This window comes from Bos indicus x Bos taurus, chromosome 2 (genome assembly GCF_003369695.1).
Source record: "Bos indicus x Bos taurus breed Angus x Brahman F1 hybrid chromosome 2, Bos_hybrid_MaternalHap_v2.0, whole genome shotgun sequence".
Lineage (NCBI taxonomy): Eukaryota > Metazoa > Chordata > Mammalia > Artiodactyla > Bovidae > Bos > Bos indicus x Bos taurus.
The window spans coordinates 13,289,359-13,361,447 of NC_040077.1; the positions used below are offsets into that span (position 1 = coordinate 13,289,359).

The 72,089-nt window shown below is 37.7% G+C and overlaps 2 protein-coding genes across 3 annotated transcripts; both read right to left on the reverse strand.

The window, feature by feature from the left end:
• Positions 1 to 7,343: 7,343 nt before the first annotated feature.
• Positions 7,344 to 39,370, reverse strand: NUP35 (nucleoporin 35). Its single transcript, XM_027555929.1, has 9 exons — positions 39,263 to 39,370; positions 35,824 to 35,994; positions 33,528 to 33,655; positions 29,929 to 29,989; positions 15,351 to 15,492; positions 12,526 to 12,595; positions 11,652 to 11,780; positions 8,957 to 9,121; positions 7,344 to 7,988 (listed from the first exon to the last, which is right to left on the reverse strand). Exons 1-9 carry the CDS (start codon positions 39,300 to 39,302, stop codon positions 7,911 to 7,913), a joined length of 984 nt encoding a protein of 327 aa, XP_027411730.1. The 5' UTR covers positions 39,303 to 39,370; the 3' UTR covers positions 7,344 to 7,910.
• A 16,150-nt stretch (positions 39,371 to 55,520) lies between these two features.
• DUSP19 (dual specificity phosphatase 19) lies at positions 55,521 to 72,068 on the reverse strand. 2 transcript variants are annotated; one of them, XM_027555944.1, is made up of 4 exons: positions 71,652 to 72,068; positions 65,986 to 66,032; positions 62,687 to 62,839; positions 55,521 to 57,364 (listed from the first exon to the last, which is right to left on the reverse strand). In XM_027555944.1, exons 1-4 carry the CDS (start codon positions 71,875 to 71,877, stop codon positions 57,107 to 57,109), a joined length of 684 nt encoding a protein of 227 aa, XP_027411745.1. In that variant the 5' UTR covers positions 71,878 to 72,068; the 3' UTR covers positions 55,521 to 57,106. The 2 variants fall into 2 exon arrangements, with proteins under 2 accessions (XP_027411745.1, XP_027411755.1); XM_027555954.1 differs by having other exon boundaries at positions 56,808 to 57,364; positions 62,687 to 62,721.
• Positions 72,069 to 72,089: the final 21 nt, after the last annotated feature.

Sequence of the window (72,089 nt, forward strand, 5' to 3'; positions counted from 1 at the left end):
ACTAAAAATAACTCATGTATAGTTTTTAATACTTTCTTTTTAAATATTCTATTACATAATAGCTTCTTTTACATCCACCAATTGGAATCTAGGACATTCGTTAAAACACTTCTCATCTCCAATGCATCTTAAATGATTTAAAAATCAAATAATCTTAAGTTTTAAAGAAAATACACTATAATTCCACAACACTGTACTCTAAAGAATCTGAGTTTCTGTCCAATTGCTATCACTATATATCTATGTGATTTTAGGCAAGACTTGTATAATGTGTTCTTACCTTCTGCTTCAACTGCTCCATAACCTACCTCCCTTAAGCTTAGTAGCTTGAAACAACCACCATTTACTCTTATATCTCACGATCTTGTGAATTCAGGAACTCATACAAGTCTTGGATGGGTAATTCTCCTGTTTCACGATATGAATGGGCTCCTGGTGATTCTGAGCTGGCAGCTAGGCTACGCTAAGAGTCTGTGACACCCTCACTGACATACTTAGTGCCTTGTCAACAGAAGGCTTTGTTGAGAGCTAAATCCCTCTCCCATTCCATGCAGTCTCAGGCCCTTTCCATAGCTCTCCCACGGGATAATGGGTCTTCCCACCTGGGAGATCAGGAGTTCAAGAGACCAAGGTAGAAGTTGCTGATCTTCTAGTAGGCTAGTTCTGGGCCTGGCATACCATCACTTACACTGTATTATATCAGTTAAACACATACACACACACACACAAACACACACAGGAAGGAGAACTAGATTCTGTGGCTCAATAGGGAAGAATGTCAAAAATTTGCAGCCATCTTCAATCCATCACATACTCATTTTTTTAATGAGACTAATTAGCAAGCATATTAACTATTAATAGTTAATGTTTAATGGATGCATAGTGCATGCCAGATGCTATTCTAAGTGACTTACATGTAAATCACATTTAATCTTAACAATCCAATGATGAAGATACTATCATCATTTTATACATGATGAGGCTGAGGCACAAAAAATGTTAAGTAACTTATCCAAGGTTATATAGTTATCAGACAGACATAGGAGTTAAAAATAGTCTCACTCCAAAATCTATGCTTTTAATCACTATAAAAAGCAAATTCCAATAACTTTAAACACTACCTTTTAATTAACCAGCTAGTATTATAGTAATTTGAACTGTAAAAGCTATCAGCATTTTTACTGAAATACATATAAGAACACTGAGTCAAGAAAATGAGTATTAGACCAAGATAGTCAGATACCCACTTTGGAAAGCTATTTAAAAATGTAAGAGGTATTATTTTCACCTTACATCATTACATTACTTTTTAACAACCTAGTAAAATTTTAAGCTAAAATAATTTTGGTTCAACTTATTTACTAACGTGAGGTGAACTTCCAAAGCTGAGTCTCTGAGTCACAATACCTACACTTTTGCTTCATTAACATCCAGAAGTCATACAAGCTTACTAAGAACTTTAACTTCAATCAGATTTCTACATCACATAGAAATCTCAACCCTTTTCAAGTCTGACTGAACCTACAACGTACTAGTGTATTTTATGCTTAGTCTTTTCCTACATATTGAGATTTTTAAAAAATGTTTGGAAAGTACTTGAGGTTTAAGAGTATTTATATTTAAGGTTAACTGTGTAAATCACAGGAGTGTCTTCATGCCCTAAATCACATAGCTATTGCCAACCAATTCACAGGATATTAGAGAAACAGAGACTCACTTTTCTCCCTAGTGTCATAACATGAACGTGTCTAGAACTATGAACAGAAGGAAAGAAGTATGTGGAGCATTTGCCATTTAAGTTACTCTGGACATATGAGACACAGATGAGCTAGAAAACAGAAAACTGAAAAGGAAAAAAAGAAAAACTCAAAACACAATGTCATCTGGCTCAAGATTTGTCAATGGCCATAACCTTTCTTCTACATGCAAGTTAGAAGATAAGAAAGCTGTACATCAAACTTAAACTTTGATTTAAAAATCACAATGCAACAGAACAGTTTGTTTTTTTCTAGTATTCTATTTTTTCTATTATTCTTTCTTCACAGTGTGGGAAAAGATGATGGGGGTGGAGAACCAATAAAGGTAGTTAGACTAAAGAAGTGTAAACAAGGGTAAACTCTGGGTGTGTGTGTGCATGCTCAGTCACATCTGACTCTTTGCAACTCAATGGACTGTAGCCCCCAAGTCTCCTCTGTCCATGGAATTTTCCAGTCAAGAATACTAGAGTGGGTTGCCGTTTCCTACTCCGGGGATCTTCCTGGGCCAGGGGTGAAACCGTGTCTCTTGCTCCTGCATTGGCAAAAGGTCTCTTTACCACTGTGCCACCTGGGAAGCCCCTGCTTTGGGTAAACAAGAGTGAAAATGGCAAGGGAGTAGAGGGAACGCTAAATAACCTAATCATCTTCAATCTCGGGGGAAAAACATCCAAGTCCTATGCCTTACTGCTGCTCAATCTCCAGCAACTAGCATAATGAATAAGACAAAATAACACTTAGTAAACATTTGATAAATGAATGGTAAGAACATTAAAAGAGTTAAGATCAGGTAGCAACAGGAAAGATGGAAGGCAAAGTGTCCTTAGTTTTACAACACTTTATGAAACCTAATTAAGACATTTTGGGGAAAAAGGAAAAAACATTTCAGAAAGGAATGAGGGGATTTAACTGCAAACTTTGAAGCTACAGATTACTATCTTTTTAACCAAGATTGATTTCTTTGCAGAACTTAAGCTCCTAAACACATTTCTACATTTCTTCACTCTTATTGTCAAAAAATAGTAATAAAACCATTCCCTTCATGGATCACTGCCTTGTCGTGGCAAAGGGGGGGTTTGTGTAACTCAATGAAGCTATGAGCCATGCCATGCAGAGTCAGCCAAGACAGATCATAGTGGAGAGTTCTCACACAGAAGAACTGTACAAAAAAGGTCTTGATGACCCAGATAACCATGATGGTGTGATCACTCACCTAGAGCCAGACATCCTGGAGTGTGAAGTCAAGTGGACCTTAGGAAGCATCACTACCAGTAAAGCTAGTGGAGGTGACAGAATTCCAACTGAGTTATTTAAAATACTAAAAGATGATGCTATTAAAGTGCTGCACTGAATATGTGAGCAAATTTGGAAAACACAGCAGTGGTCACAGGGCTGGAAAAGGTCAGTTTTCATCCCAATTCTAAAGAAGGGCACGGCTAAAGAATGTTCAAACTACCAGACAACTGCACTCACTTCCCATGGTAAGGTTATGCTCAAAATCCTTCAAGCTAGGCTTCAGCAGTACTTGAATCAAGAATGTCCAGGTGTATAAGCTGGGTTTAGAAGAAGGCAGAGGAGCCAGAGATCAAATTGTCAACATTTGCTGGATCATAGAGAAAGCACGGGAATTTCAGAAAAACATTTGCTTCATTGACTATATGAAAGCCTTTGCCTGTGTGGATCACAACAAACTGTGTAAAATTCTTAAAGAGATGGGAATACCAGACCATCTTACCTGTCCCCAGAGAAACCTGTATGCAAACAAGTAGCAAAGTAAGAACCTTACATGCAACAACTGACTGGTTCAAAACTGGGAAAGGAGTACAACAAGGCTGTATACTGTCACCCTGTTTATTTAAACTTATACACAGAGTACGTCACGCGAAATGCTGGGCCAGATGAGTTACAAGCTGGAATCAAGACTGCCAGGAGAAATAATAACCTCAGATATGCAAACGATACCACTCTAATGGCAAAGCGAAGAATTAAAGAGCCTCTTGATGAGGGTGAAGGAGAGTGAAAAAACTGGCTTAAAACTCAACATTTAACAATCTAAAGTCATGGCATCTGGTTCCTTCACTTCATGGCAAACAGATGGGGAAAAAGTGGAAGCAGTGACAGACTTCTCTTCTACGGCTCCAAAATCACTGTGGATGAAATCGCTGCAGCCATGAAATTAGAAGACGCTCGCTTCTTGGAAGGAAGACTATGACAAACCTAGACAGCGTATTAAAAAGCAAAGACACCACTCTATTGACAAAGGTCCGTACAGCCAAAGTTATGATTTTTCCAGCAGTCACGTACAGATGTGCGAGTTGGACCATGAAGAAGGCTGACTGCCAAAGAACTGATGCTTTCGAATTGTGGTGCGGGTGAAGACTCTGGAGAGTCACTTGGACAGCATGGGGATCAAACCAGTCAATCCTAAAGGAAATCAACCCTGAATACTAACTGGAAGGCCTGATGCTGAAGCTGAAGCACCAACACTTTGGCAACCTGATGCGCCAACAGCCAACTCACTGGAAAAGACCCTACTGCTGGAAAAGACCAAAGGCAAACAGAGAAGATGAGATGGCTGGACAGCATCACTGATTCAATGGACAGGGACTCAGGCAAACTCTGGGATATGGGGAGGGAGAGGAAAGACTGGTGTGCTGCAGTCAATGGGGTCACAAGAAGGTGGACACGACTTACAGACTAAACAACAATAAAACCACAGTTCATCTGTAAAAACATCCAACAATTCTGCACACATACACATACTCATACATGTCATCTATTTCCTGGCTCTCTTTAAATAAATGATGTGATATATACGAAGATAGGTCAGAAGACAATACTGGGTAAAAAGAACAAACTCAAACATAGCAAACAAATATTTTTAGTTAGAAAGCAAACTTCATGCTCCACAGAGGTCTATGAAAATAAAATGCCCTCTCAAAACAAAAATCTACAGCCCTTTTACAAAAATGTAACTCAATATAAATCCAGAAGTTTTAATGGGAGAAGTATCCAGTTCTACCTTGAATAACTGAGTTCTGTATGTAATGAAACAGGATATAAAACAATCCTATTTTAAGTTGGAAAAGATTTTTAAAGTTTCAGATAAAATGTACTTTATAATAAATGTAATGATAAATGATTTTCATCCATCCCAGTATATTCTTTAGTATCACTTCATCTCAGAGAATTAAACAAGTCTTCACAGTTCAGTTCAGTTCAGTTCAGTCATGTCCAACTCTTTGCGACCCCATGAATCACAGCACGCCAGGCCTCCCTGTCCATCACCAACTCCTGGAGTTCACTCAAACTCATGTCCATCAAGTTGGTGATGCCATCCAGCCACCTCATCCTCTGTCGTCCCCTTCTCCTCCTGCCCCCAATCCTCCCAGCATCAGGGTCTTTTCCAATGATTCAACTCTTTGCATGAGGTGGCCAAAGTATTGGAGTTTCAGCTTCAGCATCAGTCCTTCCAATGAACACCCAGGACTGATCTCCTTTAGGATGGACTGGCTGGATCTCCTTGTAGTCCAAGGGACTCTCAAGAGTCTTCTCCAACACCACAGTTCAAAAGCATCAATTCTTCGGCACTCAGCTTTCTTCACAGTCCAACTCTCACATCCATATGTGACCACTGGAAAAACCACAGCCTTGACTAGACGGACCTTTATTAGCAAAGTAATATCTCTGCTTTTCAATATACTATCTAGGTTGGTCATAACTTTTCTTCCAAGGAGTAAGCATCTTTTAATTTCATGGCTGCAATCACTATCTGCAGTGATTTTGGAGCCCAAAAAAATAGTCTGACACTGTTTCCACTGTTTCCCCATCTATTTCCCATGAAGTGACGGGACCAGATCTTAGTTTTCTGAATGTTGAGCTTTAAGCCAACTTTTTCACTCTCCTCTTTCACTTTCATCAAGAGGCTTTTTAGTTCCTCTTCATTTTCTGTCATAAGGGTGGTGTCTTCACAGTAGTTTGCTGCAATTTAAAAAGGGTACCAAAACCTTCCACACAATGTGTTATTTTAGTTACTCTTTATATAAAGAAATATGCAGACTACCTAGATACATGTTCTGTGGTGAAATATTATGTCAATTAAAACCTCCTTTTTACACAGTGCCAGCTTGACGTTTTCACTGGCCAAGGAGGATAATTTGAGTAACACAATGTCTGCAAGCAATTCAAACAATGAATTAAAAAAAAAAAAACAACTTAAAGCCATACGTACATAGTGATACAAAGGGATAAAAAAAAAACTTTGTTTTTTTAACTCAGAACAGCAGTGGAGGTTTCCAGGGTACCAAAAATTACTCTGAAAACTGATAAAGGAAACAAATTAAAAATTTATCCTGGCATCCTGACATGAATGTATTTCATGATAACCAAACAGCCCTAATGGATGGCCCAAAGTCATTCCATATGAAAAGAATTACAGCTAACAAATGCAATAGGAATGAAAGAAAAGCATCATTTTACAAACCTTAATGAAATAACTGGTTCATACAAGTATCATTAATGCATGCTTTTTAAAATGTTATATAAAAAGTTAATGGCGACCTTTCCAACGATAGTGTCTGGCTTTTGCCCACGTGCCCAATGACCAACCTCAGGATTATTAAAAGTGGGACAACCAGAACTAAATGTCCCCTGGTTTAACATAAAGTATCCCATACTACCATCAAGTATTCTTGCTCAAAAAATGAGATCAGAATCTAATTAACCTTCCCTAGATACAACTTCCAGAGAAGGCAATGGCACCCCACTCCAGTACTTTTGCCTGGAAAATCCCATGGACGGAGGAGCCTGGTTGGCTGCAGTCCATGGGGTCGCTAGAGTCGGACACGACTGAGCGCCTTCACTTTCACTTTTCACTTTCACGCATTGGAGAAGGAAATGGCAACCCACTCCAGTGTTCTTGCCTGGAGAATCCCAGGGACGGGGAAGCCTGGTGGGCAGCCGTCTATGGGGTCACACAGAGTCGGACACGACTGAAGCGACTTAGGAGCAGCAGATACAACTTCTAGGATATGGGACAAATGATAGAATAAGTAAAACAAAAAAACTACTGATCAAATTCTGTCTGTGGGACTCTACAGAGGCAACTCACATGGTACCTTGAACAAGTCAAGGTGTACTGAACAGTGGAGAAGAGCAAGGAAACTCTAATTTAAACTTCAAGACACTCCAAAGACAAAACCAAATACACTGTGTAGACGTGGTCTCAATAGTGACTCAAACCAACCAACTGTAAAATTCAAACAAATTTTTGAAACAACTGGAAAACTTTTTTAAAGGACTAGATATTAGAACTTAAGAAATTCTTCTTTTTAGGTGAGATACTGACATGGTAATTACATATGGAAATATTCTTTCTTTGATATAACCTCAAGTATTTAAAATCACATCTCAGATATACTTTAAACAAAAAGAGTGAGAGATTAAACTAGCATGGCAAAATAGTAGTGGTTACGTGGTTATCAAAGCTGGATTACAGGCAGATGAAGGTTCCTGACATATTTTCTCTATTTCTGCAAAGACTTCAAACTTTTTGTACTAATTAATAAATCACTCTCAAAAACTGCTCAATACATATAATTGACAAGTTTATTATCAAGAAACTTCAGGTTTTTTAAAAGATTGCATTGGCTTTACAAGACTGAAAGATGATCACCCAGGACAGGACAATATAAACAAGGATAATTAAAATATTAAATACTATCTAAATTAATAAAAGACCCTAATTCAAACTGTTAATTATAATCTTTGTATCTTGTTAGAAGCAGCTGTACAGTTACCCTTCATGAAATTCACCTCACCAACTTATGAAGACTACAAAGGCTCACTACAAACTCAATTATATAATTTACAGTAATCAATGAGTTTTTGCAGTTAATCACACACTATCACCAAAAGCCCCAAATCTTCTACACAAGGATTTGTTTCTTTAAAATGTATCTCAAGCATCTTTTAAAGTGCGAGCTACAATTTGCTATATTCTTAAAGAAAAAAGCTTCCAAAGGAAGTATGAGACAGCTATACGACGCTGTCGAGAGTGGTTATATAACTAACCGAAGAATCCCAGCAGCACCCTGCGAACTCTGTTTTAGTGTGGCAGTCTTTTCCTTTGTAGTTGGCGTCTCAGCTCTTCCTACACTACCAGCCGAACATGTATTCCATTGCTTTGGATACAAGACTTTCATCTTTTTTTGGTGTTTGTCTGTCAGAAATCACCTATCAAAAAAACACACATATGTAAAATTATATGGTTATGGTTTTAGTGTCAGAGTCCATTCTAGAGTTAACAGCTAATTTTAAACTACCAAACACTAAAATGGATTTGTAGCACTGAATTGTATAATTAAAGATTAAAACACAGGTTTAGTTAGAAGATCCATATGCTTTTAAGAATGGCAAAATTATACTCCTTTGGCAAAGCAAGGTGCATCTGCTGCCCAATTAGTAAAATGAACAAACACTAAAGCGACAGGAGATGAGGACTTTAAAATGATGATTAAAAGAAAAAAAACTAAAAGGAAAAATTAAGCCAGTTCTAGAATGATTCCCAAATTTCAAGAGAAGTCCAACTGCTCTATTAAAGTGTCTTATTTGCTGTCTTAGGACTTGTCTCTGTAACTGGGCAAATTTAGAACCCCTGGCTAATTAAGCAGGAGATAATTATATACTGAATGAGAATCATAATATTTCTAGTATTCTTCAATAAACATAATGAACTTTTCCTTTAAGCTTTTTTGAAATGGTTAAATTTTGAAATGGGAGCTAGGCAATGTTTTCTTTTGATCACCAAAACTACTTCCAATCTAAGGTTTGTGATACCTTAGATTTAGTTATCAACTAATAGAGTTTTAACATTCTCTCACGCCAGAGATGTCCACAAGAAACTTTTTATGTACGCAAACGTAACTTAGAAAAAACTAAAATAACAACTCTCAAAATGTTTTTTAAAATGATAAAGATTTTTTTTTGAAAATTCAAGATAAATTTCCACTGGCCAAAACTGTAATTTGTAAAATAGAAAATTTTAAAACACAAAGTTTATTGGTTTCATCAAGGTAATCAACTTCAATAGGAAATATTTAATGGCATTTAATTGCATACAAATCAACCCAACGAAAAAGTTAAACAAACACACTATGCACTGCAGCCTTTAAAGTATGTTCTTTATCCAATCCTTAAAATACCTGATAGTCACTAGTAGAAGCTTTGTACGCTGTAGCCAGAGGTCTCATGGTAGAAATCCGAGGAGCACTTCCAGGCTGGGTTGGTGTACCTAAGGTTTTGATTGGTGGTGTGAAGGCGAGAGATGGAGATGACAAAGCACACCTGTCACTGTTTTCCATGACGCTCTGGAGAAAGAAAGAACTTCTGTTTACTAACATAATACATCTTATCCACTATTACATCCAAACAAAACATCATTAAAAGAAGCATACTTTATTTGATCTAATTCACCTTTCAAATAATTTTAGACTTGATAAAACAATACCTGCTTCTTAGCTAGCATGAAATCTAATGCTCAAACAGAAATCTCACTTGAATGACCTCAAATATCTACTATCAACTCTCAAGAGTAAGACTCTCCTAACAAACACTATGGAGAAGGCAATGACACCCCACTCCAGTACTTTTGCCTGGAAAATCCCATGGACGGAGGAGCCTGGTTGGCTGCAGTCCATGGGGTCGCTAAGAGTCGGACACGACTGAGCGCCTTCACTTTCACTTTTCACTTTCATGCATTGGAGAAGGAAATGGCAACCCACTCCAGTGTTCTTGCCTGGAGAATCCCAGGGAAGGGGGAGCCTGGTGGGCTGCCGTCTACGGGGTCGCACAGAGTCAGACACGACTGAAGCGACTTAGCAGCAGCAGCAGCAACAAACACTATGAAATCAGGAAGAAAGACAAGAGAATTTTGGGGGAAGTTGAGATGGGTAGGGGATCAAAGTCCAGTGCTATTTTATACCCAGTAACCCCAAATTTTCCTCCAGCCTCTACAATGATCTGTTACAGCACAATGTAATAATTACACAACTACTCAGCAATCCTAGATTATAATAACAGGAGCCATGTCTAATTCATGCACTAATGTATATATATAAGTATCAAGCACAGTGCCTGGTAGGTAGAAGTTCACATATATTAAAGAATGATCATGATTTTACAAGAAAATCATGATCTTTTTACAAAGAAAGGTTTAAAGTGTATTCAGTTTATTTAAAAGTATATAAATATATGTCTGTTTGTGTATATGTGAGTCACTCAGTCACATCCAACTCAGTGTAACTCCATGGACTACAGCCCACCAAGCTCCTCTGTCCATGGAATTCTCCAGGCAAGAATACAAGAGTGGGTAGCCTTTCCCTTCTCCGGGGGCATCTTTCTGACCCAGAGATCGAACCTGGATCTCCTGCACTGAAGACAGATTCTTTACTAACTGAGCCATGAGGGAAGCCCCATATAAACATTTAGTATTATTTAAATATTTTAAAACAGAAATGACTAATAAAAGAGCTTCACCTTACAACAGCCAAGACATGGAAGCAACCTAAACATCCATTGACAGAGGAATGGATAGAGATGTGACATATATATACAATGAAGTATTACTCAGCCATTAAAAATGATGAAATAATGCCATTTACAGCAACACAGACACCTCTTGAGATTGTCATACTAAGTAAGTCACATAGAGAAAGATAAATATCATATGGTATCACCTATAAATGGAATTTTAAAAGATACAAATGAACTTAGAAAACAGAAAGATACTCACAGACTTAGAGAATCAACTTATGGTTGCTGGGATAAGGATGGGCAGAAGGGATCGTTACAGGGACTGACATAACCACAATGATATATTTAAAATGGACAATCAACATGGACGGACCTACTATATAACATAGGGAACGCCGCTCAATATTATGTAACAATGTAAATGTGGAAAGAATTTGAAAAAGAACAAACACATGTTTATGTATAACTGAACCACTTTGCTGTATACCTGAAACTATCACAATATTGTTAATCAACTATATTTCAATATAAAACAAAAAGTTAGGAACTCCCCTGGTGGCTCAGTGGCTACACTCTGCACTGCAAATGCAGAAGACTCAGGTTCACTCTCTGGTGTGGCAACTAGATCCCACGTGCTGCAACCAAGACTTGGAACAGCCAAATAAATAAAGACATTTTTTATGAAGTTTTAAAAAATATACATGTAAATAAATCTATTTGATATTACATTAAAAAAAAAGCTTCAGTCTTTCAAAAGGTAACCCTCAGTTACCATTCAACGGCTTCCCTGGTGGCTCAGAGGTTAAAGTGTCTGCCTCCAATGCAGGAGACCCGGGTTCAATCCCTGGGTTGGAAGATCCCCTGGAGAAGGAAATGGCAACCCACTCCAGTATTCTTGCCTGGAGAATCCCATGGACGGAGGAGCCTGGTGGGCTACAGTCCACGGGTTCGCAAAGAGTCGGACACAACTGAGCGACTTCACTTTCACTTTTCACCATTCCTATGGAATAGTTCATTCTGAAATAGCACCACTCCTTTAAAGTACTTGAATCTGACACTGCTTTGCACAAAAAAGGGAATGGGTTAAAAGACATAGAATGTAGGCCTCACCTTAACAACCCTGGGTAAGTTACCTAAGACCTCTTGACTACCCACAGAGTGAAGGGATTAGGATATATTATGTCTAGAATATTGTGACTAAATATCTTTGACTTATCAAAGAGTGCTATAACATCATCCATCACATTTTCAAAAACTAAGCAAAAGCAGTACAGTGAAGCAAAGTGACCCACCACCAATGTTAGTACTTAGTTCTGTGTTCTTCAGATAAATTAAGCTGTTTTCCTTACATCAGCAATAACTTACTTTATCTATACATGGTTTTACACCAATCATGATAGATTCTCCAAAAATTCTTCCATCTTTGCTTAAGGCTTTCCGGGCTTGCAGTTTAGATTGATAACGAATATGCATCCAATTTCCTGTGTTAGACATCTGCAAAAAATGAAGTTTTCTCTTAAATTAAAATATAAAGTATATAAAATTCAAATTTTCTATTAGAAAACAGAAACATACAAAAATAAATCTGCTTCTACTTTTTATCTGATGCCCTGTAAAAAGCTGTATACTAGAATTCAACAAAAATTCTATTTAAACAATTTCAGTATCTCTAATTCTTAAATCTCTTATATAAAGAATATGTGGCAAATATTCTCTACAAGCAAAGTAATTCTCAAAAGATAACTGTTTCTTACAAAAAGGTCTTATCTACACTTGCTATGAAATTTTTTTTAAACTGTATTCATCGATTTGATTTTTTTGTAGGAATTAAACAAGTCAATCTGTAGCAACAAAGAAAAGATTTGTTATTTATAATTTACTGTGCAAGGTAATTTAAAGAAAAAAAAAGCTCTCTGTAAAACTAAAGAAACTCTAAGAACTCAAAGTTAGAAATATCCTTTCGTTTACCCCAATAAAACAAGCTCAATTTGGAAAATTTGTCATAATCTTTTTTAAGAGACTGTTCACTATTTTTAAAAGAGGGGAAGCCTGAAACTCTCATTTATCTTCTCTATCTCTTTTTATCAAATACTATGCAACTTCCAGCCTGTCAGACTCCAACAGATATATCCTTTGAAAATTTTAAAAAAGAAAGAAAAACTTTTAAGACATTTAGCAGCAAATTCACAGGTTATCTTTCCTCAGCTTAAATCTTGAACTGAAAAGAATTAAGACTTACCACATGTTTTAAGATATTCCCATATTGTGCAAATTGTAATAATATATAGGAAGCAGATGCCTGAGGAAACCTGGGGAAAAAAACTTGCCCAATCAACATCAATAATGACGAATGCACATTAACTTACAAGCGTTTCAAGATAAACTCCCCCCAGCTGTCTAGTACATTAATAAGAGACCCTTGATCATTCTGCTTTCCTCTATTATTAGTTAAATCTATTCATTTGCCCATCACCCAAAAGCAAATTATGTTAAAATTAGTTCTGACTCAGCTACTTTTTTCCATCCCCAAATTCCACCCCTGAAATTTCTAAAATTCAAGTCACAGTTCTGCATATAACTTACTTTACGTGGGTATGTGTATGTGCATACATGCTTGTTGCGGGGGGGTGGAGATATACTACTATGGTTATTATAGAGCAAAGAACTTTACATTATACAGTCATATCGATATATATATTGAGCACCACCTGAAAACTCAAAAATGTGTTCCTGAAACAAAAACTCAGAACCAGAATCAATGGTAAACAATCAACTAAAAAGATGGCTACCAAAATTTTAAATGGCCTTATCTCTGTATGGAAAATTCTAAGTGATTTTTACTTTCTTCTTCATAAAGTGCTGAATGCCTTGACTAACACAATGAGATATAACTTTGATAGTTCAAATAATACAGCTATTTTCAACTTGAAAAACTGGAGTTTCCTTAACCAATAACTTCAGTTATCTGGAGCTTGAATTAGAAACTTAAAGGAAAAAATGTGAGTCATAAAAATAAATAAGAAACTTCACATATTAAAATCTATGTGACTAAAATACTGCATTCAAGATTGGAAATTTATTTTATGTTACGTAAGTTTGGATATAAGGTTTCTAACTCCAAAGAAAACAACAAAAAAGTCAGGGTGACTGCAAAGCAGGACTAAAAAATATCAAAACCAGAGAAATAATGTCTGCACTTGAGGGAGGCACTTGAGAAATAAAACATAAATCTAAGAGTCTAGGACCACTCTGAGGAGAAACAGTCCAATATTCTGTCAAAGAATCACCCTACTCAAGAGGGAGGGGAAAAATGTATACTTATGGCTGATTCACCCATTGTACGGCAGAAACAAACCCAACACTGCTAAGAAACCGTCCTCCAATTAAATTTTTTTTAAAAAATCATTACCCTAAAACAATAAATGTTATTTCATGATGACCCTGAGTCAGGAGGAAAAAGTCAAATTATCAAAGGAAGAACATATATAATGTATTTTAGCTGTACTTTTTAGCTGCACTTCCCTATAACCAAAAGATGATATTTTATCCCTTAAAAGAAAATGTTTCTGTTCTTGCAATTAAATTCATAAGCAGGGTTACTAAAATATAAAAGCAACAGAAAATATATGGGTGGGAAAGGATAAGTCTTAAAAATGAAGGACTTACAGAAGTATAATACTTCAATTACTTTACCCAACTACTGAGAAAGCTTAAAAGTGACACCATTACTACTAAACTTGAAGAAGACACTTGAGTGGACAGATACATTCAAAAACAGACAGACAAGCACTTCATGAGAGAATACAAAAATTTAAACACAAACACAGAAAAAAAAAAGCAGCAGCAGTCAGCCCAGTGGCTATGGACGTAGGGCTGAGTGTGGGCTTTCTGGAGAACAAGGAAAAGCAATATGACCCTGCTTTTTACCTAAACAGAATCAGCAACAACAACTCTCTCTGGAAGGTGACACAAAACACAGGTGGCAGTAACTACCTCACAAGGAGAAAAACTGTAGCTGTTGGGGAAAAGGTAAGAAGGAAAACTTCACTCTAATCTTACACATCCCTCTGAATTTAAATAAATTGACTAAAGTACACTAATACTTACTGTGTGCACTGTTCTTCCTTCAAGCTCTTATGTTTTTGTATTTTTCACCCCAAAACTAAGTATAGTAATTAAGGTTCAGCAACAGTATGACATCACACTTTCAGAAACGAACCTTATGTAGTACTGTATAAACAATCACAGCCTGAAAATAAGAAACCTGGGTTTTTGCTGAAGCTTTACTGATAACTAGATATAAAGTCTCTAGATACAAAGTCTCTGAGTAAATCACTTAATCTGTCTACCCCTTCAGTTTTTCATCTGTTCGTGATGCAGTATGATTTCTAAGATGCCTTAAAGTACTTTTTTTTGGATCTAAAAACCTATTCAAATGCATCCAGGACTGTCATGCACAGTTTCTATTAATGTTTGATATTCTAGAGTTAGTAAGTACCAATCCTGTGACATAGTATGCATATATATACAAATACAGTTCAACTTGTTAGTTCAAAACTGGTAAAGTCCAATATAAACACAGACACAATCTCAACAAAGGAAGGGGCTTTCTAAGTCTAGTGGTTCAACCTGCTTCCAATATTCAGCAAATATGCTGAAGAGAAAATAATTTAAGAAAAGGCAAACAGAAAAATGATGGAAAAACTATTAAAAATCAAAAAGCAATACACATGCTGAAATGTCAAGGGCTTCCCTTGTGGCTCAGCTGGTAAAGAACCTGCCTGCAATGTGGGAGACCTGGGTTCGATGCCTGGGTTGGGAAGATCCCCCGGAGAAGGGAAAGAAATGTCAAGAGAAGAAGAGAAGAAATGTCAAGGTGAAATATATTGATGTCTGCAACTTACCCTGAAATGTACTAACATTAACAAAAAAAGTTGAATTTAGGTGAATCTAGGTAGATAAATGAGTATCTGCTGTGCAATTATTTTAGTTTTTTAAAATATATTTGATAATATTCATTAGAAAACGTTGTTGCTTTAAAGTTAAATTATCTAGAAACCTTACCCGAACACAGTCACCCAAGTGTCATCAAGGTGATCTTCAGATGTCAGAGAATCTCCTTGAGTATAAAAAGGATCCAACTGGGCAGGAGATAACGTTGTCTTTCGGGGTTGACCAATGTTTGCAGGACTAAACACACTTTGCCCTATATTAGTATATTTAGTAAGTTAGTTACCAATATAAACATTTTGGTTTATTTTAAATGAAAGTTTTAGTTTTAAATGGAAAAGTATATCAAAAGTTGGCAATTCCATAAATAATTCAAAATATACACTGTACCCAAATCATAATTATTCTGAAGGAGATCAGCCCTGGGATTTCTTTGGAAGGAATGATGTTAAAGCTGAAACTCCAGTACTTTAGCCACCTCACGCGAAGGGTTGACTCATTGGGAAAGACTCTGATGCTGGGAGGGATTGGGGGCAGGAGGAGAAGGGGACGACAGAGGATGAGATGGCTGGATGGCATCACTGACTCGATGGACGTGAGTCTGGGTGAACCCCGGGAGTTGGTGACGGACAGGGAGGCCTGGCGTGCTGCGATTCATGGGGTCGCAAAGAGTTGGACATGACTGAGCGACTGAACTGAACTGAACTGATACAATGAGAGGAAACCATTAAAATTTGAGTGTAACTTATGACTTTGCAAATTTATTTTTATTACAAATTTCTAAATGTTTTATTAATTTCCAGTTAAACCTACACCAGAAGGATCTCCAGTCAACCTCAAGGACTTCTGTTGGACTCATCTTCCAAACCCACCACTTTCATTATGACACCTCTGCCTTAAAAATACTCAATTACTTCTCATTAGACAGTACAAAATCCAAATACCTTGGTCTCCACAATATCAGTTCAGTTCAGTTCAGTCGTTCAGTCCTATCCGCTCAGTGACCCCACGAAGGAGGTATGCCAGGCCTCCCAGTCTATCACCAACTCCCGGAGTCCACCCAAACCCACGTCCATCGAGTCAGTGGTGCCATCCAACCATCTCATCCTCTGTCATCCCCTTCTCCTCCTGCCTTTAATCTTTCCCAGCATCAGGGTCTTTTCCAATGAGTCAGCTCTTTGCATCAAGTGGCCAAAGTACTGGAGTTTCAGCTTCAACATCAGTCCTTCCAATGAACACCCAGGACCGATTTCCCTTAGGATGGACTGGTTGGATCTCCTTGCGGTCCAAGGGACTCTCAAAAATCTTCTCCAACACCACAATTCAAAAGCATCAATATACTTCCAACCTTATTTTTCCAGTGTGCTCCTAAACAGTACTACCCTAGTCCCTAAGATGTGAATGCAGTTTTCTCTTATTCAGGATATTTCTATCTGAAACGTCTGATTCTATTTTTTCTTTTCTTATCCTTCAACAACTACAATTAATGAGTGCTTCATGTCCAACATGTCAAGCTAAACACTCTACATGTTCATTTTATTTCAGAAGCTCTGTCCTATTAAGACCACTTATTTCTGAGAAGCAGAGACTTTAAATGTACGCTAAGGATCATTCCAGGTATTAAAGATACAAAAAGTGACCAAGTTAGACCAAAGGGAGGAAAAAAAATCTCTAACAGAGCTTAAATTCTTATGGAAGAGAGACAAGCAAATACCTAGTATGTTAGAAAACAAAATCCTGTAAGAAAAAAATCATAATGCAGAGAAGAGTGATAAGGAATACATATGCAGATACATATTACAAAATACATAAGGAACTCATACAATTCAACAGCAAAAAGCAAACAAAACAAAACCAATCCAATTAAAAAAAAAAAAATGGAAAGAGGAACTCAACAGACATTTTCCCAAAGACATACAAATGTCCACAGGTACAAAGACAGGTGTTCAATATCACTAATCATTAGGAAAATGCAAATCAAAACCAGAATGAGATCTCTCATGGCTATTCATCAATGGCTTTCATTTAAAAAAAAAAAAAAAGATAAGGATAAGGACTTGGAGAAAAGGGAATCCTTATACACTGCTGGTGGGAATACAAGTTGGTACACACACTATGAAAAACAGTATAGAGGGTTCTCAAAAAAATTAAAGAGAGAGCTACATATGATCCAGCAATCCCGCTCCTGAGCATATAGCCCAGGAAAATGAAACCAGGATCTCAGATATCTACACTCCCATGTTCACTGAAGCACTATTCACAACAGCCAAGATACGGATACAAAATAAAGGTCCATCAGTAGATAGATGGATAAAGATGTGCTACAGAAGTCCAACGAAACGTCAGTCAGCCATTTAAAAGAACGAAGTCCTGCCATTTGCGACAATATGGATGGACCTTGAGTGCATGACATTCAAGATGGTAAGTGAAAGAAGTCAGACCAATACTGTATCACCCCATTTATATGGGAGTGTAAAAGCGCAGAACTCACAGCAGTGGTTACCAGGGACTTGGGGATAGGGGATAAGGGGAGTTGTTCTGGTCAAAGGGTACAGTTGAATAAGCTCCGGGGATTTAAGTACAGCATGCTGATTATCACTAATAATACCAGATTACATACTTAAAAGCTGCTATTTTTTTCTCACCACAAAAAAATAAACGGTAATTAAGTAATACGATGAAAAGTGTCAGCGAACACTAAGATCATTTTGTAATATATCAGTGTAGCAAATCGGCACATAGTATACAATTTAAACTTGACTGTCAATTATAGCTCAATAATTCTGTAGTTAGTTTCCCTCTATTATATTATATCCATCAATTAACCTGTAACAGTAGACTTAAACGTTACTTCAAGAATCAAATGGAACATTAGATAGATAAGAACTCACAAAAGTTAACTATTTTAACAAGATATAAATTCAATACTATGAATGATGTACTTGGTACAATTATTATTTTGCATCAACAGCACAAACATATTCAGAGTCAAATCTAAAATAAAAGACTTCCAAGAATGATCTCCATTCTCTTGCCTCCAAGCAGTATCAAACCAAAACTACAGCCTCAACAGAATTAAAAGTCAAAGGCATCAATAAAGTAAAAACTACAATGTAACAATGTGATTTAACTAAAGAGGAAAAAAATATGACCATTTACAAATTTCAAAGTTCTTAATTCTTATGCCATGCAACTTGAATTCCCTTACATCATCTGGACTCAAGTTTAGAAACCAGAATTAATCTAATTTAACACATTAATATAGCCTTTCCTTATGGAAAAAAGTAAATAATTTCAGATCACCTCAGATCTGCTAGGCTAATTAAGAAATCTATTTAATCAAAACACTATCCTAGCCCCTACTAGAAAATAAGAGATGCTCAAAACTGATTTTCTTATGTTCAGTTGTCAAGAAATCAGGCTAAAAACAATTTAGCAACCAGAAACTTGACAAATATTTAAATATTTTACAACAGTAATCAAGCAAAAGAAGGTATGGAACAGTTATTATTAACTCTAGAGAAAACAAAAGGATATCCAAGAAGGACATGGAATCTAGTATATTACATGGTTCAGTCTATAGATGTGCCTAATTTTAAAATTAAATTCATGCTTAAGAGAGACAATACAAAGTAAATAACTTAAAGAATGTTAAACTGCACAGGATGCTAAAATACATTTGGTAACTTTTCTTTTTCCTAGCAATTATTCTTTTCTTCATCATCACAGAGGCATTTAATAGGTATAAAATATTTCTAAACTAAGCCTCATTTAAAATGAGACACCCTACTTTAATAAGTGAGCTAATCAACTTATCAATCTTCCTGCTAGGAAATACAAAGAAGCACACAAAGAGACAGTGCACTCAGTCGTGTCCGACTCTTGTGACCCCATTGACTGGAGCCTGCCAGGCTCCTCTGTCTATGGGATTCTTCAGGCAAGAATACTGGAGTGGGTTGCCATTTCCTTCTCCAGGGGATATTCCCGACCTGGGAATCGAACCCAGGTCTCCAGCATTGCAGGCAGATTCTTTACCGACTGGGGGAGGTGGGGGGGGGGGGGGGGGCGGCGGTATAAGAACAAGAAAGCAAATAGAACAGGGTCAAAGAGTGGAATGATTAAGATTAATGGGGGCTCTAACTGGATCCATTTTGCCATGGCTCCCTGGCCCTTGCAGGCTCTCAACAATCACATGAGATTTTAGGAATGCACCACACAGAATTGATTAGTGAAAGGATATACCACATAGAACTGATTTGTTAAATATCACCCCTCCCTTACCCTCTGCCTCCAACATACTCCCTAGAGTACTACAGGCAGGGAAGACCTAAATAAACTATTGGGAGGAATCCCTAACACTTTTCCAGAGTAGAAAACAAAAGATAACCTTAAATAAGTTTAGTTCTTACTACAAAGACATGCCTTTAACACAATAAGAGATGGTAAAAAGGCATTTTAGTATAAAATCTAAAGCCAATTCAAAAATTTTATGTCCTGTATTACCATTAAGAAGGTACAATTTAGCTTTGCTATATCATGTAATAACCTTCAAGGAAGAAATTAAATGAAGGATAAAATAAGACAACCATTATGACCTTTAAAAATAAAACAAATCAAAATTAAGTCTCAAATAAGCAATCTAATTTTTGCCCCATCAACTACTCTGAAAAACATAAATCACTTATACATAATCTAAAACTATGTATGTAACTTTAGCATAATTGCCCCCCCACCTTGTTCCTGTTTCATTGGTCCAGTAATTTTACTTCCTTTCAATCAGACTTCTGTTACCTGTAAGCAATGCTTTGTAAAATGAAAAAGTGTGCCTATCAAACCACATCAAATTGTGTCTCCCTTGGTAAATCATTACTCAAACAGTCTTAAGATCAGACTGGAAGTGGAAGGCAAAAGAACTTATTACCTTTTATGAAAATGTCTTCAATTAAAGACCAGATTCCATTATTTCAAAACAGACCACTAACCTAAATGAAAATAAGAGACAGAAAGAGTGGGAAATTTTAAAGAGATACATGGGATATGAAACTTGGGAGAAAAAGAGTTCCCTGGCAGTGCTGTTATCTTTTTAGCATGAAACAATGTAGCACAACATATAAAAAGAATTTGGTCTCAGTCCAAAGAGATGTTTGGCCTTTCCAGGTTCCTGGGAGATAACCCCTACACCCCAGGAAATTTCCCCAGCCAGGAGAGTGTTTCTGTTATTTGTGGCAGGCCCCTCAACCTCAAGTGAGCCTGACAGTTCATGCTAACAAGGTGACTTTTAGTGAAGTAGATCATGCCATAATGACCAACCATAAAGACCATTCATGTTAAAGGTCACCTCTGGGCAGAAGAAGGGATGGAGATTGAGTTTAGCCACTTGATCGATGATGCAATCATTTTTATGTGATGAAACTCCAATGGAAACTCAAGGCATGGAGGCTCCATGAGCTTCCCTGCTTGCCAATACTCTGGGCGTAGTGCATGTGTCAACGCCAAGAGGATAACACGTCACGGGTCTTGCTTGGAACAGTCCCAGACTTCAGCCTACGTAGCTGTTTCTTTAGAAGGTTCTAATCTGTATCTTTTCTATAATAAAACTAACTGTAAGCATTGCACTTTCAGTGGATCCTCAATCTGTCTAGTGAATTATAAGACCTTAGAGTGGGCTTGGGAAAGCCTGAATTTGCAGCCAGCAAGTCTGAAATGAAAGTGGCCCTGGGGACCCCTAAACTTACAGTCGGCACCTGAAGATACAGCAGTCTTGCAGGGACTGTATGCTCAGACTTGCAGTTTGACAAACGCATTGTACCCGGATGAATATAACAATATCCAAAATAGTACGACGAACTGAACACCAGTATTCATCTCCAGCATTTGTCAGGTACCTAATGACAATCACTCTGGAAAGTCCAAGGTTTTGGAGACCACAGAAGGTGTGAAACAGACTCCTGGTTGAAATCAAGGAAAACTAGTTTAAGAGAGTATATAATAAAGGATGAAAAGGCAAGGCCTTCCCCATCTTGTGCAGCTACTCCACCCCCAAAACACCAAGGTGTTAGTCCCCAAGGAAAAGAAACGTCAATACCTCAGGACTATGGCACCCCACTCCAGTACTCTTGCCTGGAAAATCCCAGGGATAGGGGAGCCTGGTCAGCTGCCTTCTATGGGGTCGCACAGAGTTGGACATGACTGAAGTGACTTAGCAGCAGCAGCAGCAGGTGGGTCCCAGTCACAGTGGAGAATAACTATGTAAGAGACTAAGCGAAAATCTGCATATTGAAAAGAAGACTTCTCCCTTTCTACATTCAGAACAGCAGCTTAGACATTAATACCGAATATTAAAGAATTTTTCTTTGGGAAATTTAAAAGAAAGGACCTATATATACTGAAATCAGATATTTTTCCAACAAAAATTTATCTAACTGTCCGATGCTCCTACAGCAAAGCCCAAAAAGAGGCAGAATAACCTCTCTCCACTAATTTCCCCCTTCCTACCACTGTCAACACACACACACACAGACTCCAAGTAGCTATTTAGTGCCTCATTCAATATATATGCCTTCACTAAGAAAAGGTATAAGAGTTAAAAAAAAAAAAAAAGAAAAAGGAGAGAGGGAAAAAAAAAAGATCTAGAAGGAAACAGACAGTATGAACAGGAATAAAAGTCCAACGTGAACTTCACTGGTAAGTTATTTTAACCATGAAACAAGACAGGATGCTACATTTTAAATACTTTAAGAGAATAGCAGCAAAAAAGATCATTGAATATTAAAATATCAAAATAAATTATTAGATGCACTGGAAATTGAGATTATGGACACCTTTCAGAAAGTATAATACAGATATACAAGACACTCTAACACAGAAAAAGTAGAAATTTAGAAATCTCTGCAGCACTCACAAACAGAAGAAATTCCAGAGAGATAGAGAACACAGAAAACAGTGGGAAGGCTATTATCAAATATAAGGAAGTTTGCCAAAACCCAGGCTAAGTGTCTTGATTTAAAGGATCCACCAACTCCCCAGAAAGATAAAGTCCCAGACCAAGGCAGATTTGTAAAACTGAAAACACTAACCATACAGAGACCTTAAATTTTTTGAAACCAAGCCCCTACAACAGCTTAGGAACCATCACTGCGTCTGACTTCTGCAGAACACTGGAAGCCAGAAGACAAAGTAATGATGCCTCCAAAATTCCAATCTAGAACTCTATACTTGGCCAAACAAGCAACCCACTTACAAGGAAGGTAAAAAGCATTTCAAACTCAAGGTCTTAAAGTTTATTTCCCATGTAAGTTATCCTAGAAAGGTACTCAAATATGTCCTTCACCAAAAAGAGAAAATAAACTAAGAAAACATGTTAACTAGGAAAAACAGAGCAACTCTAGAAACTTGCTAAGGCAAATCCTGAGATAAGAGCTATACACCAAGCTAATATAGGAAACAGCCAGAAGAGAGGCTGAGAATTAGAAGTTCTCAGTTTAAAACAAACAAAAATGAAACTATGAGCATTTTTAAAAAGACAAAGCAGCAGAAAAGTTGCTTAAAGGAAGCAAATGGCACATAGAAAATTAGACAAATGGGAAAAAGAAACAACTATTAAGAAAAATTAAAATTTTAAAGGAAGGATAAATTATAATATACTACTTGATGCAACACTAAACAGCACTTATATAATCATAGTAATATAAAACACTGACAGAGGAATAAAGTTTGATATATTTCAATTATATTCAGATAATGCAGGGGAGATAATTATCTTCAATTACCTTAAGATAAATATAGCAACTTTAAAAATGAAAATCAAGAATTAGCAATATAATTATATACAGCCAACTAAGTAATGGCCCTCCAGGATGGCTACATCCTAATCCCCAGAACGTGTGAACGTTACTTTACATAGCAAAAGAGATTATGCATTTAGGATTAAGGATCCTGAGATGGGAAGACTATGGAAGATTATTCAGGTGGACCCCCAATACATCCCGCAGTGTCCTCACAAGAGATGTGATGTGATGATGGGAAAAGACTGGGGTGATACAGTACACTTTTAAGTTGAAAGAAGGGACCACAATCCAAAGAACATAGGTAACCACCAGAAACTGGAAAACACAAAACCAAAAAGCAGGGGAATGGATCCTCTCTAGGGCCTCCAGAAGGTAACCAGTCTTACCAACACCTTGACTGTAGCTCAATGAAACTGACTTTGGACTTCTGACTTCTAGAACTACAAGAAAATAAATCCAAACTGTTTTAAGTCACTGAACTTGTGGTAATATGTCATAGTGACAACAGATAGCTAATACAGCAACTTATTCAGGTAAGGGAAGCTAAATTCCAAAAGGAACAGCTCTAAGATCTGGACAGGCTAGTTCTGGAGGAATAAAGCTAAAGACTGCAGCATTTCATTATAGTACTGCATCTAAGTACTATGTGCTATTTTTAAACAATCTGCAATTATTACTTTGACTAAAACATAAGATATTATCCCACTAAAATTAGAGACCAATCAATGGTACTATGGCTACTTTGCCATGAAACTAAATAAATTTTGGTGATTAATTTTAAAAAGTTAATGCCACAGGCAGAAAAATGGTCCCCCAAAGAGGTCTGTGTCCTAATACCCAGGAGTTGTGAATATGTTACATTTACATGGTAAAGAGAAATTAAGGATGCTATGGAATTAAGATTGCTAATCATCTCATCTTACACAAGAAGATTATGCTGGACTAATAGAATGAACCCAACAGAATCACAAAGGTCCTTAAATTACAAGGGGAAACAAATGATGTGAAATAAAGGCTCAACTAACCACTGCAGGCTTTGAAGTTGGTAAGAATGCATGAGCCAAGAAATATGGGCAGTTCTAAAAGCTGGAAAAGACAAGAAAACAAGATTCTCCCCTAGCACCTCCACAAAAGATTGGAGTCCTATTAATACTCTGACTTTAGCCCACTAAGACCTATTCCAGACTTCTGACTTCCAGAATTTTAAAGTAATAAATGAGTTATTTGAAACCACTATAATCTGTGTCAGCAGCAATAAGAAACTTATTAAGATTAACGCTAATTTTTACTCAATATATGAAAGAAAAACTATGCCACGCCAAATTGGACACAAATATTCCAATCATCAGTGTTGGGATGTCATTGCCTCAAAACACTATATACATATAGGAGTTTCCTCTGTCTGCTGTAACAAACTACCACGAACTGAGTGGCTTAAAACAGCAGAAATGTATTCTCTCTTAAAGTTCTGGAAACCAGAAGTCTAAGAACAAGTTTTCAGCAGAGTCTAACACCTGCTGAAGGCCAGCAATCAAAGAATTCCTTGCCTGCTGGCTCCTGTAGCTTCCAGAGACGCTGGTGACTTTTGTGTTAGAGAACACAAAGGTCCTCGCCATTTAAGAACCCTTGTGATTCTGTTGGGCTCACTCTATTAGTCCAGCATAATCTTCTGGTGTAAGATGAGATGATTAGCAATCTTAATTCCATAGCATCCTTAATTTCTCTTTACCATGTAATGTAACATATTCACAACTCCTGGGTATTAGCACACAGACATCTTTGGGGGACCATTTTTCTGCCTGTGGCGTTAACTTTTTAAAATTAATCACTAAAATTTATTTAGTTTCATGCTACAATACTTCAATGTTTGCCTCACTTCATATCATCTTCTCCTCTGTGTATCTCTCCTGTCTGTGCCAAATTTCTCTGTGCCACTAAGAACACTTGTGATTGGATTTAGGGCGCACTTGCATCCAGGTAATAACCAGGATTATCTTCCCCTCTTTTCCTCTCTCCTTAACTGTCCACTCTCCTTGAGAGATACCCCTCTCAAGATCCTTAAATTAATATGTTTTGGCCACAAAAAGCAGTACTCAGGGTTCCAGGAGTTAGAATGTGAACATGTCATTTTGGGGGCCACCATTCAACTCACTACAACTTACATCCATCAATCCATTCAGTCAACCAACATTTACTGATGTCCCTTTATACCCAGGTCTGTGACAGGTAAACAATGAAGGTATACAGAAGGAATCTCTGTCCTAAAGATCATAACCCAGTAATGGAGTAAGATAAGAGCCTAGCAGAGAGAGTTCTACAGGCTCACACTCAAGGAACAGCTAACCCAGATCAGAAAAAGAAGTGTCAGGGAAAAGCTACTCACAGAAAAACTAGTCCTTTATCTGCTCTTCTAGGAACACTATTTGAATTGAGTTCCTGGCATCAACAAAAGCAGCCAAAAATGGCTATAATCTAAACATCATACTTAATCTGTTAACAGTATGCTAACACAAATAAGGATTCTAGCTCAGTACATATAAATGCTATACTACTTGCAAAGGCTGACAAGTAAATGAAAGAACTTCTGAAGTAAAAAAAAATTTTTAATTAAAAATAGGATGAAAAATAGAGGAACACTTAAATAGCAGCAGAAGAAAACTGATCTGTGAGGATGGGGAAAGATAGGGCAAACATTCAGTATTCTTTACCAGAGGCAATAATGATTAAAAAGTTTCTGAAATTCTTTAATCTTGATTACCTACTTTGTTGTATGACCAAGGTTTTCCTGCACCAGAAATAAGATTTTAAAAGAGATTTTTAACCTCAGTTATAGAATTAAACGGAGAAGGCAATGGCACCCCACTCCAGTACTCTTGCCTGGAAAATCCCATGGATGGAGGAGCCTGGTTGGCTGCAGTCCATGGGGTTGCTAAGAGTCGGACACGAATGAGTGACTTCACTTTCACTTTCCACTTTCATGCATTGGAGAAGGAAATGGCAACCCACTCCAGTGTTCTTGCCTGGAGAATCCCAGGGTTGGGGGAGCCTGGTGGGCTGCCGTCTCTGGGGTCGCACTGAGTCAGACATGACTGAAGTGACTTAGCAGCAGCAGCAGCATAGAATTAAAAACTAACCAAAATCGCCTTATTAGATACAAGTTCAGTTTAGTTCAGTCGCTCAGTCATGTCCGATTCTTTGCAACCTCATGGACTGCAGCACGCCAGGCCTCCCTGTCCATCACCAACTCCTGGAGCTTTAAACTCATGTATACAATGCCATGCTAAGTCACTTCAGTCGTGTCCGACCCTGTGTGACCCCATAGACGGCAGCCCACCAGGCTCCCCCGTCCCTGGGATTCTCCAGGCAAGAACACTGGAGTGGGTTGCCATTTCCTTCTCCAATGCATGAAGGTGAAAAGTGAAAGGGAAGTCGCTCAGTTGTGTCCGACTCTTAGCAACCCCATGGACTGTAGCCTACCAGGCTCCTCCATCCATGGGATATTCCAGGCAAGAGTACTGGAGTGGGGTGCCAGTGCCTTCTCCGAAAGACCTCAGCATAAACCAGCAATTCATACCATTAAGTCCTGTGATGTCTCTTTATAAAAGCTGTCAACCTCCGAAAGTTAAAATTTACAAATTATAGAAGTTTTCATGTATTTAACATTAAATGTAAGAGTTTAAAAAACAAAAGTCTACATATTCTTCCTCAATTTTTTCAACTCTTTTATTCAATTTCTTCTTTAGTATCGACCATGCATCATAGTCCTCATGCCTACAACATGATTTCAAAAGTATTCTTTTTCAAGAAGAAGCATTCTTTTTCACTTATGTCCCATTAAGACTTTCTATACATAAATTCTTTAAACTTAAAGGAGAAGCAGCTGTGGCTCCCAGTGGCCAATTTTATGACAGGGATATTTTCCTATCACAGTTTTTATATTTTCACATATGGTTTCTAAAATTACAAGAAACTCATAGAAGTTACAGTATTAGAAAAAAAAGATTAACAAAAGGAAGTTTAATTAGCTTTAACCCTGTACTCTTCTACATGACAGCAATAAGAATATTATAATGTATGTTTTTAGACAACTAAGAAATGCTTTAAAACATATAACACATTACTTAAATTACGTGCTTTTGCATTTCCAAAGTCTCTGGAGTCGTTTACTGACTCAGCCAAACAATCACTATTATAGCAAACAGTCAAGTAGCAAGGTACTATCACACAACAAAGCACTGTCACCTACCTATTTGTTTGATCAGATTAAGACGGCTAAAACCTGAACTAATTCCCCTACAACATTTTACCTCAAGTATGTAACTGAAATAGAGGTGACATCCTAGATTTTTCACCATGATATGTGATAGAAATCTAAAGTCATCACCCCAAAGTTTCTGTCCCCCAGTTTTATTGGTTGGTAATTCAACCAAACTCTAATCCAAGTATTGCTGTGAAGGGATTTTACAGATAGAATTAGGTTATTTATCAGCTGATCTTAAATAAAGAACTACTGTGGACTACTGCAATGAACCAAAGGAATCAAATGATCCCTTAACAGCTGCAGATGGCAGAAAAGTCAAATCAGAACTACAAGAGAACAGAGAGGTCAGAGAGACTCAAAGCATATAAAAAGACTTGATCTGCCATTGCGGCTTTTGAAGACAGAAAGAAAACCAGAAGCCAAAGAACGAGGGCAGCCTCTAGACGCTGAAAATAACCTCTGGCGACAGCTGGTAAAGAAACAGAGACTTCACTCCTCCAACTGAATGCAACTGAATTTGGCCAATGACCTGGATGCAGATTCATCCACAGTTTCCAGAAAAGAACAGAGCCTTGCTAACATCTGAGCTCTAAAGAACCAAGCTCTGCCCGAGACATCTGACCACAGAAACTATGAGATAATAAACGTGTGTTGTTTTAAGCCATTAAGTTTGTGATAATTTGTTACAGCAAAAGTTTTTTAAAAATACAGATTCTGGTACCAAGTAGAATGCTGCTGTAATACCTCTAAGTGGGACATACCGTTAGAATAGGGCAGTGGGTGGAGGCTGGAAGAACTTTGAGGAACATGGTAGAAATAGCATTGGACAAACCAGTAGTAGAAATCTATACTTTAAAGAACACTGCCAGTGATGGCTCACACACTGCTTGAAGAAATCAAGATCTGGAGGATAAAAAGATCTGTTTGTCACTGGGTATTACTTTGTCAACCATTTTGCCTTTAAACAGGAGTGTTTAGCACATTTCGTTTATATAATTGTCCATTCAGTTCATTTAAATCTACTGTCTTGCTATTGCTTCTTTCATTTCATCTGTTTCTGCTGTTGCTTCTCTTTTCCTCCTTTCCTGTCCTGTTTTATGTCTAAGCCACCCCCATCTCTCACCTGGGTTAAGGTAGTAGCCAACTATCTGATCTCCTTGCTTTCACCCTGTCTCTTACTCCAAAGTCTATTCACATCACTGGGGCAGTCTCATCCTATTTTTTTCTACCTTTTCTGGGTAAAGACCAAGTGCTATTAATACAATAACCCCCATTACCTCTCTGGCCTCATCTCCTATTATTCACCCCTCCCTCACTCCATTTCACACTAACTTCTTGACACGTATTTGAACACTCCAGACACAATCCCACCTCAGTGCCTTTGTACTTGCTTCTTCCTCTGTTTAGAAAACTTTCCCTAAACATTTTTGAGCAAATGTTAGTTTTCCATAACTATTTGTAGTAAGAATAATGCCCTCCCACCCCAGATGTCCATGTCCTTATTCCTAAAACCTAGGAATCTTACATTACATGGTAAAGGAAAATTAGGACTGCAGATGTTAATATTGCTAATCAGATGACATTACAAAAGAGAGATTATCGTGACTATCCAGAAGGGCTGGAAGTCTTCACCAGGGTCCTTAAAAGAGAAAGAGCAAGACTTGACATGAAGCAGAATGATCAGAAAGATACAATGTTGCTGGCTTTAAAGATGGAGGAAGAGGACCAGAAAGAAATGTGGGCAGCCTCTAGAAGATGGAAAAGGCAGAAAACGGATTCTTCCCCAGAGCCTCTATAAATTAACATGGGCTACCAATGCCTTGATTTTAGCCCATTGAGACCCATTTCAGATTTCTCACCTCCAGAACTGTAAAAATAATACACTGAATCATTTAAACCACTTTTAAGTTTATGGTAATATATTACGGCAGCAAAAGAAAACTAATACGCTACCTTAGTTATATAAGCCCTTATCTCCTACTTCCCTTTGCTGCTTAATTTTCCTCCACAAAATATACTACCTTCTAACAAACTATTTACTTTATTTATAAATGTAAATTTCATAAGTAAATGTAAGCTCCACAAAGGCAAAGATTATCTATTTTTTCCAGTTTCCCAGGGCCTAGTACATGATTGTATGCCAAGTATTTGCTGAATGAACATTTGATAGATTATAAATATAAATACATAAATATGTTGGAAAAGCTGTGCTTATGATGATGCTGACAGTGACAGAAATACCATTAATCTTAAAGAAAAACGAGATATAATCAATGGCTATTTGTAGTCAATGACATTCATTATAGCTATGCATTAATATATCTCAAAACATCTTTATTATTCAGTCTGCATTCCTCTTCTCAATTGCAACTTATTTTTTAATTACAGTTTTAACAATTCAGGAGACACTAATACATTATTTTTTTAAATTCTTAATGCTTTTCAGTAGAATATCATAACCTTATCTGTAAGTTCAGGAAAGAACCAATATACAAATATTTCCTTCCTAAAGAAAGTTACTGACATTTGAGAAAGTCTCCAAGTTTGAAAAATAAGACAAAATTTTGGCAATTACCAACAAAGGTCTTACTATCTTCATTCAAAGAGTAAAAAATTGTCACTGGTATTGAAAGGCATTGCTTACCTGTTCCAGGAGTAGTTGTCACAACTCCAACAAGAGGACTCTGCATTACTGAAATGTTTGCCTAAGCAAAAACAGAAGAAAGTGTTCAGGTCAAATGCAAAGTTCTAACCATAAAATAAACACAATAAATGCTGAAGAACTTCATTCAACAGACAACTGAATGTTTACCAGGTACTGGCAACGCCTCTTATTAGCTCACAATTGAAGAGTACTTTCTAAGTTTGCTTGTTTTGTTGTTGATTTTTTTTTTAAGTTGAACACTACTAATCTAAAAAGGCAGACTCGTTGGCATATTATAATGTTTAAAATAAGAAAAGCTGAACTAGGTAAAAAGACACTATTTTTATTAACAGTAACACTGCTATTTGTTTTTAGTATCTAAAATACAGTATTTGAAATAACAGATATAATGGTGATTCTTCAAATCATCAAAGTTCAAACTGAAAAACAGAAGTTGGCAAAACTGTATTCCTAAATTGACATTTACAAACCATGAAATAGTATAGATTCAAATCAGTCTACACAGTAAACAGCATATCTCTGCCTCTACTAGTAAAAAGTAACAAAAACTAGTTCCTTTAAATCTGAGAAAATTAAAGATTCAAGTAGTTGAAAAATCTTTCTATAAACAAAATAGAAAACAATAATAGCTAATCAAGAATGAGAAAGGCTCTTTCTCTAGAAGTAAACAGAGAAATTTTTTTAATAGATTCTGATTAAAGTAAGAAAATCTAAAATCTGGTTATTACCCAGCAACCAGACCAAATGTCAAGAGATTATTAAAAGGAGATAAAAATTCATTGTTCAATTCTTAATGAGAACTTATGAGTAGAGAGAGGCTGACCAAAGTCTCCGGGGGTTAAACTCATTTGGACTTTAATAATATTCTTAGCAACTTTCAAGTCAAAAGCTTTCTCTACAAATTATGGCTCACAAGATTTTTAAACATTTTGAACATAGCAGTAACTATAAACTCCCTTTCTTTCCAGGTATTATCAGAGGAGTAATGAAAGGTGGCATAAACTTACAAGCCAGAGGTCCTCATACCAAATTAAACATCAGATTTATCTATCAACCTTTAGAAAAATACAACAGAATATTCTGGACTTAGTTAAGTTTATCACAATACTGTCCAAACATAACACAAACCACACCAAGTAACTGTTTTAGAGTAGGCATGTATATCTGTTAGGGAAATTATAAATAAAATGGAGGGAGTCTTGTTCAGGCTTCAGAAGCTGGAGAGCAGGCCTCTGACTGACTTCTGACCATGCCAAGCTATGTGCTTGCCAGCAAGCACACCAACTGTTACCAGCAAATCAAGTGGCACTTTAGATAAGAAAGGGAGTGGCATTTGTAATTTCTTGAGCCCCTGGAGGCCTAGCCAGCCTCCCAAGGTCTAAGAAGTCTTATGACTCATAAGGTAAAAGAAACAGCAATGTAAAACTTAAAAACCAGAGCTGCATTTTTGCACACAAATGGATGATGGTATTGTTTTGCAGCTTGGAACTATAAGCGGGAGTCCCCAAAAACCTCACCCGTGGAATGGACACACCGCCCAGGACTCTTTTGCCTAAAAGGGACTCCAGACTGCTGTTCCTCTGGACTTCCCAACACTATTCAAGTCTGGATGTGGGTTTCGGCCCAATTTGGTGATATGTATGCAGTTACTTTTCTCTATTGTTTCTATTTCTTTTCTCTTAGTGGCAGTATATTGAAATTAATCAAATAAGCCTTCATTAAGAATTGAAACTGTTTATTGTGTGTGTAATGAATGGCTTCTTTTCTTAACCAATCCTTCTAACCTAAAATGAAGGATTTAAAACTTTCCACAAAACAACATCTCAGTTAATTATAGGACTAGCCACATTTCAAGCGTCGACAGCCACACTTGGCCAGTAGCTACTACACTGGACAGGAGGGCAGGTGTACAAGTGTTGGTAAGAGAAAGTATTCTGTTTAACACAATGAATTAACTTTGCTTTGCTTTACAAATAGGCCCAGTAGGCCAGGTGTATCAAGCCTATGATCAAAATTTACTGAAAGATTTTTCTACTTTTCTTAAACTTGCCAATAAATATATTTGATTTAAAGAAAAGCCTTTAATATTCCTCCAAATCAAACAGCAGAAGTATCTTTATACAATGAACTTACCAGTTCAGCTGAAACATTTTGTTTCTGTATCCTACTAAGCATAACAGTAATAGGAGAGAAAACTTTTGACTATAAAAGGTCCTAAACTTGCTACTTAAAAGAAAAACCAATACTACCTTTCAACTGACAACCAAGACTAATCATAGTAGTATTAGCACAGCATCGTTCTTGTCAACACTGGCTCTAGAGTCAATATTCCCTGGGTTTAAAATCTGGCTCAACCAGACTGGCTGCCTTGGGCTTTTGGTGTCCTAGTTTCCTCAATGATGAGATAAAGCTCCTAAGAGTCATTCATCCCAGGGTCATTGTGAGGATTAAATGAAATAATACATGAGATCAGGGCATGTACACTACAGGCATTTCATAAGTATTAGACACTTTTTTGTGCTATCAGTCCCATCAAAACAGAAAATCTCTACCTTGCAATCCATAACTGAAAGTGACACTGGCAGAACACCTACATCCACACCAGCCAAGATTTAACATCACCATCAGAACACCTACAGGAACAGACTAGGCCATCACTCATAAACATGCAGAAGGAAGCATTTTTAGTAAAATAAGTAAACAGTGAACAGCTCTAAAAGAGTATTCAGTTCAGTTCAGTCACTCAGTCGTGGCCGACTCTCTGCGACCCCATGAATTGCAGCACGCCAGGCCTCCCTGCCCATCACCAACTCCCGGAGTTCACCCAGACTCACGTCCATCGAGTCAGTGATGCCATCCAGCCATCTCATCCTCTGTCGTGCCCTTCTCCTCCTGCCCCCAATCCCTCCCAGCATCAGAGTCTTTTCCAATGAGTCAATTCTTCACATGAGGTGGCCAAAGTACTGGAGTTTCAGCTTTAGCATTATTCCTTCCAAAGAACACCTAGGACTAATCTCCTTTAGGATGGACTGGTTGGATCTCCCTGCAGTCCAAAGGACTCTCAAGAGTCTTCTCCAACACCATACTTCAAAAGCATCAATTCTTTGGCACTCAGCTTTCTTCACAGTCCAACTCTCACATCCATACATGACCACTGGAAAAACCATAGCCTTGACTAGAAGGACCTTTGTTGGCAAAGTAATGTCTCTGCTTTTGAATATGCTATCTAGGTTGGTCATAATTTTCCTTCCAAAGAGCATCAGTCTTATACTAATAAACCATCCCTAAAAATAATGACCTCAAATCATCACAAGGTACCTGAGATCTGGATAAAACCCTGGATCTTCATTTGTTCTGTCACAAAACTATGTATATTGAACTTTTAAACAACCACTGACTGTGTACCATAGAGTAAACAGTAGACTCTATGGTAACTGTCCCTAATGCTTATTCCTATGCAACAGAGTTATACTAAAACAGACTTCAGGGAAACATTTCAAATTACTGACCCTCACTGTATAACCACATGAAAACATGAAATGAGTATGCATGGCCATAAATGAGGATATGTGTATCACCTGTCTTCTTGAAGTTAAAGGTGTTGATCCAAGTCCTGGGCTGGAAATGTCATCATATATACTTCTAACTGGCGGAGCTCCACTTTTATCTTTATGAGCTGGTACAACTGGCTGTGGTGGTGATCCACCTAACAATGTACAAACAGCATAGTCAGGTGAGAAAACAAATAAATCTTCCATCTATCTGGTAAGATCCTTTAGTATTTTTAAAATAAGGCTTAAACTCCTATCTCCCAATGTTTCTCAAACCTTAATACACAGAGTCACTTGGGCATCTTGTTAAAATTCGGGTTCTGTCTCAGACCGTGTGGGATGGAGCCTGAGATTATGAATTTCTAACAAGCTGCCAGTGATGCCAATATTGGTGATCCATAGACTGCCCTTTGAACAAAAGGTTCCAGAACAAGGACTATATAGAAATGTTAGTTTTTAGTGAATGCGTACAACTTTTGTTTTCTCTACAAAATGCTTAACAATTCAATATCAAATTTAATCCTATTTCTCACTTGAAAGTAGAATACCAAACAGCTCTAATTTGTATATACCTGAAAAAATATAATATTTTAATGTGGAATTTGACTGTCAAATTCCCATGTTTCTCACAGTAAAAATTTATTAAAGTACATAATAAACATACAGGAAAAGGATCAACTTTGGGGGCTACAAAGAGGCCTTCTTAGGTCAGAGAATCATCAGTGTCAAGTAGTAGAGCAGCCCACATCTTCTGTAAGACTAATGTCTGAGTCAAGACGGTGCAGCAAAAGCCATGCACACCAGAGCACAGGCTATAGAACGAGACTGGCCCAACCTTTAACCGCCTGTGGTCACTAACCAGCGAGCTCCAGCAAGCTCTATACCGCATTTAGCATCAGTTTACTCCTTTAAGAAACAGAGACAGTACCAACTACTCTTTAAGACTGATAAAAGAATAAGATAACATAAAATGCTTAGGATACTCCCTGGCTCATAAATACTTAATATATGGTAGCTACAACAATAAAATAACACACTTGAAATATGTAAAAATAAATAATCTGTCCAAGATAATGTTTCTAACTGAATCGCTTCAGTTATAACTTATGATAATTCTCCCTGATCTTTAAAAAAAAAAATTATAAACCACTTTAACACAAATAACACCTCACATGCATGCACGCTAAGTTGCTTCAGTAGTGTCTGACTCTTTGCCACCCTATGGACTGTAGCCCACCAGGCTCCTCTGTCCATGGGATCCTACAGGCAAGAATACTGGAGTGGGTTGGCCATGCCCGCCTCCAGTGGATCTTCCCTACCCAGGGATCAAACCCAAGTCTCTTACATCTCCTGCACTGGCAGGTGGGTTCTTTACCACTAGCGCCACCTGGGAAGCCCAATAATACCTTAAGGACAATTAAAAAAAGAATTTCCATTTAAACATCTATTAAAACACTTATTAGCTCACATTTGGAATTCAACCATTTCTGTAGCTCTCACTATTCATGGTCAAAATTTCCAAATTATCTTTTAAAATATTTGTTTGCTAAAAGAGTCCTGTATTAGATGTTTTGTTTACATGACAATATTTTGTGCTGGCAACTGCAGAGCATCGTTTGTGGAGTAAGTCCTTTCACTAAACACAGTGAGTAAGAATCTTAACTCACTAACACTAGAAGTCAAATTCGTATCTACAAATTTACAAATTATATTTCTTTTGACTGAATATTTGCTGTTATTATATTAAGACAAATTTTTTAAATTGAATCCAGCTGAAGCTGAATGACCATATTCCCCTCCCCCACCCAAACACACTTTAACATCTCCGAAATAGGAATAATTAACAAAAATGGCAAATGGTGTATCATATTTAGTGCTTCTCTTTCCTAGTGGTGCTTAATGGTGTTACAATCAATGCTAGATTGAATAAAATGCAGTATGCATATTTTCAGGGATTCTTAGAATTAAAGTAAATTATATTGCTTACACCTGTTTCAATAATTTTAGGTGACGAAGGTGAAAGCTACCTCACTCCTCTTTTTAAAATTCTGGTACATGTACTGATAGTACTTAAAACTACACTAAGCAATTTACCTTTGTTGTCATCTAGTTACTAAGTCATGTCCAACTCTTTTGAGACCCCATGGACTGCAGGCTGCCAGACTCCTCTGTCCATGGGATTTCCGAGGCAAGAATACTGGAGTGGGTTGCCACTTCCTTTTCCAAGGGATCTTCCCCACCCAGGGATCCAACCCACATCTCCTGCATTGGCAGGCAGTTTCTTTATGGCTGAGCCACCAGGGAAGCCCAAACATTTACCTACCTGCAAGTAAAGGTGATCTCATTTCCATTACTCCTATGGAAGGGCTACTAATTGATCGAGGCTGTGGAGTCACTGGAGCTGGCAAATCCCCCATTAAAAATCCAGGTAAGAATTGGGCATTAACCCCTGGCTTTGGAGACGTGGGTGAACCCAGCATCATTGGTTCAGATCCTAAATGAATCAGAAAATAAAATACAGAGAAAGGACTTCAATGTAATAATAGGTAACAAAAAGATACAAGGACCAGTATACACAATTTTGAGAATTTAATAAAAATTGTTAAATATTACAAAACCACAGTTAAATTATTTTAAAAATCATAAAATTTTTCCAGAAAAATATGAAAATATTTTGCATTAACAAAATAATATTTGACAGATGTTTACATTATTTCATAGATTTAAGAATCAACATTTATTTTTAAATTTTTGCTTATTGACTAAAAAAAAAAAATCCCTACTACATACAGAACAACTTCTTTCCATTTCTGGCAGTTTGTACTATGTAACAACCAAAAACAAGGACAGGATGCACTACCAACATAAAGTCTAAGCAAATTAGACACAACAGATTTAGCTATATGTCCCATTTTTCTTTCCCCATACACAAAAACCACGGTCATTTCTGTAATAAAAGTGTAATTATGCACACATTAAAGCACGTATGAAATAACAGTGATGACAGCATACCAACTAAGAAATATGCTTTGGGTAATTTTTTAAAACCATTCATTTTAAAGTTAGGAATAAGCACACACACACACACAAAAAATAAAGTTAGGAATAATCAATAAGTCTCCCTAACAGAAAACCAATTAAGAGGAGAACTGATACTTCATGATGATCCATTCAAAATTATTTTTCACAATTTATAGGCTAGGTAATATTATTATTCCAACTATGAAAATAAGGAAGCTATAACTTCCTCTAATTTCAAAACAAAATAGCACAGTAAGGAGAACAGGAGCTCTGGAGTCAAGAGACCTGGTTTCAAGTTTTTCAGAAAGATGGACATAATCACAGCACCCAGCTTTGATTAGAAAGACAGCAAATAAAGCACTTAACTCAAGTGCCTAATATACAATCAGTACTCACAAATATTAGTTATTACAATTATTATTCTAATAGTACCTTAAAAGCCAAAACCTACTGTGTACATGTAGAATTTGCAATTTCTGCTTATGAAAATTTAATTTTTCAATTATCTGACAAAGCTGATTTGTGATTTATGGAACTCAGAAAGTTCAAACACTTGATATTTTATACAGCCTTTATTAACTACACTGTAATTTTAACTGCCTCAAAATTGTGCTTAGTACTATCCAAATGCTGTCAATTAATTACTCTTCCTCTTATTTCTCATAGCAGACCTTGATAGTAACAATGCAAGCACATGAAAAAGGAAAAGAAAGCAAATACTGAAATAGGTGTGAAGAGCTATATTACATTGTAATTACTTCAAAGTGCTAGTTACTATGTTACCATGGTACTACTACATATTTCCAAAGAACATAATACTAAAATCAAATCAAAAGTCTAAACAAAAGCTATTACGAACATATATTTATAAACTCAAAGTACAAAGTTTTAGGTACCATCTCCCAGCCCCAAAAGAAAAAAAAAAAAAAAAACATATATGGGCTTCCTAAGTGGCGAAGTGGTAAAGAATCGCCTGCCAAGGCAGGAAACACAGGATGGATCCCTGGCTCGGGAAAATTCCCTGGAGGAGGAAATGGCGACCCACTCCAGGATTCTTGCCTGGGAAATCCCATGGATAGAAGAACCTTTCATGGGGTCGAAAAAGAGTCAGACATGACTTAGCGACTAAACAACAACAGCAGCAAGTATACTAAAAATTAAGTCCAAAAACTTTTGACACATCTAAATACATACTGTGATACAACAGAAATAACCAAAGTGAGGAGAGCCAAAGGACTCTTAACTAAACTGTCACTAACCACCGAGCCCTCAGACTAATTTTCCTTAAGAGTTATATTGTTGGATCCTCAAGTCTTAAATTTCCATTTCCGAGTCTCTACTCCTAAAATGTTAAGTGGTGTGTCTTACTCAGCTAGCATTGTTTGTCGAAGTAACCATAGTTTTAGTGTTCCATTAGGTGCTGCTGCTAAGTCACTTCAGTCGTGTCCGACTCTGTGCAACCCCATAGACGGCCTCCTACCAGGCTCCCCCATCCCTGGGATTCTCCAGGCAAGAACACTGGAGTGGGTTGCCATTTCCTTCTCCAATGCATGAAAGTGAAAAGTGAAAGGGAAGTCGCACAGTCGTGTCCGACTCTTAGCGATTTTCAAATACATCTCTATTATAGTAGATGGTTTATTTTCTGTTTTAAGCTATTCCACGGTTCTCACAAAATCCACAACTCAACCGACACATACACACAATAATCGACATCCAAGGTTGACACGCAAGATTTTTTTAATGCCCCCATTATATAACGGAAATGATTTTTTAAAATCATTCAGTTCAGTTCAGTTGCTCAGTCGTGTCCGACTCTTTGCGACCCCATGAATTGCAGCACGCCAGGCCTCCCTGTCCATCACCAACTCCTGGAGTTCACCCAAACCCACGTCCATCAAGTCGATGATGCCATCCTGCCATCTTATCCTCTGTCGTCCCCTTTTCCTCCTGCCCCCAATCCCTCCCAGCATCAGTCTTTTCCAATAAGTCAACTCTTCGCATGAGGTGGCCAAAGTACTGGAGTTTCAGCTTTAGCATCATTCCTTCCAAAGAACACCCAGGACTGATGTTTAGAATGGACTGGTTGGAATCATTACGTGTAGAGGAAAAGATCCTCTACAATAGAGTCATTTTCCCAAGATAAAGAAAATGAAGCGAACTCATGGCTTCCTATTAAGGGAATATCTGAATGGTTGCCATCACCTGGTTAATTAAATATCGAACAACTCAAGTTTCCATTAACAACACATTCCTTTTGCGAATCCCGGGAGGAGTTGGAATCAAGCAGTAACGAGAAGCCCAGGTGACCGAGCAGCCGTGAAAGGTGACCACGCTCCAGGGCACCGCCCACCCACGTGTTCACAGGTGACGACCTTCCCACCAACGCTTCACAGGATCCGGGAACCCAGCATAGCGTCTGCCGTGCCGGCGAAGTCTCAGGTATGGACAGGTCTGGATCTGGCTTGTGGGAAGTATACCAAGCGGCTTAGTCACCACCACGAGACCGCCGTTTCTTCGACTTCCTCGGAGCCCGCAGCGTCCCGGAGCCCCCTTGGTAGCTACAGGGTGGCGACGCCTAGAGAAGGGGGCGGACTTGGAACCTGGGGGCGAGCCAAAGGGCTAGCTCTTTGAGGCTTGAAATTAGCAGACGAGACCCTACGATTACTGTCTCTCAGCGTGCCCGCTTCCAAGCTTACAGTGTGCATCGCGGTGCCAGCGAGGAAAAGCAGTTTTTTACTCACCCAACGTGGGCGCCTGGGGTTCCACGGCAAAGGCTGCCATCACAGCAGCAGCGGTATTCACCCCCGGACCTTCCTGATTTTCAAAAATGGCGGAAACTCTCCCCACGGGTGGGGCCGCGCTACCTTATGGGATTGCGTAACTTCCAGACATGCGCTGTATCTGTTGTGGCGCCGGCGCTGCCATTTTGGCATAGGGCAGCAGTCTTCTCGGACTACTTGAGCGGGAAGAATTTTTCTGGTAAAGTGATGAAACAACGTGGAAGTTGTGATTTCAGGACTTCCTTGCTCAACTGTGAGCCTCCTGATTTGCTGGTGCTTGAGTCGTATAGTAACACAAGTTACTGTAACGCTTCCATAGTTAGCGAGAGTTTGCTGCTGCTGCTAAATCGCTTCAGTCGTGTCTGACTCTGTGCGACCCCGTAGACGGCAGCCCACCAGGCTCCCCCTTCCCTGGGATTCTCCAGGCAACACTAGAGTGGCTGCTGCTTTTCTTTAGATATCATTTGAAGAGCGCGCACACAAACACCTTGTATTTATCAATATGTGTGTGTGAAAATAAGTTGTTTAGCCATTTGCAGCAACATGAATGGACCTGGAGATTATCATAGTGAGTGAAGTAAATCAGACTAAGAAAGACAAATATGATATAGCTTATATGCAGAATAAAAAAAATGATACAAATGAACTCATTTACAAAACAAAAATAGAGAACTTATGATTAACAAGGGGAGAGGATAGGGAGGAGCGATAAATTGGGAATTTAGGACTGACACATCACACTGCTAGTTTTAAAACAGATACCCAACAAGGACCTACTGTATAACACAGGGAATTCTGCTCAACACTGTAATAACTGAAATGAGGAAAGAATTTGAAAAGGAATTCATATATGTTCATGTATAACTGAATCAGTTGGCTATACATCTGAAATTAACACACATTGTTAATCAACTATAGTATAAAATAAAAATTTTTTAAATAAGAGGAAATAAAAGGAAAAAAATGTGTTTTTTAGTTTTGCTCACTTACTAATTTTATTAAAGTCATATGCTACATGTGTACATTCTGAGATGCTCTCTGATCCATACCAAACTCACTATCCTGCAAATAGTCACCATCCTCCCTATTTCCTCTGGGGTTTTCCTGAAATCCCAAATCCAGCCAGGATTTTTCTAATTTGGGTGAGGTAATAACAATTCCCGGAGAAGGCAATGGCACCCGACTCCAGTACTCTTGCCTGGAAAATCCCATGGACGGAGGAGCCTGGTAGGCTGCAGTCCATGGGGTCGCTAGGAGTCGGACACGACTGAGCGACTTCACTTTCACATTTCACTTTCACGCATTGGAGAAGGAAATGGCAACCCACTCCAGTGTTCTTGCCTGGAGAATCCCAGGGATGGGGGAGCCTGGTGGGCTGCCTTCTCTGGGGTCGCACAGAGTCGGACACGACTGAAGCGATTTAGCAGCAGCAGCAGCAGCAGCAATAACAATTCCAGCATCAAACGACAAGTTTCCAGAAATCAAAGCTTAAAACCACTTACAGATGAAGTGACTTTTTCTTAACAGATGTTATGTATGGGTTGAACTCTGTCCCCCAAAATAAATGTTAAGATCCTAACCTCCAATACATATGAATGTGACCTTATTTGGAAATAGGGTCTTTGCAGATGTAATCATGTTCAGATGCAGTCATACTGAATTACTACAAACGTCATGGCTTAAACCAACACAAATTTATATTTTATAGTTCTAGTGGCCAGAGATCCAAAATGATTGTTATAGGACTAAAACCAAAGTGTCAACAAGACTGGTTTCTTCAAGAGGCTCCAAGGGAGAATCTGTTTCCTTGCTTTTCTAACTTCTAAAGGCTAACCATATATTATGTACTTAGCTTTTGGCCCTGTCCTCCTGCTTCAAAGCCAGAGGCATAGCATCTTCTACCTCTGACACTACTTCTCTGCTTCTGTCATCACATGGTCTTTTTCTTGTATAGTAAAATCCCCCTCTGCGTCCATTTTATAAGGACCTTTGCAATCACATTTAGGGCTACTCAGACAATCCAAGATAATCTTCCCACGGTGGTAACCAGTTGTGGTGATTAAGTTAATAATCATGTCTATAAAGTAACATTCATAGATTCCAGAGATTAAAATGTGAATATCTTTGGAGGTTCTATTCAGGCCACCACACCCAGCAATTCCCTTTCTAGAAATAAGGTACCAAGGAAAGTTCATCAACGAAGGGATTTCAATATAAATTATGATCTAGCCAAATAAAAGAACATTATGCACCTGTTAAAAAGAATAAAATGGATTGGATATGTGACTGTATGTATTGATCTAGAAAAATCTCCATGGTTGATGTGAAAAAAGCAATTTGAAAACATTATATAGCATCATTTCATTTTAACTTAACAAAAAGTATACATCTGAGAACAGATGTAGAGAGACAGAGACAGAGACGCTTATTTAAATGAAGGAAAAATCTAGAAAACATTCCTTCAAAAGTATTAACAGGGAAGGTAGAATGGGAGAGGGGTTTGTAAATCAGGGGATTTAAGAAGGGCCCTTATTTTACTTTATATAACTTTTAGTAGTAGATTATAGGCATTATTTACTATTTTTAGTATTCTTCAAATTAAAACACTTTCTTTCCTTTAAGAAACCCATTTTCCTTCAGTTGCTTTTCAATCTTCTACCCTTTAACTGTCTCTTTCCTTATCAAGTTATAAAGATGCCTACTTGTCCCTCTCACAGAAACTTTCCTATGTCTTTTCTCTTTCTCCTAGCTACCATGCACTAATTTCTCTCACATTTTCTCTCCTTTTCTCAAGATCTCAAAATTAGAGCCTACAGATTTTCATAGATGATCTATTTCCCTAACTTCACCATTTGTTGTTTAATTCATTACATACTAGCTACTATGTAAATCTTATGAAACTACTGATCCCCAGCTATTTTTCTCCTTGTGGGCAGATTAAGCCTGTCTTCTTGACGTCTGCAGTAGTCAACAGCTTTGACCATCTTTTTATCTAGACAGTGTTGTCCATGTTTTTGGTGAGGCTACACTTCCTATTTTATCCCATAACTTTCTAATCTTTGTCTGGTTTTTCTATACCTGATCCTACTTTATTCTAACCTGGACATATTATTAATAGTCAAGACTTTGTCCCCTCTCTTCTTAAATTCTTTATGTTCTCTCTGGGAGTCCTTGTGAATTGTCATGTCTATGCAAAAAAAAAAAAAAATCCAATATTATAAACCCCAGCTCTCTCTAAAGCCAACTGATACTTTCCCAGATGCTTGATGAACAATCTACCAGCACACCAAGCCTCAAAAATAAACTCATCTTACCCTAAAAGCAGCCCCATTCCAGTTGTCCCTTTTTCTATTGACCTCTTAGAAATTCAAAATCACAGTATGTTAGAGTCTAAAATGATACAGACATTTATTCAAAGTCCAACTGATACACTTAAATCCTGTATTACTTCGATTTGTATTAAATCTCTTTAGATTGTAAAATAGAAACAATACCTACTTTGAAAGGTGGTTATGCTTAGTACGGGCTTCCCTGTTGGCTCAATGGTAAAGAATCTGCCTGCCAAGGCAAGAGACATAAGAGAGTTGGGTTTAATCCGTGGGTCAGGAAGATCTCCTGGAGAAGGAAATGGCAACCCACTCCAGTATTCTTGCCTGGGAAATCCCATGGACAGAGGAGCCTGGCAGGCTACAGTCCATGGGAGTGCAAAAAATTCGAACACGACTTAGTGACTTAACAATAACAATATGCTTAGTACAGTGCCTGGTCCGTTTTGCTTTTTCTGGTTTCCATTTTCCCTTCCATCAAACATTCAGATACCAAGTCCTATTCTTTCTCTCTCCTCAATGCCTAGACAATTGCACTCAACTCTTAAGAACGCCATGCCTTCAATCTCTCCCACCAAACACCACCATCCAATGCTCCCATCCTTGTACACACTAGTCAGCTGTCCAAAACTCTCACCAACTTCCCACTCCCTACAGTAGCCTCCTTTTCTTCAACTTCACAAGCTTCACGTGTGCAGCACATGCCAACCAATAGTGTCTCCCATTACACTGTATACATTCTCACCCAGGCAACAAGAGGAAAATCAGAATCCTTTGGGGGGTGGAAATTGCTATAGATTGAATATTTGTGTTCCCATAATTATTTGTTGGAAATCCTAACACCCAGTATGATGTTATTTGGGAGCTGGGAACTTTAGGAAGTGGTTAGGTCATGAGGGTTAAGTCCTCATGAATGAGATTAGCGCTCTTACACAAGAAACCATCCAGAGAGCTCCCCAATCCCTTTGGTCATGTGAGCATAGAGCAATAAGATGCTGTCTGTAAGCCAGGAAGCAGGCTCCCACTTGACACCAAATCTGCCATATCTTGATCTTGGACTTCCCAGCCTCCAGAACTTTGAAGAAATAAATTTCTTTTGTTTATATGTTCCCCTGAGTCTATGGTATTCTACTGTGTGTATGCTGAGTCACTTCAGTCATGTCCGACTCTTTGAAACCCCGTGGACTGTAGCCTGCCAGGCTCCTCTGTCCTTGGAATTTTTCAGACAAGAATACTGGAGTGGGTAGCCATTCCCTTCTCCAGGGGAACTTCCCAGCCCAGAGATCAAACTCACGCCTCCTGCATTGAAGGCAGATTCTTTACCATCGAGCCACCAGGGAAGCAAACAGCCCAAACAAACTGAGACAGGACAGTAGGAGCATCTCTTTTGCTGATTCAAAAGGAATATATATTGTCACCCTACCTTCACCAGGCGTGGTTGAGAACCTCAGTTTTAAAACAGTCTGTTCACTCTCTCACCCTAGCTTTCTGCTCCAATCAATTCTCCCATTATTCCCCTTTGCAAGTGTTTCAACATTTTGTGAAAGATCTTCACATTACACTCCTTGCTCACAGCAGTACCCCTGTTCAGCATCTCTTTGCTTTCCACCGCCATTTACAAATTCCTGTTATTGTAAGTGGCAGCTCTCTTCCACCATGAAACTTGCTCCAGCCCTGCCAGCTAATCGTTTCATCTCAAAATGTGTAACACATCATTTCTGCAACTCATTTGCTACAAGATACTTGTTTTTGTTTTTTAAGTTTTCTTTTCAGCCCTACTAGATGAATTTTCTTGAGGACAGGATCGTAATATTTCTATTCTGTTTTTCTATCACTTTCCAATAAAACTATGTTGAAAAAGTAAATGAATGAACAAATTTTAATGACAAACTCTATATAAATAAGTGTAATTATCTGATACAACTTATTTGATGCAATTTTCATGTTTTAAAATGTTTAAAATAATAATTTTACACTAATTCTTCCAGAAGTGCTCACTATACATATTATAAATTGAAGACCTATTTGTAGTTCTGTTTATCCTTTTTTGGTAAAATGAAATTTCTATAAAATGAGATAAAATGGGTTATCTTGAATGAATACCATTGTATAGCACAATTTTACTTTTTATGTTTCTTGTTAAACTACAATCTTTAGAAATACTGCATGTTCATCATAGTCTTCTGTACATGGATATTATTATCTTAATTGCAATACTTGCTTTCCTACTTTCTTTTCTGAACACGGTAAATAAAATGTCAAAGTGGAACACCTGTTCCTTATTTCTATTCTGGATTTGTGGTTCTCTGAATGCTGCCTTCCAGTGACATATGATTCCACCCAAGTGTTATTTTTGTAGATCATTGATTTTCAGATTTATATGGAATACTCTTTCATTTAACAAGGTTTTGGGCAGATACTTAATACCTACAACAGACCCACTCTGGTTGAGGGGAAGAAAAAAAAACAGGAAAAGTGCAAGTCCCACTAACTCAGGATTCTTGCCCCCTCAGCTGTCAATTATCACCTTCAAATAACCCCTGAAGCACTTGGGTGAAATCCCTACGGCTACAGAGAGTCCAATCTGAAGATTAGTTTCCAGCCATATACATTTCAGCTTTCTTCTAAACACAAATTTTTAAAAAGTCAGAAATGTATTTGAGACATGAAGTCTCAAAATGTATTAATTTTCAATATATTTGATGTATTTGCAGCCAAACTACCGTGTGTCTATCATACACACTGAATATTCATCGACCTATTTATAAATGTCATTAATATGCAATGTTTGTATATAAACCTAAATTATTAAATCCCACTCTTAGTCTACTTTAAAAATAAAAGCAAAGAATTTTGACACTGAAGCAAAGAAAAATGATATCCACCTTTGGTAAGAATTTAGGGAAAGAATAGAGTTTGTCACCTTTGAAAAGAGAGCCAAGAGAGGCAACATTGTCGCACTCATGTTCCCATCATCTGAGCTTCTGGCAGCTGGTGTAGCATGGACAGGCCATGACGTAGATTGTGATGTCACATAAAGCATTTGGAGAGACCATGATTTCATAGGGCCCAGGGACAAGTGATCTCCAAAAGAGCTTTGTGGTGTTTAAGACATAGGGATTTTGTCCAGAAAAAAAAAATGCAAATCAATTAGTTGTTATTTGCATTGTCTGATCACTATAAACAGTAATGGCCAAAGCTACATCTTTACAAATTAAAATCAAGATTATATTTGGAAACTTACCAGTGTTTTCTGATTTCATTATAGTAAACAACTGGCAGAAAGAGGGTAGCCAAACATCAAAAGAGGTATCAGCTTAGCTGACTCACTTGTCTTTTAACCGATTAGATAGTTCTTAACACCTGTAGGGGTTTCCCTCGTGGCTCAGCTGGTAAAGAATCCACCTGCAATGTGGGAAACCTAGATTTGATCCCTGGGTTGGGAAGATCCCCTGGAGATGGAAAAAGCTACCCACTCCAGTGTTCTGGCCTGGAGAATTCCACGGACTGTATAGTCCATGTGGTCACAAAGAGTTGGACACCACTAAGAGACTTTCACTCACTCACTCACTAACACCTGTTGGAAGTAAAAAGACAACATCAAAACTTACATATACCTATAGGAGAGAGTGGTGAATAGGCAGAACACAGGATTTTCAGGGCAGTGAGACTATTTTGTATGATATTATCATGGTGGATACATGTTATTGTAAGTTTGTCAAACCCAAAGAATGTAGAACACCAAGTGTGAATCCAAAGTAATGTAAACTATGGATTCGAGGGAGTGATAACTATGGTTTTTCCTGTGGTCATGTATGGATGTGAGAGTTGGACTGTGAAGAAAGCTGAGCGCCGAAGAATTGATGCTTTTGAACTGTGGTGTTGGAAAAGACTCTTGAGAGTCCCTTGGACTGCAAGGAGATCCAACCAGTCCATTCTGAAGGAGATCAGCCCTGGGATTTCTTTGGAAGGAATGATGCTAAAGCTGAAACTCCAGTACTTTGGCCACCTCATGCGAAGAGTTGACTCATTGGAAAAGACTGATGCTGGGAGGGATTGGGGGCAGGAGGAGAAGGGGACAACAGAGGATGAGATGGCTGGCTGGCATCACTGGCTCGAGGGACATGAGTCTCAGTGAACTCCGGGAGTTGGTGATGGACAGGGAGGCCTGGCGTGCTGCGATTCATGGGGTCGCAAAGAGTGGGACATGACTGAGCGACTGAACTGAATTGAACCGAACTGAATGATGTTTCAATGTAGTTTCACCACTTACAACAAATGTACACTCTGGTGGGAGATGTTGATAAAAGAGGAGGCTAAACATATGTGAGGGCAGAAGGTATGTGGGACATCTCCATACCTATTGTTCAGTTTTGCTATGAATGTAAAACTATTCTAAAAAACATAATTTTCAGGTGTTATACATTATTTTTATAAAGCCCCATGGAAGTTTTAGCAGGAAAAATGGACAATACTGAAAAAAATAGGATTTACTTTAGAAGCTTTGTCTGGGACTTTCCTTGAAATAATCCTCTGTAATAAGTAAGGGCAGAAGCAGTGGAGGAAGAGGATAGTTGAGCAAATCCTTTAAACAAGAAAAGCCATGAGTTGATAATTGTTGATGGCCAATTGATTATAGTATTCTCTAATTGTGTGTATTTTGACATTTTCCCAAGTTAAATTGTTTTTTAAAGCAATAAGGAGAAGGGATAGGCTACCCACTCCAGTATTCTTGGGCTTCCTTGGTGGCTCAGACGGTAAAGAATCCGCCTGTAATGCAGGAGACCCCAGTTCAATTCCTGGGTTGGGAATATCCACTGGAGAAGGGAAAAGCTACCCACTCCAGTGTTCTGGCCTGGAGAATCCCCATGGACAGATGAAGGCTGGTGGGCTACAGTCCACGGGGTTGCAAAGAGTTGGACACAACTGAGCGACTAAGCACAAGCACAGTACTAGAGTGTTCAAAGATCATACATTCTCTCCCAGTTTATGTGAATAAATGAGTGAAAAATCAATGACAAAATTACTCTTTTCCTACTTGATAATGTCTTCATTTAGAGAAGGAGCATTTTGTTGAGGAGAGGTGCAAATCTTGACTTAATAAAAATACTTAATAGTTATATGACATTAACAACTCTAGGACTTAATTTTTTAATCTGAATAGTGGAAATTATAGTAGCTACAATGTATTGACTTATTCATTCAGTGATATATAATATCATTTAATATTCAATATATAATATATATTCAATAACTGAAATGTATCCTAATGCTCTTCTATGTCACTCAGCCTACTACATAGCTTTTAATAAGCTTATTTGGCTTCTTCCCCCATTAATTTACCAAACAACTCTTGCCAACATCACCAAAGACCTCCATAAGCCTAAATCCAAGACATTGTTATTTTATATCTCATATAACTTTTAGCAGCATTAGTTCACAATAAACATTCTTTGAAATTCTCCCTAATTTCTTTGACTCTCTTGCTTTCTCTCCTACATCTCTGACCATGTGGCTAAGTCTCTTTTCTTAGCTTATCCTTCCCTATCTACCCCAGAAATGTTCCCAAGGCTCAATCTTATGGTCTAGTCTTACTCTAAATTCTTTCTCTGTATTAGTATTCACATCCATTGTCCTGCTGCTGCTGCTGCTGCTAAGTCACTTCAGTCGTGTCCGACTCTGTGTGACCCCATAGACGGCAGCCCACCAGGCTCCCCCGTCCCTGGGATTCTCCAGGCAAGAACACTGGAGTGGGTTGCCATTTCCTTCTCCAATGCATGAAAGTGAAAAGTGAAAGTGAAGTCGCTCAGTCGTGTCTGACTCCTAGCGACCCCATGGACTGCAGCCAACCAGGCTCCTCCGTCCATGGGATTTTCCAGGCAAGAGTACTGGAGTGGGGTGCCATTGCCTTCTCCTCCATTGTCCTAATGACTCTCAATTTATATCACCAACCCAAATCATTCTCTGACATCCAAAATTACATATACAATTGCCTATAGGACATCTACAGAGAAGGCAATGGCACCCCACTCCAATACTCTTGCCTGGAAAATCCCATGGATGGAGGAGCCTGGTAGGCTGCAGTCCATGGGGTCACGAAGAGTCGGGCACGACTGAGCGACTTCACTTTCACTTTTCAATTTCCTGCATTGGAGAAGGAAATGGCAACCCACTCCAGTGTTCTTGCCTGGAGAATCCCAGGGACGGGGGAGCCTGGTGCGCTGCCGTCTATGGGGTCGCACAGAGTCGGACACGACTGAAGCGACTTAGCAGCAGCAGCAGCACAGGACATCTACACTTTAATATCTCAAAGGCACTTCAAAATAAAATATAAAAAGCCAAACTTACTATCTTTTCTGTAAAATTTAATTATTTATCTCAGAGAATGGCCCCACCAGCTATCTAGTTGCTAAAGAATGAAATCTTGACATGGTCTTTAAACACCAATCCTTTCAACACCAATCCTATCCTGTGAATAATAGCTCCTAAATACCTTTCAAGTGCATCCACTTCTTTGCATTTTTGCTGCCTTCACCAAATCCCAGCTTTACCATCTGATACCTAGATTTAGCTTCCTGGTTAGTCTTACCCTCCTTAATCCACACTCCACAGCACAGCTGAAGTGAGCTTTTAAAAATAACATTCTGAGCTAGTTGCTCTCCTGCTCAAATTTTTTCCATCCCATCTACTGCTCTAAAAGACCAAAATTCTTCTTCCCATCATTTCAATGTGTCATGCTCTTTCTCACCCCTGGGTCTTTACATGCCTTGTTCTCTCAGTTCTGGAAGATCTTCAACACCTACTTATCTTTCAGCACTTATCTCAAACATCGCTTAGGAGAGCGTTCCCCTTTTAACTTGACAAATTATGATTTGAAATATATACTTCTATAGTTCTAAAATTATCTATTCCCCTCAGCTAAGTTGTAAGCTTCATGAAGTTGGGTACTTGGAGGTTTTTGTTAACAGTTTTATTAAATTAAACTTTGTTATCTTGAGATGTTTGTGGATTCACAGGAAGTAAAAAACAATGTAGAGAGATGCTATGTACCCTTTACCTGGTTTCCCTCAGTGGTAACATCTTGCCAAACTATACTACAATGTCACAACTAGGATACTCAACGTTGATATATTTACATTTTGATCAGCATCTTTCCTATTGCCTTTTTATAACCACACCTACTTCCCTAGGCTGCAACCACCTTCTTAACCCCTGGAAAACACTAATTTTTTTTTCGTTTCTATAATTTTGTAGATACACATGTAATACTGACACGCCCTGAATTATGGGCTAGGAGAGGGCCAGTTTTCTCTTTGCTACAGAATCAGGGAAGGCTGTGTTATAGAGGAGGATCAACATATCCTGTACTGCCAACAAATATTTTACAGAAAAAGCACAGCAGCATCTGAAGAATGTCCAGAATGACTAAAAAATGTTTCCTAATTCGAAATAACAAAACAATAATACTAGTAGTATAGCACTTTACAGTTTTAGAAAACACATTTTCATACAATTCAATTGTAGAGCCATTGATTAGGGGAGATGATATCAAGTTAACAGGCAATAAAAGACCAAAGTTTTGCAAAGTGAAGTCACTCAGTCGTGTCCGACTCTTTGTGACCCCCATGGACTGTAGCCTATGAGGTTCCTCCATCCATGGGATTTTCCAGGTGAGAATACTGGAGTGGGTTGCCGTTTCCTTCTCCAGATCTTCCCGACCCAGGGATTGAACCCCGGTCTCCCGCATTGTAGGCAGATGCTTTACCATCTGAGCCACCAGGGAAGTCTCTAAAGTTTTGCAAGGGAAGACCAACTGTTAATTGATTTGAGTGGAGTTAACCTCAACAGCACCAAGAATATGAAATGTCAAGGAGCCACTGCAGCAGTTAGCTAGCTTGCTGTATCACTTGTGAACAAGGTCCACAGCTGCTCATTCTCGCTGAATAGGAAAAGACCACAGAATTGAATTCTATTGATTTCCCAATTTCTTAACTCTACTGAAAAGAAAATGTACTTCTTAAACAAAGTTTTAACAAATGCTTCTTTTGTCTGGAATTAATGAGAATTGTAGAAGATATTAGTACTTACTGAAAAAGAAAACCCTCTTGAGATACAAATAAGTGCTTAATCTATCCTAAGGATATGGACTATATAGTGAGAAAATTTTATTTCTAGGCTACTCATCATTTGGAAATGTACTTCAATTTTTTATTTAAATTTAATACTTAGTATTAAGCTAGGTGCTATTACTGCAACTTCTTTAGTATCTGCAACTTAATCCTATTGTAATAATAATTGCAATATCTTCCAAAGAAACAAAAAGTTTATAAACATTAAATTACTAATTCTTCCAACTTTCTTGTGAGGATGGTTAATTAACAGTTTACCCATACAGATATGGTCATCCAAGGACTCCATACCTTGACAGAACAGTAAAAGAATATCAACTCTTATTTCCGTAGTTATCAGCTTGATTGATATTTTAAAAGATTATAGGTGTTTTGAAAGTCAGTTATAAAACACATTCACTGCCTATAAAGGAATATGTGTATATGTGTCTGTAGCTTGATCAAAACTGCACATTGGGGAAAAAAGTTTTTAAAATATTTTAGGGCTGTTTTCTGTAATAGAATATATAATTGATATCTGTAGTCAATTTTTTTCTGGTGATTACTAGGAAATTATTCTCTTTAAACTTTGGTAATTATTATTAATTAATGTTATTATTGTAGGTAGATGTTGGTGAGGAGGAGTTTTTGTGTTTCTTCTTAAGGCTACTACTTACTTCAGCAGAACCAGGAGTGGTTGTGTTAGGAGAGTCTTAGAAAATTCTGCCCTTGGTCATTTGCCCACCTCTCCTTAGTAAAGAAAGACCTCCATGGTTCAGAAACGTCAAAACAGAAGAAAATCTAACCAGCAGAAGGTTGAGTGATGAGTGTAAATGTGTCTGTTATTATACAGTGGTGTTACATTGAATGCAAGCTCGATGGGGGCAAGGATTTTTGACTGTTTTGCTGATCATTATATCCCTAGCACCTAGCACAGTATTTGACGTGCAGGGGAGTCCCTGAATGTGAAAAAAAAAAAAAATCATTTTTTTATATTGAAGAAATACTAGGAAAATCTGCTAGTAATATTCTCAAAGCAAGATCAGTTATATTTAAGACATGCTGTGAGAGTGTCATAAAATTGAAGATAGGCAATTATTATACCAGATTTTTTTTAAGAGGAAAGGGAGAATGCTAAAACTTATACATAGTAATGCTATAACTTATACATAGTAAGCTGTGTGCCAATTCTAGAGAAAATGTAGGGAACTTTTTGTTTGTGAGCACTTACAAAAGCATTTGCTATTACAAAAAATAAATATATATGTGTGTGTGTGTATAGACATCACACACACACACATCACTAGTGGTGAGACATTAGCTCTGTTCATTTACCTCCTGAGTTCATGAAGTTGCATTAGCAGTAATTACAACTACTAGTAAGTGGATTCACAAATTTATTAGCACAACTGGACTATTCAAAGAGGGCAGTGAGAATTCAGTTCAAGCACTGAAAGCAATTTCCTCTCCTCCTGGTATGATACACAAATGGGAAGAGTGGGTGAAAACATAGGAGCAATAGCAAATTACACTATTTATGTGCTCTCTTTTTAACTTTGAAGAATTCACCACTCTGTAGACAAGAAGCATTAGCAAAATCAGGTCATTGTGCTTATACTCTTACACAGAACACTGTTTATATTCACAGAAGTATTCTCTCAAAAAATATTCCTACACCATTAATTGCCATTTGAGCCTTTATTATCATAAGGTGCATGGCTGTAACATAGCTTGACCTGCTACCAGAAACACTCCACAAGGACAATTATGAAAATAATTGACTGTAAATTATAGGCTAGACAGCCTAGGTCCATCAGGAGATAAACCACACAATAAAGAGTGGGAAAGTTTAATATAAAAGTTTATTAACTATAAAAGGGTTGGAGTAATGAGGGATTGGTTGGAAAGGAAGAAGTAAAGTGCTCTAAACAGTAGCATAGGAAGAGTGGATATAAAGAACAGTCACCACCACTGGGGAAGTGTTTAAGGAACAAGTCTCCCAGGGTTGAAATCTGGATCTTGTTGCAGAGTGAAGCCATGGCTCACAGAATGGCAGAGATATGGAAGAACTTTCTGGAAATGCACCCTCTAGGATGCTAGGCAAAGCTTTCGGCAGGGAGGTATTTCACGTCACTCAGTCGTGTCTGACCCTTTGCAACCCCATGGACTATATAGTCCATGGAATTCTCCAGGCCAGAATACTGGAGTGGGTAGCCTTTCCCTTCTGCAGGGGATCTTCCCAACCCAGGGATTGAACCCAGGTCTCCCACATTACAGGCAAATTCTTTACCAGCTGAGCCACAAGGGAAGCCCTGCTATAAAACCACCCCAGGGAATTACCCAGGAAAGCTGCTGCCACTGGGTGCTGAAGAAGCCTGGCTCCCAGGACTAGCGAGGTGGTGGAGAAGCTGTGAACACTGTTGGAGGCTATCTGATCTGCAGCAGTCTGCCTTGAAAGCACACCAAGCCCAGTAGAAATGACCCATCCCCATGAAAGGGCTCTCCAACACACAGCACCTTCTACTGACAAAGCTCAACATCACAGCCACTGTCAAGAGAAAGGTATGTAAATTGCCCATCTTCCTTTTTATAGACACAATTATGAGTGGAGTTGGAGCTGAAACAATAAATGGATAATTGGCACATAAGCCATTCTTCTTTCATATCTTGAATGAAAGCAAAATACCATATCCTGGATACTCTTGCTGAATGTTTGATCAACTTTTTAATTTCTAAATAACTTTGGTAGAAAATTATTGCAGGAATTTCCTGGTGGTCCAGTGGTCGGGACTCCATTCTTCTATTGCAGGGGGCACGGGTTCAATCCCTGATCAGGGAACTAAGAGCCTGTAAGCTGTGGGCATGGCCAAAAAAAGAGAAAGTACATTATTCAGAAATTAAAAAGGACACTCATGTGTTCTGTTGTGTAGGGTCCTATGCGGCCCTGTTCCAGACCCATTACTAGTGTTCCCTGCTGTCACTCTCAGGCACTGTCTGACACGGCTGCACATGTGCACTGCAGTTCACTTGCCAGGGCATGAATGATGACCTGCAGTGGGCACTGTTAAGCTGGCACAGCAACATGCATCAATTCTTTTCCTTCCTTCCCCCCACCTCTCTTTCTGACAAGAACTGTTTGAGTGCCTGTTACGGGGCACACACTGGTCAGACAAACAACATAGTAAAAATCTCTGCCCTCACGGGGAGCCCAGGTTTTGATGGGAAAAGCAACAAAATAAAGAAAAATACATACAATTTTTGTGACAATTACGGATATACAGTAAATAAAACAGGGAAAGGTAGATATAAGTGCTAAGGATGCGAGCCACTTGAAATAAGGTGGTCAGAGAAGGTTTTACTAAGAACGTAAATCTCAGTTTAATCTGAGAGTAATTTAGCATCTTCTCTTGATTTACAGTACTAAGATATGCTATTGAATTTTCACTGCCAATTTATCCACAGTAATGCCAATTACAAGAACTGACTTTAGCTCTTCACTTCTTGAGGTGGCTGGAGCATCAAATTTCCACAGACCTTTAAACTAATTTATATTCTAAAATGTCTAACTCAGTGTTTTGCCAATGAGATTTTTTAAATCCAGAATTTGATGGCAAATAAGTCTTTTAAAACAAATAACCTCAAAGAAATAAAGATACTAATGGGAGAAATAGTAAATTTATTATTTTTATTAAAGTATATCAATACCCAGAAACAATAAAGGGCACATTATAAATATGGATACAAAACAGTAAGTTAAAGTTTTACTTGAAGTAGAAAAGTTTAAACTGTTTTATCAATGAAGACAAACCAAAAATGTGTTCATTGTAAATATCATTGCATGTAACATAAAAATATAAAACCTTAAAATCTTCTGCTTTAAAGTCTTAAATAACTACAGGTAACTAAATATGTTCAGGAGGCTTTGGGCAGAAAAATCAACTACTTAGGGTCAGCTCGAAAAATCAAATAATTCCTTGTGCTACATTTTTTTTTTTTTTAATGTATTGTGGGTTGCTTGTAAAGGTGTTAACTCACCCAGTTTATTGTGTAAGGTAAAAGGAAAATACTATGATTTATACTTGCTACATTCCAGAGTCTTTGGAGAATTTACCTTTGAAGGAGACTTTCTAAAATAGGAAAATCTGTTTTAAAATAGAGGCACAAAGTCCTTGAAATAGTTTTGTCACTCCCTCAAAACAGATGTATATTTGAAATCTGTTCATAATATGTGAGGGATTCCCTCGTGGCTCAGATAGTAAAGAATCTGCCTGCAGTGCAGGAGACCCAAGTCTAATCCCTGTGTTGGGAACATCCCCCGGAAAGGAAATGGCTACCCACTCCAGTATTCTTGCCTGGAGAATTCCATGGGCAGAGGAGCCTAGTGGGCTACAGTCCACGTGGTTGCAAAAAGTTGGACACGACTGAGCAACTAACACTTTCACTTTTCTATAATACGTGGAATAGAGAATCATAGTAATAAAGCTCCTTTTTGTAAATAACTAGGTATGACAGTGACATACTCATGGGGAGCCAAATAAACATGTTACATGTACAACCTATCATTGCCTCACATAATACCCCTCATTTATTTATTTATTTTTTTAATACCCCTCATTTAAAAGACTGGATTCCCTTCACCGATTTATTTTAGATACAGCAAACTACTACCATTTAAAAGAAAACAAAACTGATGCTCAGTGCCCTTCTGTAGATGTGCCAGAATATACATGTTTGCACTGTAACCAGGTCACTACAGGCAACAACATATAACTACAGACAAAAATAGACTATCCATAAGAAATAAGTTCTATTTAAGGCTTCATGTTTACAACATTTAATGGCTGAAAACGAAATAACAATAACAAAGGAAAATGTATTTAAATAAATACTTACATGCGACCAGACAAGGTTTACCCAGCAAATCCTCAGCAATATTAACTATAAAGACAATATTATACACCAGTCTCATATTTAAGAGGATTCTGGCTTCAGGCTTCAGACAGCTTACTGTAGGTTGATTATACTTAGGCTGCTTCTTAACAGATGGAAAGTTCATAGCTTTGCACACGATGACATCTTGTCAGGCTATAAGCAATCTTAAAACATAATTTGCATTTATCGCTTCTACTTTTTGCTCCTGCCAGCATAAGAAAGCCTGCTTTTTCAAATGCACAGATGTGTTCAATGTGCACTTTCCAACTTATGTATAGGAAAATGCTTGCTCTCTAATGTGTATCTAAGGAAAGCTCAGGATTTTCTTACTAAAATCTACAGGGCAATGACATTTTCTAAGTCATGCAAATCTACTTGAAAGCTCTTAAACTCCATCTTAATTATTATAATTAATTTTAAGTGGATTTTATTCTGAATAATTCAAAGCATATCTTTAAGCAAATTCATAATGAACAGAGCTTAGCCTTGCCAACATGGAGACTTAATAAAAAAAAAGAAACCATTCAAAGCCTCTGGCCAGAAATAAAATTGTAAATGATTTTGGGCTTTCTAAAAATGTATTCAAAATTTCTTACAAAACCGTAAGTGTTCCTTCCTTAAAAATATGTTCCCTAAGAAGAATACCAAACTAGAAAACAGACCACATTTTAAAAATGATTCTTCAGTTTGAAACACTTTCCTACAGATTCAAGGAGTTCATAAAATTATGACATGGAATCCCAAAACAGAATGCTAGGAACCCAGAATAAAACGTACACAGTGTAAGAGACTAGCACCTAATTAAAGAACAATACGCTCACAATAATGTAAGAGAGCACAGCTACACAAAAATGTTTAAAAATAAACATGGAATATAATTTAAAAATCAAAATGAAAAGTGGGTGCATGTTCATAAAAGGACATAAAAATTTTGTGAATAATGTAACTACTACATAGGTATTGTATAAATCTTCAGATTTTGGTTACCTTTTTGGGGAGGTTTAAGGTATTGTTTTTTCATCTTAAATTCTTCACAAAGAAATTTGCCTTCTTCTGAAGTAGTAAATCAAATAGCACTTCACGTTTTTTCTTTCATGGAAATAGTTGCTGGCATAGGAAACTACCAGAAGTTTTAATCAACTAATTTAATCTTTCAAGCTTTAATATAGATGTTAAATGTAAACCTTTTCTTTCTACAGAAATCAATTATTGGTAATACATTGTTATTTTCCCTTAGCAAATCAAAACATTCAATCCCACATTATAATACTAAAGAAAACATGATATAATTGAAAAATTTATTTATACCCTAGTTTAGGACGATCAATTGACCTCTATTTCCACTTGAAAAAAAAGCATGAGGAAAGGAGCTTTCTACTACTCTCCAAAAAAGGAGGGAAGGTGGCTCTAGAGACCAACTCAGAAAGTACAGTTGTCCATCATTGGCTAGAATGTAACTCAGGAACTGTTGCTTCTTCTAATTCCTGTAGTTTGTCACATTTATTGCTTTCTTTGCCCCCTTGATATGTACGAAGCTGCTCCAGAAAGCCAGCATTGGGACATATGGAAGGCCTTGCATTTTTCACCAAAGAAAAAGCACTGGTAAATGAGATTTCTTCAGAATTCATTAGGAAGCCTATTATAATTGCAGCAGCCCTGGAAACTCCTGCATTACAATGAACAAGAACCACTCCATCCTATAATAAAACCAAACAAAAATCTTCATTATTTATTTAAGAAAAGTTGTACTGAAATCTTATACTATTTAAAAACTATAAAATAAAAATATTCACTTTATCAATTTATTTGACTCAATTTATTCAATCATCAGAAACCAATGCACTGTAGGGAATGAATGGGGAAAAAAATCAATCAATTAATCAACACCTTCTTTTCCCACCTCCCAGGTTTGAAATGCTTTGATGATTTATTTGGAATTTTGAAATTATCTTTTATTACCCTGAAGTAATCTAGTAAAGTACCCATAAAAGTCTAGTAATTTAGCAGCCACATAAATAAGAGAAAAATCAGAGAAAATATATGTGGAAATATAAATAAAACCACAATCATAAACTACACAGAAAGCTCATGTACATATTAGGTACATATACTGTTCCAATAAAGAAATTAGTATCACTGGCTTAGAAATCTATCTATAAAATGATCAGTAAGGAAAAAATGTTCTTCCTTTGGATCTATTTTATTCTGTTATTTTATATAGTTAAACTTATGAGGCAGTAAAATGTTGACTCAAATAGCTCATGACAACATGAAGTGGAAAAGGTAATTTAGACACCAGCATGAGGTCAATAAATGCAAAACGTTTCAGGTAACTTGCAAATGATACTTTACAAGTGAAAAGGGACACAGTGCAAGACCGATGCTGATGGGGGTAATATTGCATTAATAATGAATGTGATATATCTGATGGATCAGCACTGATAGAGGTTGGCTTATCTCAGGCCTTTTAAAAGTTAATGATCTTAATGAAACGTAGTGAATGGTGAGCACACCCTGCAGAACCAGGCATTTTAGTTACTTCATTTCTTGATTTTTCTTTCCGTACAACACAGACAACATGGGAACAGGGAAGGGGAGAAGAAATCTGACAACTGAAAACTCTCTGCCCAAAGCATACATCAACAATGCTATGTTCATGGCTTATTAGATTATTTTACAAGGTAGTTCTTAGATGCATAAATCCGTTGCAAAATTCCTTTCCAAGTCTATTATAACAAGTGCAGCAAATGTATCTCACTTCAAGAAAGAAAGAAAAATGATTCATAAGATTAGTTAATATTTTAAAAATTCTTTTATCAAAAATACAATTTTAATTGTTTATATTTATATATTTCAGAGTCATTTCCAGATATTGTTTCTTCACAAGAAAAGCAAAACAAAAATATTCACTATGCATATATAGAACTTTTCTCACTTTGTACAATGGCTCTTTTTAATAAGACTTAAGACATTTTAAAATCATATTACAGTAACCAATGGACACTGCTAATGAACTTCTTTTTTAAAAATAGTATTTATTTATTTATTTGGTTGCATCATGTCTTATTTGCAGCTGGCAGTATCTTTAATCATTTCTTGTGGCATGTGGGCTCCAGTTCCCTGACCAGGGATCAAACCAGGGACCCCTGCAGTGGGAGCTCAGAGTCTTAGCCACTGGATCACCAGGGAAGTCCCACTATTAATGAACTTCTTTTAACGCAAAACAAATTAGATTTTCCAAAGAAACTTGGGCTCATAACATTAATAAGAGATACCCTCCAGAATAATTTTTAGTGTTTCCTGACGTTGTATCAGTTATCACTATTTTATGATCTATACATATGCTTTTGAAAATGAAACTAGCTTTAGTCTTATAGTGTAATCAGTTTTAGCTATTATTTAATAATGTTAGTATTTTCTTCTCTCTTACATTCTTTATGTAACAGATACTTTTCTGTTAGTTTCTACAGCCTTTGAATTTATTTATTTACCTCTTATTCCTTGAGTATCATACTGCCCTTGAAAGTATTTCCAAAGAAACTACTAGTTTCATATCCCCTTTCCAGAATTCAAAGTAATGACAATTAAATAATTTATAAAGCAATTTTTCTTTTGCATTTGCTGTTGTCCTGTGTTTAAAAGGGTTTTTCCTCTCGTTGGTCCAGCTAACCATGGCTTCTAAGAAGCCTGTCTCTCTGCATGAGAGGAGGGCAGGAAGAATATCCAAGACATCTTTTTATGCCTAGTACTTAGTGCAATTTTTGGCACATAGTAGGTATTCCATAAATGTCTGCTAAGCAAAAAAAGTTTGTTATGCATTTTGAGAAAACATTTTCTTAAAAAATCATATCACTATTTTGCAATGGGCAGATAAGAATTATAGTATTTCCATTTTATGTAGCTTGCTTTGTTCTCATGTTGTTATTAATAGCTTTTCAATTAGATTGCCAGCTTCTTAAAGGCAGCAATATACATCCCTTCTATCTTCTCAGAATAAGGAACTCATATATTTTGACAGATCAAGTTCAGATCTTTTTTAAAAAATGAGTCTTTTGATATATAGAAAAATACATTAAAATACTACAAGTCGTTATATGTATTGGTGAAAATGGGTGATCTTAATTTTTACATATCTATATTTTTCCAATGTTATAAACTACTTACATGTTTTAAAAATCACATCTTATAAATAATGAAGTAAATGTGGAATATCAAATACACAGTTCGTACTAACAAACAAAATCTTCTGCACATAAAAAAGGGGATCAAGTAAATACTCAAGTAAAAGAACTCTTGAACCTATGGAGGTTATCTTACTACTACCATGTCATGTGTATTTCTGTCCCTTTGGGCATAAGCCTGGCAGATAACACATTAGGTGGAGATACAGGAAGGACAGAGAAACCAAACAAACAGGGTTTTATAACTACAGGGAAAAATGAGGACAGACATGGGGAAATGGAAGACATCCTATTTGGCAGCTTTTGTGAAAAGATGAAAACAACAAATGAGGGCCTAGAAAGGGAGTTCTGAAATAGGCAATTCACAGAGTAATCACATTTAATAATGCCTGAATATACAACAGGCAAAATCATGAAGAGATTTCTTCTAGGAAAAAAAAAATAGAATGAAGAAAATTCAAGAATTCTTTTGCTAAAGTTAAACGTGCATTATCTAAACAATAAAGAGCTTCCAGGGTAAGGAAATTTACGGCTGAGGCTAAGGTTCCAGTAAAACACATAAGGCTTGAGAAATCAGAACATATTACAGAATTCAGATATATCTTACAGCAGAAACACTTCAGGCATCTCCTCAGATTCCCTTGATGCCATCATCTCATGGACCCTCAGCTGTTCCACCTCAGCTGCCACCTCTGTGGCTGACTATTTCCCGTAGGCCTACTGAGTTCTGCTTGCCTAAGAATACCTGGCTCTTCCCCCATGCCAGTCTCTGCATAGACCGGTACACCCTGAGTTCTGGATTCGCTTGCTGCTTCTGAACTTGGATGGCAAGTCACACCACAGGGCTTCAAGGTGGCTGCTGAAAAAGCGGGGTGCTGTAACCTGGAATTGTGGGGGTATTTACCTCTCCATGCGTAAACTCTGACCAATGGGAAACAGGAGCTGACAGAGAGCCAGGCAGGTAAATTCTCTCTCTTAATTCTCTCTTTCCCAAAATCTGTATTGAGGTGCAGTGTCTTTGGATTCCCTGCCTGGGGACATCTTGGGTACCACCTTGCCAAGGAACCAGCTATTTTGCTATCAGCTCATTGTGAAGCTGTGCTCAGCAGGGTAAAAACATCATCTTACATTGCTTCTCATCCTTTTCTGAATCACTTCCCTTTCTTCTCACTCTCACTGCCTAGGGACTGCACCTCTCAAATGAAGCATCAGCTCTAAATCCTTGCCTCAGGTTCTGTTTTGTGAGAAACCCAAACTAAGGACCACTTTAATTAACTATTATCCCTTTCCCTTTTTACTTGAAACATGTATATATTTAATGTCTAATATGACATGTCTAATATGTCTAATATGAATGTAAGTATGAATAACGTTTACATTTTTCCATTACCATCTAAGGCATATTATACATCTCCTTAGAAAAGCAGCTAACACAGAAACATTATCACTTTTATTCCTAACACTATTAGCTGGTACACTGGCATATGACAATCTAGGATCTATATAATTTTCACAAGCTAAAAGAGTGGCCAATATCAGGCTTTGAATTAGAAAACCTCTTCCTTTTTTTTTTATCCAAATATCTACTATTAAATAAGGTTGAATAGTTCAATATTTTTCCAGCAATCTAGAGGAAGGTATCTAGAACAGTGTTGGGCACATAAGGCACTCAATAAATATTACTAAATGAAAGGAAGAAACAGAGAAAGGCAAGGAGATAAGGTAGAAGGAAAATCATTAGAATTTAATTAAGCTATAATGTTAACTATTGTTTATTGCCAAGTGCTCCATGACAGTTAACTTTTCTCTAGAAGAGCTTCTACATTCCCATCTATTTATCTCACATAAATTTTATAAGAATTATATATTGACTAAAAATGATACAATGTCAAGGCATAATAATTGGTAAAGCCAACCTAGAAGCCCTGCCTGTCAGAGTGTTCCCTTGGATCTAGTACCAAGATTAAAGTATTGTATTTTCTGTGGGTCTTCTCAAGTCAGAGAACCAATGGACAGCTACTGATCAGCATTTTCAAACAATCTTGGTGATATTCATCTTCATAAACACACTAAGGACCAGAGCAGCCTCTGTTCCATAGTTCACCTGATTACCTTGCAAAGTGGTCAGAGGGCAGATGGTGAGAGACGATCAAAAGGAACCTTAGCATCAGGCTGGCCAAAAAGGTCATTCGGATTTTTCTGTAAGATGTTACGGAAAAACCCAAACAAACTTTTTGGCCAACCCAGTTGAGCAGAAAATTTTAAATCGTAACATTTCTTAGGAAAGCATAGGAAGATGAGAAATCAAAGTTAAAAAATAGGGGCTTCCCTGGTGGTCCAGTAGTTAAGAATCTGCCTTCCAGTGAAGGGGATGTGGGTTCGATCCCCGGCTACAACGAAGATCCCACGTGCTGTGGGGCCACGAAGCCCAGGTGCCACAACTACTGAGCCTGTGCTCCTCAACTAGAGAGTCTGAGTGCCACAAAACACAGAGCATATGTGCTCTGGAGTCTGCACACAACTACAGAGCCAAGCACTCTGGAGCCCAAGTGCCACAGCTAGAGGGAAGCCCACAGGCTGCAAGAAAGAACCCTACGCCACAGTCATGACCCAATGCAGTCAAAACAGTAATAGTAAATAAATGCAAGAAAATAAAAATAAGTACATCATTGGAAGAAGAGCAACTGGAGGACTGAATAATTAAAGGAATTAATGAAATATTGTTGAAAGGGAAATTTCATAATAGTTCTTACATATTCATTACAGAAAGAAGTGGATAATGGACCAATATTTTAAAATTTCTGTTCTTGAGGAACTGTGAATCAGTACCAAACTTACCTTCATTTTTGCTTCTTCAATAAATTCAAAACATTCTGGAAAATAAGACAGGATATTGGTCTCAGGCAGATCCAATATAGAAATATTCTTATATATAAAGTCATTGAGGAAAGCATTTTCAACTCCATATGCAACATTGAGAATATGAGTCACCTTAAAAGAGAAAAAAAAGATAATTTAAAAAATTTCACATGAATTAGGTTAATTAAACCTCAAAAATTATGTTTAAATAAAATTAAACCTAATTAGGTTACTTAGGTTAATTAATTAGATTAATTAAATTGAGATGTTGAGATCTGTAACAACACATAATTTAAGCATGACTCACTTGGGCTTCCCAGGTGGCTCAGTGGTAAAGAATCTGCCTGCAATGAAGGAAATGCCAGAGACGTAGGTTCGATCCCTGGGTCAGGAAGATCCCCTGGAGGAGGAAATGGCAACCCACTCCAGTATTCCTGCCTGGAAAATTCCATGGACAGAGGAGTCTGCTGGGCGACAGTCCAAGGACTCACACAAAAGTCAGACACGACTGAACACATGAACACTTGAATAACACGTCCTTCAGGGAGCCTTCTCTGCCTGCCTCCTCCCTTACCAGAAGTGCTATTTCTACACACTCAAATTTGCTGTTACCGTTGTTCAGTCGCCATGTCATGTCTGACTCTTTTGTGACCCCTATGGATTCCCAACCCAGGGATCAAACCCACATCTGCTTGGCAGGCAGGTTCTTTAACACTGAGCCTCCAGGGAAGCCCGTATACTCCTATAGTACCTTCTATGTGCCTTACAATAGCCCTTATCACCGAGAGTTCGTCTCCCACATTGTACTGGAAACTCCACCAGGGTAGGGACCATATTTAGCCTACTCACTTTTATAAGTAAGCATTGTGAGTGAACAGGAAACTTCACACAGAAAGTACTTAAAATATCCATTGGATAAATCAATTAATGTCCATAAAAAAATTAAAGTAAGGGACTTGCATTAGTAGCAATAACTTCCCTCTCAATAATTATTTCCCTACTTTTTTTTTTGTATTCTTTGTAAGTACAGTCATTCTCAAGTGTGGCTACACACTAGAACTATCCAGTGAGCTTTTTAAAAGTTCAATAGGCACACCCTGAGTTCTGGATTCTCTTGCTGCTTCTGGACTTGGACGGCAAGTCACACCACAGGGCGCTGGGTTTGGTTTCAAGGTGATTGCTCACTCAGTGAGGTTTTAAAAAGCACCAATGCCACAGGGTCTCAAACCCAGAAATTCTGATGAATTAGTCTGGTTGAAAGGTGGGATGGTCGTGAAAGATTTGCTTTCAAATGGCACATGTGAGCAACCTCCTCCTCCATCTACGCATTCAAGCTCCTTTCCTGGAGTCCACCAAGCAAATGGAAGAAGCCATGTGGGAAGTTTGTTAATAGAATCCAAAGGCTAAATGGATCAGATTCTGCCTGTGTGGCTCTGACAGTGCCTTGCTCCTTCCCCCAACACAGCGAATTGGATTCTGGTGGACACCTGACTTAAGCCAGACTGATTTAAGAAATTTAGAAAAAGGTGTACGAGACAGAATAATCCATAAACTCAAGAGCTTTAAGACAGCCATTTTGTGTTAAGTGTTCTGAGAAGCTGACAGATCCCTGCTTCCAAATGAGAAGAGCAGATGTGCAGAGAGGGGCTGTGTGCCAGCGGGTGGCCTTCTATTCTCTGGCACAGCCACTCTCCTCCCAGGTTCCAAAGAGCTCTCCCCGCCCTCGTCCCCCCACCCTCGTCCCCCCACCCTAAGATCATCAAATGCATTCTCCTTCCTTGCTCAGGTTTCTGTGGTCCACAGCCCAGAGTATTGATTAAGATATTCAGGGAACTAGACCTCATGAAGAGAGGGCCATAAGCTATTTACAAACCTAACTGCCTCGTGGAGGAAAACAACAGAAAAAAACCTCTAATCTGCTCAAGAGGAGAGATGGGAGAATTCTAGACAGAAGGGAAGAACATTTTTAGAAGATACTGTCTGAAACATCCTTCTGCTTTCCCTGGTGAAGGCCTCTCAGGCTATGTCAAGTTACCCTCCCACTCCAAGAGTACCTCTGGCCAGGGCTGTATGACTCTGCCTTTAACTACATAATAGATTTTCCAACGTTGTATGATACTGATGTGTTTGCCCTGTCTTTAGAACTATATTCTACATCCCCCAAAGATCAAAAATGAGGCCTGACCACTTACAGAATATATCTGTATCTATACAGCTTTCCTATCTATCACAGGATTATGAAGATGACAAAATGAGAATCTTGGGGAAACATGCTGAAAGGTAAAACTGCTTTACAAATATTGTGGGCTATTAAACTATCCAATGTCTAGGTAGTTTAGCTGCTTGGAAATGCAATTCATATGCGTATTGATTCAATGATCCTGCTTGAAAAGAACTGTACCAAGTCACAGGTCATGGTGGTGGTGCTGGAAGTCCACCAGTCATGTCCCAGTCTTTGCAACCCCATGGACTGTAGCCTGCCAGACTCCACTGTCCATAGACTTCTACAGGCAAGAATACTAGAGTGGGTTGCCATGCCCTCCACCACAGGATCTTCCAACCCAGGGATCAAACCCAGGTCTCCTGCACTGCAGCAGATTCTTTGCCATCTGAGCCACCAGGGGAGCCCAAGATGTGGTGGTGGGGACCTAACCTAAAACCTTTCCAGTAATCAAGCATACTTCCAAAATGAAGTTTCAGAGGTCCTTTAAATGGTTGACCTTGGGATGCCCTTTAAAATAGAGATAATAAGTACAGCCCCTTCACTGCGTACTTAGTACGTGATAAGCACTCAGGTTAACTCACTTAAACCTCACATCTAGGCAATATCAAAATTTTATTTTTTGAAGTCATTCAAAAATCAAAACCTTATTTAAAAAATTAAGAGGTCTTGCTCTTCAACCTGTCCTCCACTCCATTATCGCCCACCTATATGGTAACTACCTTTATCCATTTCTTATACATTCTTTTAGGGTATTTTTAAAAGATATTTATATCTTATAAGACAGATATTTATATCAAATATTTTATTTACTCTCTTTCTTACACAAGGGCAACACTGTGGGGATTTTTGACCCCGTTTAAAAATGTCCTTCAGATCCTTTCATATCAGTATTTAAAGACTGTTGTGTGTGTTTTTTAAAAGCTATATAGCATTCTGTCGTTGTTCATTTAACCAATTCCCTACTAATGGAAATGTGGGTTGCTTTCAATAATTTGCTGTTATAAACAGTGCTGCAGTAAATAACTTGGAACACTCCTGATGCATTTCTTCTTACCTTGAGTCTTTTCAAAGTATCCAGATCATGAGCAGCATCTTGTGACCCTATAAGAAATAAATCACATCACCTTGAACATAAAACCAATTATCCTGACTTTTAATCTGAATTTTGTAACAATTGTGTTGGTTATTACTTTAAGAAATACACCTTGGGAGGACCTGAGTCCAACTCTTTGAAAGATAATTCAGGAATATTCATTTAAAAATATTCATCCTGTAAATACTTTTGGACTCTGAAATCCCACTTCTAGGAATTGTTCCTAGAAAAATTGGGCATTGGGTTTGGGTGGATTTTTGTTTGTTTTGTTTTTGTGGGGTTTATTTTGTATTACCAACAATATTGTGAAGAACATCCTAATAGCTAATCTTTGCAATATCCAGAACTTTTAGGAAAAATTCCTAGAAGTGGGATTTCAGAGTCCAGAAGTATTTACAGGATGAATATTTTTGATGAATATCCCATGAAAATATATACGGCCCTTTGAAATGAGAAATGTAGAAGAATATTTATTGCATGGAAATATATTTTCAATATATTAGGTGATAAAAGCAGGTTACAAAACATCAATCATTTCTGTAAAAATAAAAACGATGTATATGCTTAAAAATGGGCAAGAAGTATATAGAACAAAATGTTACAGTAAGATTATAGGTGACTTTTTTCTTCATGCTCACGTGTACTTTTTACAGTATCTATTTCTTTTGCAACTGAAGAAAAGAATATTAAAAAGACATCCACAAAATGCTTTAGTGCCAGCTCGTCCGGGAACACTCAGTAGCTTAGAGCAAACACTGCTGGTCCACAGAGTTCCACCCACGCTCCATGCACAGCTAGGGCTGTACCCTTTTCCAGTTGCTCCCTGTGAAAGTTGGCTTTCCAGATCTCCTACATTTGAAAAATGACTCTAGTTAATAAGCAAGTTTATACAGGAGAATAACTAGTTAAAATAAAATGAGTTACACAACTGAAAAAATAGGGCATTTATTATTTAAAGTTTTCAAGTATTTTACTTTCCTGAATTAGGTTCCATTTCTATAGAAAACATTTTTTTCACTTTAACTGTCTGGGAAATCTGCCAGCTTCCACCATGTGATTTTAGGTAGCTGGAAGGTCAGCAATATGCTGGTTGGCCAATATTCTCTTGGTAATACAAAGCTCACAGGCTGCTTACTGAATCTATATTCAACTTTATTCTACTGAAAACTTAGCCTATCAAAATATTAACATTTGTTAATGGTAGATATATAATTGCTATAGTCTGTAATTTTTTACACATTTGAAGTACCTCATAATTTAAAAATAATTTCTCAGTTTTCTGTAGGAAGTCCTATTCATCTACAGGAGGAAAAATGGATTCAAGTAAGTTAACTGAAATTTGGTGGTTTTATATGCATGTCATCTTTTAAATAATAATTCCACTCTATTTCTTACAATAGAAAAAAGACAAGAAAAGAAAGAAACATGCATGAATGAAACTCTTTTCTTTTCTACCCTCAACTGTCATTATTGTATTTCTTGAAGCTGGATATTTTCATTATTTCCATTAAATACATATACACCCCACACAGAATGAGTTAGTCATTTTCCAGAGTTGGTTGTTACATTTTGAAAATGATTTCCAGACAATGAATATATTGATTCAAATTTAGTGTTCTTGAGACCAAAGCAACTGACTCTTCAAACACAAGAAGAGTGTTAATAGTGTGGCAGGATTAATTTTAGTCAGTACAAATGGACTTTGGGTAATTGTCCTGTGTGTTTCATCTAATACTTGGCAGTATTCAGTTCATGTTACTTCTCTCTAAATTCTAGATATAAACATTAGCTTTTCTCCAAATTAAATGGTTGCTTTGTATTGCAGTCTTCCATTAAGCTTTTGTTGGAAAAACACTTATTATTAAAAGAAATACTCTAAATCATTGTAACAATGTGTTATTTAAACCTTTGTTTTGAAAAAGTAGAATGTATCCTTTTATAAACTACCTTAATTAACATTTTAAAACAAATATCAATTTTAAGAATTTTATGATTTTAACAGTGGCAACATGTATCTATGATTGTGTTAAATTTAATAGAACTGAATAGCAAATCAATTTTAACTGTATGGTAATTTTAAATAACAGAAAAAGAAGTTGATGAATAGGACTACAACTAAAGAAATAAGTTTAATAATAATGTACAGTCATATTTTACATTGACACAACCCAATAATATTCGTGACCCTGGCCAAAAATTATTATGGAAATATTATAGATGAAGTAACTGATTTAGAAAGCACATTACATGCTATTGGAGCTGGGACTTCTAATAAGTTCAGTGTTCTGCAATCATATGTATCATAAAAAATAGGCTATGTAAGATCTCTAGAATTGTTTGTTTTTAATGAAAATACAAAATATTGCATAAATTCTGATGCAGCATGTCTTAATTTACAAATCTCTATTTTCATCATCACAGAAATAGACCAAAAAAATTATTACTGAAACAAACCAAAAAGATATTATTACATTACTGAAAAGGGAAATAAGTAATATTCTAAAGAGAAATGTTTTGGGGAAATTTGTAGGAGTGAATGTTCATAAATGGATAGAAATAGCATAAATTTCTATAATGATAAGGTAAAATAAAATTCATGAAAGAATTTTACAAAATAGCTTTACAAATTTAATGTATTATCTGCCTTCTAAAAATACTGAGTTTTCTAGATATCAGAAATCCTCTATAATCTTATATGTTAGTTGCTCAGTCATGTCCAACTCTTTGCAACCCCATGCACTGTAGCAAGAAAACTGGAGTGGATTGTATTTCCTTCTCCAGGGAATCTTCCCAAACCAGGGATCGAACCAGGTCTCTCCCAGGGAAGGTAGATTCTTAACCATCTGAGCGACCAGGGAAACCCTTATAACCTTATAAAGGATTCCCAAATTTTCACCTAGAATTGAAGCAAAGATCTCAAAATGTCATCTTTTAGGACTTTGTAACAAGATGGACATAGTAAGAAGTAAGTGTACCTTTTAAAACTACCCAAGAGAAATGGAATTTTCCACTTTTACAAATCAAGTTGGATTTAAGAAAAGTCCTAGTGAGATTTGTTATAAAAATATAATTTGCAAAACCAAGGACAAAAATACTAACTATGATCTTTTATCAACCTGTTAGGTATTTCAAGGGCCTATGTAAGATTTTTGAAATGCAGGAGCTTGGGTGAATTTATGAGCAAACTGAAAAGGACAGATCATATTTGTACAGCTTTCCACCTTCTTTATCCATCATCCAAAACAATATTTAATTTCATGTAGTGCCAGGTGGGAGCTGTGCTGCTTTGTAGAGATAGGGAAGTTTTTTGAAGCAACCTAGAAACAACCCCTGTATCATTCACCTGGAAAAACTTTAAATGTAACCATCCATAGGTCCCTCAGGAATAAGTTATTTGTAACCATCTCCCTCTCTTGTAACCATCTCCTTCTCCCAAGAAAGGAGGTTGTACCTGATGAAAATATCTCATGTCCTGATCCAAAGAGGAGACCATGTAAGGACTAGTTTCAGAAGTCCCTCCCACCACTCATTCAAGATCCTGGTAAGGTTCCAATGAACTTAGAATACTACCTTGATTAGCCCACTTTGGATAAGTCTAGATTTAAAAAATAAGCAAAGTTCATGAAGACTCTGAAAGAGTGAATGATATTTTTAAATTCTACCATAATTATTTTAAACCATTATTACTACAATAGAAGCCAAATAACCAAAAAAATGTGCCTGGATGTATTTCCTTTCCTAGAAACAGTGTGCAAATCCTGGGTGAAATTTTCAGACTAAATGACCCACTAAATTTTTCACTTCGCTGCAGAAACTAACTGGACATATTTATTTGGTAAATTTAAAGCCAGGTGGAAGGCAATGGCACCCCACTCCAGTACTCTTGCCTGGAAAATCCCATGGATGGAGGAGCCTGGTGGGCTACAGTCCATGGGGTCGCTGAGGGTCAGACACGACTGAGCGACTTCTCTTTGACGCACTGGAGAAGGAAATGGCAACCCAGTCCAGTGTTCTTGCCTGGAGAATCCCAGGAACGGGGGAGCCTGGTGGGCTGCCGTCTATGGGGTCGCACGGAGTTGGACACGACTGACGCGACTTAGCAGCAGCAGCTGCATGTAACAATGCACACAATACATACTACAATAAATAACTCAAATGTATACTGCAACTGATATGTTTCAAAAAACTTTTGCAACAACTTTAGGACAACCCTATAAGATAAGCAGATATCCTTACTTCAGCTTTACAGATGGTTTCTTGGAGGACTGCTGCTGCTGCTGCTGCTGCTGCTGTTAAGTCACTTTGGTCGTGTCTGACTCTGCTCGACCCCATAGAAAGCAGCCCACCAGGCTCCGCCCTCCCTGGGATTCTCGGGGGCAAGAACGCTGGAGTGGGTTGCCATTGAGTACTCCAATGCGTGAAAGTGAAAAGTAAAAGTGAAGTCGCTCAGTCGTGTCCGACTCTTCGGGACCCCATGGACTGCAGCCTACCAGGCTCCTCCGTCCATGGGATTTTCCAGGCAAGAGTACTGGAGTGGGGTGCCATTGCCTTCTCCGTTCTTGGAGGACTAGAGAGAATTAATAACTTGCACTAGCTCATCTACTACAAGTAGAGTAGGAAGAGTGAGGCTGAAAGCCTGGACTCTCTGAGGCAGTATACGTTAATGATGGAGAGCAGGAGTGTTACCAGACTTGAGCTGTGCAAGTTATTTAACGAATTGTTAAGTTCAATTCCAATCTGAAAAATGGAGCTGATGATCTCTGTTTCACAGAGCTTTTAAAAGGAGTGTGCACATCACACAGCATCTCACTGGCTATTTCTGACTCCCAATTCAGTGTTCTTTTTACACAAGAGAGGCTTGGCTATATAAATATTGAAAAATCATTGATTTTTCCAAGTCTTAATTTCTCTATTCATAAATGAAAAATTATTCAAACCTACTTAAAACACTGTTGACTAATTTTTAAGAACACTGCATCATATTTGCGGCAAGTTTGCACATTCATATCTGTGCTTCATTTGCTATTTGTAAATTATGCATTGTGCAGGGAATCTCTATTTCTCAGAATACAAGAAACCATAAACCATCAGACTCCTAGCTATAAAATAACAATCCACCTTCTTAACAGTCCAAAAACAGACACCAAGAATAGATGTGGCCACAGGAGGCATGCACTCCATATAGCTGCAACCCCAGGGCAGGCAAACAAGCACTTGTCTCTTCAAGCATTAACTTTTCTACAACTTTAACCCTCATCACTTGTAGTCTTGCCTAATAAAAGCATTATTTTTACTTGGATAATCTTTTACGGCTATATCCTTTCATAATCCAATAAAGTACACCATCAATGTGTTGTCCTCCAGACAAGTTAGCAAAACAGGAAAGACGCTTTTCTAAAATTCAAATACCAGGTGCTATGTGCTACTAGAATCCATGCCTCTTAGGTTCATAGTGTGGCAGAAACAGTCCCAGGCAGCTAGGGGAAGTTCCAAATCCAGAAAAGGAAACATTTCAATTTTTTGGCATTTTTGGCTGATAGAACAGACTACTATATACTAGGAAGAAAAATGAGAAGTAATATGGTTAAAAGAACTCAACGATTTAGCGGCAAATCAAATATACTCACCCAGGAGCAACCATGGCTTAATAACACCAACTTTCAAGTCCAAGCTAAGGTCCTGCACATAGCCACAACCTCCCCCGCCGCTTGGCTCTACTTCTTCCACAACATGAATTCTGGCATCTTTCCATGTTTCTATAATTTTCTTTCCAGTCAGCGTTGTCACCCTGGTGCACTGCTTCCTGAGATTATTCCGGGAGAATGCCTTAATTTCCTGGTTAAGGGAGTGCATTACCTGAGCAGTGGCTAGGAACAAATACAAGCAAATCCAACTAGCACAGTGATGGACCGAACTTAAAGTCCCTTAGTGTTCAGGTAACAAAAACAACCTCATGGGCACACGGCCCGGCAGGTAACACTAGCTGACACTCGCCTGGAGACAGGAAAACCCGGCTCCGTTTTTCCCAGCGTCGCAATGTAAGGAGAAGTTTGATTGGCCATTGA

Coding starts and splice junctions, on each gene's coding strand:
- DUSP19 (XM_027555944.1), bottom strand. CDS start 71,877: ATGCACTCCCTTAACCAGGAAATTAAGGCATTCTCCCGGAATAATCTC. Junction 62,840..65,985: donor ATACTTTGAAAAGACTCAAG/GTAAGAAGAAAT, acceptor TTCTCTTTTAAG/GTGACTCATATTCTCAATGT. Junction 57,365..62,686: donor TTGAAGAAGCAAAAATGAAG/GTAAGTTTGGTA, acceptor GTTTTATTATAG/GATGGAGTGGTTCTTGTTCA.
- NUP35 (XM_027555929.1), bottom strand. CDS start 39,302: ATGGCAGCCTTTGCCGTGGAACCCCAGGCGCCCACGTTGG. Junction 33,656..35,823: donor GAGATCACCTTTACTTGCAG/GTAGGTAAATGT, acceptor GTACATTGTTAG/GTGGATCACCACCACAGCCA. Junction 7,989..8,956: donor CTTCTACTAGTGACTATCAG/GTATTTTAAGGA, acceptor TTTTTTTGATAG/GTGATTTCTGACAGACAAAC.